Here is a 72,089-nt window from a genome sequence, read left to right on the forward strand (position 1 = left end):
TCAGTATGGCGAGAGGAAGGAGAATCAGGGTGAGGAATATGCGGTCCACACTCACGGCTTCCAGACTTGACCATGTGGAAGACAGGGTGGTGGTGGCAGCAAAGTGACTGGAAGCATTATCCGCTATCCAACCAACAACCTTTTGACACTGCTCTGGGTTCAAAAGTGGTGTACTGCTGCAGTCCTCTAGTAATTGGGACAGGATGGTCGGGCAAGAAGATGTGGGTGTTTGTTGTGGCACAATTTCAGCTTACCCAGAGCTTTGGCCTTGCCCTCTGCATGTACCATCACCATCACATCCCCATCCCTTGCCATGCGCCTTGCCCATTTTAAAAGGATTACAGTGTTTTCAACATTCACTATAAATGGCTGAATTTGGAGTGAACTTATATGTGATCCTTGTCAGGGAAAACCCCAGTTTAAAACATCTGGCCTGTAGGTAATTTTTTTTTCAGCAAACTGTTGTCAATAACTTGCCTAAGACACTGCAGCAAAATTTACACTGATATGCGATCCGTGTGGCAGACAAACCCCAGCGTAAAATAGCTGTTTTTTATGGCTGGAAAGGATCTGGCTGTATTCTGTAGTGCCAACAAGCAAATGGAGCAGAAAAACTGTGTTCTCTGGATTGCTTTTAAAGCATATAATCAGTATTAAGATAAAAAAAAATATTCCTGGCTCCTGATTCTTGGGGCTATGTCTATAAATATCTGTGATAGGCAGCAGTAGCAGACAGAATGGGAATGGACCCTATTACTATATGCACTTCAGTCTCCACATACACTGCCTGCCTGCCTAGCACTGATATATATGCAGCTATTAGTACTCAGGAGGACTGTTAGTTGAGATGGATATGTGTATTAGCGTATTATCTACCAATGTCCTTTTTTTGGGACGCCTAATCTTTAGCTTCTAGCAGCTAAAATGTTATAATTTTTATAATTAGGTCCAATTTTTGCGTTGTGTTTGTAAAATGAATGTTTTCAAAATAGGAAATCATGTCATTGCCATTTTCAATTGAATATTGGGACGCCCTTTTCTGAAAAATCCGTACTTGTAAAAATTTTAATTTGTCAAGTACTGGTTTAAATGTGGTATACCCACACTATCTACAAAGCAATCAAATCTCTCTCTAGCTCAGCAGCAACTCTCCCTACACTGCGTGATTCCAGAGCTGACTGTGATGAGCAGGGTGGCGCCAGGTCTGATATAGACCTGATGATGCTGTGCAGCCAGACAATTACTGTAATGCTACAACCAACAAGGCTGCGGCATTACAGTGTGTGACAGACAATCCCTGCATGTTCATTAGCTATCTAAAGAGCACCAAACATGCAGGGCGGAGACACGAGCTCCCGTCGAGCAAACCCGGAAATACTCGGCGAGCTCCGAGTATTGCGAGCACTGCGATGCTCAATCAAGCATCGAATAGTGGCGAGTATGCTCGCTCATCACTAATTATTACTACTGATTATCAGTGTGCAGGGAGAATCCACCAAAGACCTGCCTTTTCGACTAGTCATCCATGCAGCTTGGTCCTTGAAGGGTTTTCAAAGTATGTTTCGTTCTGAAATGCCATAGCATTTCAGAGTCAAACAAACAGGGCTGAAATGCTGAAATCATATAGCCAGTGTTTGATACATGCTTTGTGTGGACCAAGCAGCATGTATCAGCGATCAGGTTCCCTTTAATGTTTTTGAGATTTGCGATGCATTTAATATCAGCTTGCTTTATTTATAGCTATTTTACATTTGATAGCGCACTTGAAACATGCTGACAAGGTTTTGCCACATAATTTTTGGTCATTTTAATCTATTTATGTTTGAAATTGTATTTGTGTTATTATAGTGAATACACATTTCAATTTTATAGTTGTTTGCTTCAATATATTTTTGGTATATTAGAACAGGTGATGCATTTTGCGTTGTTAATAAATGCTACATCTGTATATTATAAAACTGGTTGAATGTTCTTACTCATGACAGGTGTTAAGAAAATGTTTTTCACTGGATATAATATCTTCAGAGACACTGTCCCATTTTAATATAACATTTTAAGTGGTATTAAATAAAACTTTCAGCTTACAATCCAGTCTGTATGACATGCTAATTGTAGCTGCCAGCAAATCAAAATATTATCTCTCAAGAAGAACTATGAAGACTGTCTGTTAGGACTGGCGGAACGCACCGAATAAATATAAAGATAGTAAAAGGTGCGTTCGCAGCCCGGGGTCCACCGTGCAGAAATGGAACCTGCTGCTAGGTAACGGCGGCACTATATGGCGGTAGTACGCCAGAATAAACATGGGTTCCGTGACCTGGTATGAACTGATGCAAACTCTTTTGCTTCACAGAGTCACAGGGAAGCAAAGGAAACAATGTGCCCTGTTAGCAGTCACAGGGTGCAGCAGATGGACGCTGGTGGGATCCCTGAAACTCACCCCCACTATGCTGGTGATTGATCTCGCTCTGACCCTCAGTGGCTTTTGAGCCCATGCCTGAGGACTTCCTGAGTCAGATGCTGAGATCAAGCGGGAGTTCCCACCCTACACTGACCGGTTGTCAGGAATGATTAAAGATTACAGCACAGAGTGCGTACAGCGCTGCTCTGGCGGACGCCACTTAGCATCCTAGCTAGGGCTAGGAAAGTGCACATGATAATATGTTTCAACTAGCGCATGGCCGTGCGGCCATGCGACCCTTTTATAGCGGAAGCTCTCCGGGACCTTCCATGTGGTCCAGTAGGGCTGTTACAGGACCTGAGCATGTGACCCCCAACCTCCAATGAGAGGTTGTCCCTTGGGCATGCTCAGTAGAGGAAAAGCAGGACTTAGTCCCAGGAGCGTCTGCTCGCCGCTGATCAGTGCTGGTTACAATAGCTGAGCCTGGAAGAGCAGCAGCAACCAAGCGCACAGTATCTGTCTGATCAAAAACACTGGGACAGACGTCTCTGCTGAGCAGGCTCCACCTCGGCTGGAGAAGAATGGGAGACCACAGTGGAGGTGGTTCGAGATTCCCCCTGTGCAGCGGCAGGAACTCGACACCTAACACTGTCTCTAATTTTAAATTGTTTTAAATAATCTTATTATCACCATTCATTCACACATTTTGTATTCAGATTTGCATTGAGTCAATGCCACAATACAAAATAGGATATTTGTATTATTTATGAAAAAATATAGCTGAACTTTTCTTAGTTTGTAATTCTGGAAATATTAACTTCATATATCACTGACAATGTACCAATCATGTTGTTATTGTTTTTTTTAATACAATTTAGACTTTTAATAAATGATTTACTGGTAAACATACTTCAATTCTGTCTTAACAAAATAGATACAAAATCACTCACTGCAGTTAATATATATTAAAACAACTATAATATACTCATATAGGTCCACTATTTGTGTTCAAGATGCCTTTTACATTCAGTTGTGGAATAAAATATAATCCAACCCATTTTAGAGTGAAATGAGTAACTTGCACTTGAAGCAACATACTGACGTTTTATGTTGAATATTTTTATTATTTTTAATACAAAGTGTATAGAGTTGTCTCTTTAGGACATATTATATGACAATTAAGTATATTAGCATTGAAATAATATGTGCTGTCTCTTAGCAACTAATCATCATTATTTCCTACTATACATCAAATAATGCTATGGAAGGAATACTTGGATCAATACACAAAAAATAAAGGCGCTCCTATTTGATGTTGTAGATTGCCATGAGTTATTGTAGAAAGTAGTTTTGCTTCCCTAATAAAGAAATATTGGTATCCGTGCAGCTCAGTAGAAAAAACTATGAAAAAAAAGTATGTAAAATAACTCAGAACAGCTAAAAAAAGACTCCCATATCTGCATAATAACGATTCAAATTTGCCAAATCACACAGATTATGTTTTTTTTCTTGTTTTAAACTAATAATATTAATTTCTATTAATATTCATCATAATCTAACACCTTCCCACACAAAGAAATTTTAGCATATTATTTATAAGACTATATACTTGAAAATAATTCCGTTTACTAATACACTTGTCAAACATTAAACTGCAAGTTGTATTCTAAATCACAGTCGCAACCATACAACTATTATATTATGAATAAGCGAATATTACATTGTGTCATACACTGTACATTCCTGATTAATATTTTAATAGGCCTTTGGTTACAGAAAACAAAAAAAAAAATACATGATTTATTTTTTTTATTCAATACCGAAATGTATTATATATTGTTAATATATACAAATCACTGCCACATCAAAAAAGGCTTTGAATTTTATAGTAAAGTATGAAGCCACTACTCTATCTGGAAATTGCATGGGGCGCTGGTTCTAATTTATTACCTACTATAAATTTCAAATATGCCATAGCTTCAAAACAAGGAACAAATGAGTTCATTTATTAGCTGTACAGAGTCGGGCCAGAGATCAACTGAATATTTTTCTGGTAACATTTTTTTATTGTTCATGATTTTCAGTGGCATGCCAAAGAAATGTCTGAAAGATATGTTGTAGGTGTAAAATACTAGGTACGGAACTCCGGCAAACTGAAAAAATGAAAAGTGAAAGATATTTAATGATCAAGTATGAATTGAATACATACACAGATTTATAGCAATCTTCATCCTCAAGTCATAAATGTATTTCCTATGCTTACAAATGGATGCGAACTGTGTTATCTAATACACATAATAGTTAATATAAATAGGCAGTATATTTACCTTGTGCAATAGAATACTTAGATGTAGGGAAGTCGGAATAAATTATTCACACACACAGAACTGCATCAATATTTTAAATTTTCCACATATAGTAGTAAAGAAAACCACCCTTAGATATATTCATTTCAGTTTTGAGCATTATATTAAAGGCTGATTTAAAACTATTTAGGAGTGGTTTTGCAGATAAATAATATATATAGGTAGATAGATAGTGGTGCTTGTATAGGTAATGCAACCTAGCAGCAAATAGGACAATAACTACAAATTTGTCTAGGATTGATAACTGAAACTAGTACATTTTATTTGTGCTTTAGCTTAATTTACAGAGAAGAAAGGATCTATAGAAATGGGGCCCCTTTATTAATATATAAACTGGCCCCCAAAATAGCATGTTTACCTGGCTTAGCAACCCCAATTATATAAGGTAAATTCTAGCGCTGCTAGAATGAATATCAATGTTGTTTATGGAATATTTTTGATGCTTAGGTAGCAATAGATAGCCTATTGGGTTCAGGCGTTCATATAATGGTCACCTTACAATAAAGTATACAATAATTTGGGCAAGGTAAAAGCATTTATACAGTAGTATTTATACTAGTGATGAGCGAGTGTACTTGTTGCTCGAGTTTTCTCAAGCACGCTCGGGTGACCGCCAAGTATTTATGACTGCTCGGAGATTTCGTTTTCATCGCGGCGGCTGAATGATTTACAACTGCTAGCCAGGCTGAGTACATGTGGGGGTTTCCTGGTTGCTAGGGAATCCCCACACGCAATCAAGCAGGCTAGTAGCTGTAAATCATTCAGCTGCCGCAATGAAAACTAAATCTCCGAGCAGTCATAAATACTCGGAGGTCACCCGAGTGTGCTCGGGAAAACCTGAGCTACGCGTTCACTTGCTCATCACTAATTAATGCCATAAAATTGCTGAATATAAACTGTGCTTTAAAGCTATGAGTGTCAGGCGTTCAATTGCACCCCTCCTTAGTCACAATTGACAGACTGGGAGAGGTGTAAAATTAGTCAAGTTTGTCTGATCAAAAGGAAATCACATAGGTATGCATAAACAGATGCTTACAAATTTTTTATGCACAGATAATACATTACTAAAAATATAATATAGGAAAGAAATATATCTTGGTACCATGTTAGCCAGTAGATAGAAAAATATTTAGAATTGAGAGTCCTCAGTGGTTGATACCTTTTAATGGCCAACTGAAAAGATGGTAACAAATTGCAAGCATTCGAGACTACATACGTCTCTTCATCAGTCTACATACGTCTCTTCATCAGTCTTTGCCTGATGAAGAGACGTATGTAGTCTCGAAAGCTTCCAATTTCTTACCATCTATTCAGTTGGCCATTAAAGGGTATCAACCACTGAGGACTCTCAATTCTAAATATTTTTCTAAAAATATAATATAATTAAAGTTATCTTCAAAATATATGTTCATGGTACAAAAATGAAGAATAAAAATGTCCTAATAATGATATAAAAGCAAATTGGTTGCTTATTGGCCTATAAGCCTACTCTTACTGAAAAAAAACTAATCACATGGAAAAGTTGAATAACAATTGGAAGAGACTGATGCACAGAAGTAAGCACAGGATCCTACACTAGAACTGATTTTGTGCATGAGAAAGCTGCTTAGTCTGTACGGAAGGCTGCAGTGACAAGTACAGGAAAACCTTTAATATGAAGTAGTAAAATAAATGTAAAAGTAGCTGCAACCTTTATTTATTATGTTTTGCTTACATATCACTTTCATATTCCACAGCACTTTACAGACATTATCATCACTGTCCCCATTGGGCCTCACAATCTAAATTCCTTATCGCTATATCTTTGGAGTGTGGGAGGAAACCGGAATTTTCAGAAGAAACCCACACAAACACAAAAGGAACTTTGAAACTCATTGTAGATGTTGTACTTGGTTGGATTTGAACCCAGGATCCCAGCGCTGCAAAGCAACAGTGCCAACCACTGAGCCACCATGTTCCGGTGACAATCTGAAAAAATATCCTTAAAAATTGCACCACAATTTGCACCAAAATCTCCTTGCATGATTCCAGCCTAAAATTGTTAATTAACTCGAGGAATTTTGCAAAAGGAAATGCCAATATATTTACGAAAATGATGTAAATAACATAATTCTTTCCATTATGGCTTAAACACTAAAGTATTTCATAAGTTTAGCAATCAGAGGGAAATGCATTTGATACATTACTTAAAACACATTAACATTTCTGAAAAGATGTCATGTCTGCATTTCTCAAGAGCTCTGGCCACAGTGTTCTTATTTTTAAAGACTAGCCCTTTATCATTTCTGTCATCTCTTGCTGTAGGCTAATATGCGCTTGTTGATATATTGGTCTCTTGTTTTCATATCTCTGCTTCTCTTATTTTAAAGATTGATTCTCGTGAGCTTCTGTATTATTTCTGAGGTTGAGAGCTACATTTCTTAATCTGCACTGTGTCAACTGGTGACTTTTGAATGGAAAACAAATAGAGAACTATTTCACGCTATAATTAGGAGTATGTCTTATATTTACTTTTTTTATCAGATGCCTGTCAGTAACATATAGCTTAGTTTATTTAATTTGATCTAGATTTGTATTGTGTTCAGCATTTGTCCTGTTTTCATTACTGCCATAATTCTGTGCTGTTGATGGATGCTGAATGTCCCTTTCTGACATAAAGAGCATGTACTCTTGAGACAACATGAATCAATAGCGATGTGCCGAACTATACAAAACTCATTTAGTTGGTCACCACACGGAAAGCTTCCCTTCCTACAGAAACCAGTAAAAAAGTAAAACTGCATATAAGACTAAGTTACCCTATATAGTATTTTTATAGCAATGTTCTTAATTATATTTCTGAAATAATTTATTACAATCCAATAAAAAAGCACTTAAAGAAGCACTCCAATCTAGATTTATTTATTAAGTGTGTATATATGCATAAAATTTAGTGTGAGTGTATTAATATACTCACCTACCGCTGCTCTCTTCGGTATCCAGCGCTGTTCTGCTCCTCTTTTCAGTGATGTCACTGTAATTGTCACTAATCAGCTCACTCTATGCTCTATGCGTGAATCTGAAGTCTCTTTTACAATGAGGACTACATGAAACGAAAAATGTGTAGTGGGATGATGCCACTGAGAAGAAGAGAAGAATGGCGCTGGACACCATTGAGAGCAATGTTAGGTGAGTAAATGAATACATTCACAATATATTACATGCATATATGAACACATTTATAGAAATGTATAGATTAGACTGCTTCTCTAAGGGTCTTAGATGTTCATTTTTGACACTTTATTGGCCATCATTTTATATATTTGTAACTGTATTGATAAGTTTCAACTTTTAAGTCATCTCCCCCACCCTTCTCATTGTCCTTTCCCCAACCCCACCATTGTTATCTCACCCATCCCCATCATTATCCTCTCCCCCACCTCCCTCATTCTTCTTCTTCTGCACCTCCAACATTGTTCTCCCCTACATCCATCATAGTTTTCCCCCACCTCCATTATTGCTCTTCCCCTTCCCATCATTGTTCTCCCCCACCTTCATCATTGTTCTCACTTCCATCATTGTTCTCCCACCTCCATCATTGTGATCTCTCGTGCACTCACCTCATCTCACTGGCATAGGTGCACACAGCATGCTGACGTCATCCAGCGACACATTCCTGTATCACAGAGAAAGTGCCAGGCAGGAAGCTTTCTGAGTACAGATTCTTGCAGCTACATTGCCAATTTCTCCTGAAGGCAACAAAGCTGGACGGATCACTTACCGCCCGCCATACATGAGGTATTTCTGCCCTTGATTTTATTGTAAAAATGACCAAGAATAATGATTGCTTCGACTAGTGTGATTATATTGGACCCAAACTTAAATATATCTTTTGAACATGTTTTTCATATTTGAGTGATTAAGGAAATCACTGCGGTCTCCCATTCTTTTCCAGCTGCAGTGGGGACTTCGGTCTCAGCGTCTAGCTCAGGCTGATACTGGGCGACTGGTTACTACTGTCCTTCCAGGTTCTGCCTTTGCAGCCAGCACTGAACAGTAGCGAGCAGATCTTTCTGGGACTAAGTCCTGCTTTTCTCATACTGAGCATGCCCACAGAGTGACCTCCCATTGGAGGTCGAGGGTCACATGCTCATGTCCTGTTGCATATCCTATTGGACCATCTGGAAGGTCTTGTAGCATTGCTGCTATAAAAGGTTTGCATGGCCACTCGGCTATGCACTAGTGTACATTTGAAAACGTGTGTATGTTAATGAGTGCAAGTCGTTCTTTAATCATCCCCTCCCTTGTGTATGATTGCTCGCGTAATGTGGATGTCTGCTATCTAGCGCCTGGCTGAGCTATCAGCACAAAAACACACAAAACAGCGTCTAATTGCTGTGACCGCCAGTGCGGCACCGTGCACTATTAGAGCGCTTTCCTATCCCAAGTCTGGGTGGTTAGTGGCGTCCACCAGAGTGGCACAGCACGCTCTCTTGTGTATAAAGTTACTTTTTCAGTTACTCTATTACCCCAATTGTGGTGTTGAGCGCAAAAGGTCTACACGAACTCTAATCCTGTGTCCTGGGATAGAGTTCTGTGATTCCATGCTTGCGCTCATTGTGCGGTACCACGGCCCTGTGATGCAACAGGGTTCGCTTCCTTTATACAGGGTGAAGTTAACCCATGTGTGTATCCACATTGTACCGCCATATAGTCTGTCTTTACTCAGCAGCAGGTTCTATCTCTGCACGATGGACCCCGGGCTGCGAATGCACCTCATACCTTCTCTCTAATTATTTGGTGCATTCCGCTAGCCCTAACAGCTACCATCTTTGGTACATACAATGTTTTACTGTTAATTTATTCCATTTTTTTAAATTATTTTTGGATTGGACTTTCATTACTTATCAATTCCAAATATATTTATTGCTATTTTTATTGCTTTAGTTCTGGATTGTGAAAAAATATGATTTAAACATTTTTATTTATTTTTCTCTATCAATTAAATTTTTGTCATCTCACCCCTTAACCCCTTTACCCCCAAGGGTGGTTTGCACGTCAATGACCAGGCCAATTTTTACAATTCTGACCACTGTCCCTTTATGAGGTTATAACTCCGAAACGCTTCAACGGATCCTGGTGATTCTGACATTGTTTTCTCGTGACATATTGTACTTCATGATAGTGGTAAAATGTCTTTGATAGTACCTGCGTTTATTTGTGAAAACAACGGAAATTTGGCGAAAATTTTGAAAATTTCACAATTTTCAAACTTTGAATTTTTATGCAATTAAATCACAGAGATATGTCACACAAAATACTTAATAAGTAACATTTCCCACATGTCTCCTTTACATCAGCATAATTTTGGAACCAATTTTTTTTTTTGTTAGGGAGTTATAAGGGTTAAAAGTTGACCAGCAATTTCTCATTTTTACAACACCATTTTTTTTTAGGGACCACGTCTCATTTGAAGTCATTTTGAGGGGTCTATATGATAGAAAATGCCCAAGTGTGACACCATTCTAAAAACTGCACCCCTCAAGGTGCTCAAAACCACATTCAAGAAGTTTATTAACCCTTCAGGTGTTTAATAGGAATTTTTGGAATGTTTAAATAAAAATGAACATTTAACTTTTTTACACAAAAAATTTACTTCAGCTCCAATTTGTTTTATTTTACCAAGGGTAACAGGAGAAATTGGACCCAAAAAGTTGTTGTCCAATTTGTCCTGAGTACGCTGATACCCCATATGTGGCAGTAAACCTCTGTGTGTGCGCATGGGAGAGCTCGGAAGGGAAGGAGCGCAGTTTGACTTTTCAATGCAAAATTGACAGAAATTGAGATGGGACGCCATGTTGCGTTTGGAGAGCCACTGATGTGCCTAAACATTGAAACCCCCCACAAGTGACACCATTTTGGAAAGTAGACCCCCTAAGGAACTTATCTAGAGGTGTGGTGAGCACTTTGACCCACCAAGTGCTTCACAGAAGTTTATAATGCAGAACCGTAAAAATAAAAAATCATATTTTTTCACAAAAATTATATTTTTGCCCCCAATTTTTTATTTTTCCAAGCGTAAGAGAAGAAATTGGACCTCAAAAGTTGTTGTCCAATTTGTCCCGAGTACGCTGATACCCCATATGTGGCAGTAAACCACTGTTTGGGCGCATGGGAGAGCTCGGAAGGGAAGGAGCGCCGTTTGACTTTTCAATGCAAAATTGACAGGAATTGAGATGGGACGCCATGTTGCGTTTGGAGAGCCACTGATGTGCCTAAACATTGAAACCCCCCACAAGTGACACCATTTTGGAAAGTAGACCCCCTAAGGAACTTATCTGGATGTGTGGTGAGCACTTTGACCCACCAAGGGCTTCACAGAAGTTTATAATGCAGAGCCATAAAAATAAAACAAAATTTTTTTCCCACAAAAATTATTTTTTAGCCCCCAGTTTTGTATTTTCCCTAGGGTAACAGGAGAAATTGGACCCCAAAAGTTGTTGTCCAATTTGTCCTGAGTACGCTGATACCCCATATGTGGGGGGGAACCACCGTTTGGGCGCATGAGAGGGCTCGGAAGGGAAGGAGCGCCATTTGGAATGCAGACTTAGATGGAATGGTCTGCAGGCGTCACATTGCGTTTGCAGAGCCCCTAATGTACCTAAACAGTAGAAACCCCCCACAAGTGACACCATTTTGGAAAGTAGACCCCCTAAGGAACTCATCTTGATGTGTTGTGAGAGCTTTGAACCCCCAAGTATTTCACTACAGTTTATAACGCAGAGCCATGCAAATAAAAAATATTTTTTTTTCCACAAAAATTATATTTTAGCCCCCAGTTTTGTATTTTTCCAAGGTTAGCAGGAGAAATTGGACCCTAAATGTTGTTGTCCAATTTGTCCTGAGTACGCTGATACCCGATATGTGGGGGGGAACCACCGTTTGGGCGCATGGGAGGGCTCGGAAGGGAAGGAGCATCATTTGGAATGCAGACTTAGATGGATTGGTCTGCAGGCGTCACATTGCGTTTGCAGAGCCCCTAATGTACCTAAACAGTAGAAACCCCCCACAAGTGACCCCATATTGGAAACTAGACCCCTCAATGAACTTATCTAGATGTGTTGTGAGAACTTTGAACCCCCAAGTGTTTCACTACAGTTTATAACGCAGAGCCGTGAAAATAAAAAATCTTTTTGTTTTCCCACAAAAATTATTTTTTAGCCCCCAGTTTTGTATTTTCCCAAGGGTAACAGGAGAAATTGGTCCACAAAAGTTGTTGTCCAATTTGTCCTGAGTACGCTGATACCTCATATGTTGGGGTAAAACCCTGTTTGGGCACACAGGAGAGCTCGGAAGGGAAGGAGCACTGTTTTACTTTTTCAACGCAGAATTGGCTGGAATTGAGATCGGACGCCATGTCGTGTTTGGAGAGCCCCTGATGTGCCGAAACAGTGGGAACCCCCCAATTATAACTGAAACCCTAATCTAAACACACCCCTAACCCTAATTCCAACGGTAACCCTAACCACACCTCTAACCCTGACACACCCCTAACCCTAATCCCAACCCTATTCCCAACTGTAAATGTAATCTAAACCCTAACCCTAACTTTAGCCCCAACCCTAACTGTAGCCCCAACCCTAACCCTAACCCTAGCCCTAACCCTAGCCCTAACCCTAACCCTAGCCCTAACCCTAGCCCTAACCCTAGCCCTAACCCTAGCCCTAACCCTAACCCTAACCCTAGCCCTAACCCTAGCCCTAACCCTAGCCCTAGCCCTAACCCTAGCCCTAACCCTAACCCTAGCCCTAGCCCTAACCCTAGCCCTAACCCTAGCCCTAGCCCTAACCCTAGCCCTAACCCTAGCCCTAACCCTAGCCCTAGCCCTAACCCTAGCCCTAACCCTAGCCCTAATGGGAAAATGGAAATAAATACATTTTTTTTTATTTTTCCCTAACTAAGGGGGTGATGAAGGGGGGTTTGATTTACTTTTATAGCGAGTTTTTTAGCGGATTTTTATGATTGGCAGCTGTCACACACTGAAAGACCCTTTTTATTGCAAAAAATATTTTTTGCAATGCCACATTTTGAGAGCTATAATTTTTCCATATTTTGGTCCACAGAGTCATGTGAGGTCTTGTTTTTTGCGGGACGAGTTGACATTTTTATTGAAAACATTTTTGGGCACGTGACATTTTTTGATCGCTTTTTATTCCGATTTTTGTGAGGAAGAATGACCAAAAGCCAGCTATTCATGAATTTCTATTGGGGGAGGCGTTTATACCGTTCCGCGTTTGGTAAAATTGATAAATCAGTTTTATTCTTCGGGTCAGTACGATTACAGCGATACCTCATTTATATCATTTTTTTATGGTTTGGCGCTTTTATACGATAAAAACTATTTCACAGAAAAAATAATTATTTTTGCATCACTTTATTCTCAGGACTATAACTTTTTTATTTTTTTGCTGATGATGCTGTATGGTGGCTCTTTTTTTGCGGGACAATATGGCGCTTTCAGCGGTACCATGGTTATTTATATCTGTCCTTTTGATCGCGTGTTATTCCACTTTTTGTTCGGCGGTATGATAATAAAGCGTTGTTTTTTGCCTCGTTTTTTTTTTTTTTTCTTACGGTGTTTACTGAAGGGGTTAACTAGTGGGACAGTTTTATAGGTCGGGTCGTTACGGACGCGGCGATACTAAATATGTGTACTTTTATTGTTTTTTTTTTTATTTAGATGAAGAAATGTATTTATGGGAATAATATTTTTTTTTTTTTTCATTATTTTGGAATATTTTTTTTTATTTTTTTTACACATTTGGAAAATTTTTTTTTTACTTTTTTACTTTGTCCCGGGGGGGACATCACAGATCAGTGATCTGACAGTTTGCACAGCACTCTGTCAGATCACTGATCTGACATGCAGCGCTGCAAGCTTCACAGTGCCTGCTCTGAGCAGGCTCTGTGAAGCCACCTCCCTCCCTGCAGGACCCGGATCCGCGGCCATCTTGGATCCGGGGCTGGAGGGAGCAGGGAGGGAGGTGAGACCCTCGCAGCAACGCAATCACATCGCGTTGCTGCGGGGGGCTCAGGGAAGCCCGCAGGGAGCCCCCTCCCTGCGCGGTGCTTCCCTGCACCGCCGGCACATCGCGATCATCTTTGATCGCGGTGTGCCAGGGGTTAATGTGCCGGGGGCGGTCCGTGACCGCTCCTGGCACATAGTGCCGGATGTCAGCTGCGATAAGCAGCTGACACCCGGGCGCGGCCGATCGGCTATGACGTACTATCCCGTCCAGGGTCAGATAAGCCCAGGGCACCTCGACGGGATAGTACGTCTAAGGTCACAGAGGGGTTAATGACATCCATCATTCATTTATGGTAAAAGTCGGTATCGGGTGTGTGGAACTAGCTCATGGGGTGAGACTGTATCTTACAGCCAGGAATTGCCTTAAACAGTTGCTTCAATTTATACTACTCTATGGATTTAAGTTGTTGCTCCAAAAGAAATATACATTTCATTGCTAAGTTCACTGTTGGGAATGTGAAAGCCCAAATACTGCATTATCTTTGGAGTTGCATGATTTTTACGAATGCAAAAATGTTAATATTTACCCAATTGAGCTCTGTAATGATTAGTGGAGAATCGAGATACAAAGTTGCTAAAACTAGTGTTGAGCAAGCATGCTCAGCACTACTTGATACTCTATCGAGCTTCGAGGTACTCGGATACCATCATTACTCAATTGAGTACTATGGGTGCTGGACAGCAATGCTCAAGTCATGTTTTGTGGCTGTTAGCCAATAAATTTGTGGAGATTGCCTGCCATTCCCAGTAATGCCATAGCCATGTTGGCTGCTGGCATTACTGTGATTGGCCAGCCGCATCACATCATGGGGTCTTATAGACTTATATATAGGATGCAGTGACGCGATGCTCAGCACACTGTGTTCAGAAATCAGTTCAGAGAGAGTTGTTATAGGAGGGAGAGCTTATGTTTAACCTAATAAATAAATAATGAAAAAGAAGACATGGTGTCCCTCCTACCCGAAGGTAAAGTAGAGAGCAGAGGGCTGATGTTTTCAACCGCCAGCCTCCCAAGAATTGGCTCATCACATTGAATGCACCAATTCTGGCATTTTACTCTGCTCTTCCCAATTGCCCTGGTGTGGTGGCAATCGGGGTAATATTTTTGAGGATTGATGTCAGCCAGCTCTCTATTGTCAGCTGGTATCAAGCCCAGGAGTTAGTAATGAAGAGGCATCTATCATACACCCCCATTACTAACCTTTTAACCTTTTAATAAAAAATAAAAACATACACAAAGAAAAATACTTTATTTGAATAAAGACTTCCCAACACTGTCCAATGTATTAAAAAATAGTGTTCACACAAAGCTTCTCCAATGTAGTCCACGATTCTTCCATGTGGCTTTGGTATCTATGAAAGCGAGAACTAGAAGCTCTGATGAGAGTTGTCCTTACTTCCCAATGCCTGTGAATAGCAGTACAGTACTGCTGTTCACAGTCGTCAGGTAGTGAGGAAAACTCTCATAAGAGCCGCTGGCTCTATGAGAGCAGCATTAAGCCAATGGCTCTAATGAGACTTATCATCACTACCTGGCACCTGTGAATAGCAGTGCTTTTAAAGCTCTTCACAGATGTCAAAGACATTGGAGAATGTGGACTACATCAAGGGAGTCCTATTAGGACCTTCCTCAGAGCAACTTTGACTTTATCTGGAGTGTCAGGTCAGTGTGCATGACCTGGTAAAGAGCCTTTCTGGTGTGATAAGATATCACCAACTGTATTATCAACTTTATATGCGATGTATGTGGTCCCTGATGAGGAGCGCTCTATGTCGCTAGGGGAAGACTGGCTCACGCTGTGCGCAGTGTGCGGTTTCAGCGGTGATGGCGTGTTGTGACGCTGTGGGATTCACGAAGGTCCTAATAGGACCGAAAATGTTCAGCATTGACTAAATTCTCAGGATGTGAAATAAAGACTTTATAAAATAGTATAAAACTGTTGAGGGCCAAGTTTTTCTATGAATTTGTCTTTTAAAATTAAAGGTATGATTTAATATAAAAAAAAAAAAAACTTTACTATTGGTTCCCTTTATTTCTGCTGCAGATTCAGATACTGTAGTTCTGTAATTAAATGGGCATCCTAAACCAGAACGTGATCGGGAATTTGACTGCTGCAATCCCCACCAATCCTGGCAATATAGCTCTACACATTATTATACTTTGCTTTTATAGCACCATCATATTCCGCAGCACACTGCTAGACCTAATATTAACCAACAGGCCAGACCGCATATCAAATATAAGGGTTGGGGGTCACTTGGGGAATAGTGATCACAAAATAATAAGTTTTCATGTAACCTTTAATAAGATGTGTAATAGAGGGGTTACAAGGACACGTAACTTCAGGCGGCAAATTTCCAACGGATGAGAGATGATCTTGGTGCAATTAACTGGGATGATATCCTGAGACACAAAAAGTGGTGTGGTGGCAATCGGGGTAATATTTTTGAGGATTGATGTCAGCCAGCTCTCTATTGTCAGCTGGTATCAAGCCCAGGAGTTAGTAATGAAGAGGCATCTATCATACACCCCCATTACTAACCTTTTAACCTTTTAATAAAAAATAAAAACATACACAAAGAAAAATACTTTATTTGAATAAAGACTTCCCAACACTGTCCAATGTATTAAAAAATAGTGTTCCCACAAAGCTTCTCCAATGTAGTCCACGATTCTTCCATGTGGCTTTGGTATCTATGAAAGCGAGAACTAGAAGCTCTGATGAGAGTTGTCCTTACTTCCCAATGCCTGTGAATAGCAGTACAGTACTGCTGTTCACAGTCGTCAGGTAGTGAGGAAAACTCTCATAAGAGCCGCTGGCTCTATGAGAGCAGCATTAAGCCAATGGCTCTAATGAGACTTATCATCACTACCTGGCACCTGTGAATAGCAATGCTTTTAAAGCTATTCACAGATGTCAAAGACATTGGAGAATGTGGACTACATCAAGGGAGTCCTATTAGGACCTTCCTCAGAGCAACTTTGACTTTATCTGGAGTGTCAGGTCAGTGTGCATGACCTGGTAAAGAGCCTTTCTGGTGTGATAAGATATCACCAACTGTATTATCAACTTTATATGCGATGTATGTGGTCCCTGATGAGGAGCGCTCTATGTCGCTAGGGGAAGACTGGCTCACACTGTGCGCAGTGTGCGGTTAAAGCGGTGATGGCGTGTTGTGACGCTGTGGGATTCACGAAGGTCCTAATAGGACCGAAAATGTTCAGCATTGACTAAATTCTCAGGATGTGAAATAAAAACTTTACAAAATAGTATAAAACTGTTGAGGGCCAAGTTTTTCTATGAATTTGTCTTTTAAAATTAAAGGTATGATTTAATATAAAAAAAAAAAAATTTACTATTAGTTCCCTTTATTTCTGCTGCAGATTCAGATACTGTAGTTCTGTAATTAAATGGGCATCCTAAACCAGAACGTGATCGGGAATTTGACTGCTGCAATCCCCATCAATCCTGGCAATATAGCTCTACACATTATTATACTTTGCTTTTATAGCACCATCATATTCCGCAGCACACTGCTAGACCTAATATTAACCAACAGGCCAGACCGCATATCAAATATAAGGGTTGGGGGTCACTTGGGGAATAGTGATTACAAAATAATAAGTTTTCATGTAACCTTTAATAAGATGTGTAATAGAGGGGTTACAAGGACACGTAACTTCAGGCGGCAAATTTCCAACAGATGAGAGATGATCTTGGTGCAATAAACTGGGATGATATCCTGAGACACAAAAATACACAAAGAAAATGGGAGACATTTATTAGCATCCTGGATAGGATATACTGTATGGGAATAAACATACTAGAAATAGGAGGAAACCAGTATGGCTAAATAGAGCTGTAAGGGGCACAATAAGTAACAAAAAGAAAGCATTTAAAGATTTAAAGGAAGTAGGTAGTGATAAGGCATTAAATAACTACAAAAAATTAAAAAAATCATGCAAAAAGCAAATCAAGGCAGCAAAGATTGAGTCGGAGAGACTCATTGCCAGAGAGAGTAAAAATAATCCCCAAATATTGTTTAACTACGTAAATAGTAAGAAACTAAAAAATGATAGTGTTGGCCCCCTTAAAAATAGTCTGGGTGAAATGGTGGATGGGGATGAGGAAAAAGCGAATATGCTAAATGACTTTTTTTCATCAGTATTTACACAAGAAAATTCCATGGCAGACAAAATGACTAGTGATAAAAATTCCCCATTAAATGTCACCTGCTTAACCCAGCAGGAAGTACGGCGGCGTCTAAAAATCACTAAAATTGACAAATCTCTGGGCCTTGATGGGATACACCCCCGAACACTGCAGGAATTAAGTACAGTCATTGATAGACCATTATTTTTAATCTTTAAAGACTCTATAATAACAGGGTCTGTACCACATGACTGGCGTATAGCAAATTTGGTGCCAATATTCAAAAAGGGGACAAAAACTGAACTCGGTAATTATAGGCCAGTAAGCTTAACCTCTACTGTGGGTAAAATCCTGGAGGGCATTCTAAGGGATGCTATACTGGAGTATCTGAAGAGAAATAACCTCATGACCCAGTATCGGCACAGGTTTACTAGGGACCGTTCATGTCAGACTAATCTGATCAGCTTCTATGAAGAGGTAAGTTACGGACTGGACCAAGGGAAACCAGTGGATGTAGTGTATATGGACTTTTCAAAAGCTTTTGATACGGTGCCACACAAAAGGTTGATACATAAAATGAGAATAATGGGGATAGGGGAAAATATGTGTAAGTGGGTTAAGAGCTGGCTCAGGGATAGGAAACAAAGGGTGGTTATTAATGAAGCACACTCAGACTGGGTCGCGGTTAGCAGTGGGGTACCACAGGGGTCAGTATTGGGCCCTCTTCTTTTTAACATATTTATTAATGACCTTGTAGGGGGCATTCAGAGCAGAATTTCAATATTTGCAGATGACACTAAACTCTGCAGGGTAATCAATACAGAGGAGGACAATTTTATATTACAGGATGATTTATATAAACTAGAAGCTTTGGCTGATAAATGGCAAATGAGCAGCTTTAATGGGGATAAATGTAAGGTCATGCACTTGGGTAGAAGTAATAAGATGTATAACCAGGGCTGCCACTAGAAATTTCGGGGCCCCATACTGGCAAAATTTTCGGGGCCCCCTTGAGACTCCGCCCAGGCTCCACCCCAGCCCCGCCTCCAGGCTCCACCCCTCGAACTGTCCACAGTCCCACCGCTCTCTCTTGGAAAAACTCCACTTCTCACCAATCACACATTAACAGTTCCCATCACCAGATCACACATATAGCAGGCAGCTTTTGTTTTGGCCAAAAGATTTTTTAAGCCGCCACCATAACACGGTAGACACTTTTGGCCGGGCCCTACTCTGCTGTAACCTATTAAATATTTGATAAAATATGCAATACAATTTAGGTATATTTTTATTTATTTTTCAATTTTTAAAATGCCCAATAATATCACATAGAAGGAACAAATACCACAACACCATGACCAGATGACATATTACCACCACAGTGATCGAATAATATCACATACAAGGAACAAATACCACAACACCATGTCCAGACCACATATTACCACCACATAGTGACTGAATACTACAATTCTGATCAGTAATTTTTAAAAAAGCACCATACTATCACCATAAGTGCCATTATACACAGGAGATCTGTACTTAGTATGCAGTGTCTGTGTACAGATAATATAGTGATCACTAGTGAAATTATACACAGGAGCTCTGTATACAGTGTATAGTGTCAGTGTATAGGTAACACACTGACTCACCAGTGACGTCTCTAGGTGAAGTCCTTCATCTTTCATCCAGCACAGACCGCCATCATTTCATCCAGCCAGGACTTCTCTCTGCAGGAAATAACACAGTTATCTCGAGCTCCGCTTGCAGAACACATTACTTAATTTTTCACAACTTCTACATTACACCACATGAAGAAGGCGACATAGTATCACTCTATACAGTAACAGGACCGCCCCCCATTTAAAACAGTATACTCAAAAAATAAAATAATTACATCACTGCAGTAATAATATCCCTAAATTAGCCCCTATGGTATTAATAATATCACCCAGCCTGGCCCCGTGTGTCTCATTCCTGGCGTCAGCCAGATATTCTCCCATCCTGCCCTCATGAGTATCCATTCTGCCCCATATGATCTCCTTATCCTGCCCCATATGATCGCCCCATGTGATCTCTCCATCCTGCCCCATCTGTCTCCATCATATCCATCCTGCCCCATGATCCTGCACGATCTGTCTCCAATTCTGCCCCCAGTGTCTCCAATCATGCCCCATGTCTCCATTCTGCCCCCTATGTCTCCAACCATGCCCCCATGTCTGCAATCCTGACACTTGTCTCCAATCATGCCCCCTGTGTCTCCATTCTGCCCCATCTGTCTCCAATCCTGCCCCATCTGTCTCCAGTCATGCCCCCATGTCTTTCATCCTGCCCCGTGTCTCCAATCATGCCCCGTATCTCCATTCTGCCCCGTGTCTCGCATTCTGCCCCTGGGTCTCACAGTCTGCCCCTGTGTCCAGCATTCTGCCCCTGTCACTGTGTCCAGCATTTCTGCCCCACTGTCTCCAGCATTCTGCCCCAATGTCCAGCATTCTGCCCCTGTCACTGTGTCCAGCATTTCTGCCCCTGTCTCCAGCATTCTGCCCCACTGTGTGTCCAGCATTCTGCCCCACTGTGTGTCCAGCATTCTGCCCCACTGTGTGTCCAGCATTCTGCCCCACTGTGTGTCCAGCATTCTGCCCCACTGTGTGTCCAGCATTCTGCCCCACTGTGTGTCCAGCATTTCTGCCCCTGTGTCCAGCATTTCTGCCCCTGTGTCCAGCATTTCTGCCCCTGTGTGTCCAGCATTCTGCCCCACTGTGTCCAGCATTCTGCCCCACTGTGTGTCCAGCATTTCTGCCCCTGTGTGTGTCCACCATTCTGTCCCACTGTGTCCAGCATTTCTGCCCCTGTGTCCAGCATTTTTGCCCCACTGTGTCCAGCATTTCTGCCCCACTGTGTCCAGCATTTCTGCCCCTGTATGTCCAGCATTCTGCCCCACTGTGTCCAGCATTCTGCCCCACTGTGTGTCCAGCATTTCTGCCCCTGTCTCCAGCATTCTGCCCCACTGTGTGTCCAGCATTCTGCCCCACTGTGTCCAGCATTTCTGCCCCTGTGTCCAGCATTTCTGCCCCTGTGTCCAGCATTTCTGCCCCTGTGTGTCCAGCATTCTGCCCCACTGTGTCCAGCATTCTGCCCCATTGTGTGTCCAGCATTTCTGCCCCTGTGTGTGTCCACCATTCTGTCCCACTGTGTCCAGCATTTCTGCCCCTGTGTCCAGCATTTTTGCCCCACTGTGTCCAGCATTTCTGCCCCTGTGTGTCCAGCATTTCTGCCCCACTGTGTGTCCAGCATTTCTGCCCCTGTGTGTGTCCACCATTCTGTCCCACTGTGTCCAGCATTTCTGCCCCTGTGTCCATCATTTCTGTCCCACTGTGTCCAGAATTTCTGCCCCACTGTGTCCAGCATCCTGCCCCCATTGTGTCCAGCATCCTGCCCCACTGTGTCCAGCATTTCTGCCCCACTGTGTCCAGCATTTCTGCCCCACTGTGTCCAGCATTTCTGCCCCACTGTGTCCAGCATTTCTGCCCCTGTGTGTCCACATTTCTGCCCCACTGTGTCCACCATTCTGCCCCACTGTGTCCACCATTCTGCCCCACTGTGTCCGGCATTTCTGCCCCTGTGTCACTGTGTCCAGCATTCTGCCCCACTGTGTCCACCATTCTGCCCCTGTGTGTCCACCATTCTGTCCCACTGTGTCCAGCATTTCTGCCCCTGTGTCCAGCATTTCTGCCCCACTGTGTCCAGCATTTCTGCCCCACTGTGTCCAGCATCCTGCCCCCATTGTGTCCAGCATCCTGCCCCACTGTGTCCAGCATCCTGCCCCACTGTGTCCAGCATTTCTGCCCCACTGTGTCCAGCATTTCTGCCCCACTGTGTCCAGCATTTCTGCCCCACTGTGTCCAGCATTTCTGCCCCTGTGTGTCCACATTTCTGCCCCACTGTGTCCAGCATTCTGCCCCACTGTGTCCACCATTCTGCCCCACTGTGTCCGGCATTTCTGCCCCTGTGTCACTGTGTCCAGCATTCTGCCCCACTGTGTCCACTATTCTGCCCCTGTGTGTCCACCATTCTGTCCCACTGTGTCCAGCATTTCTGCCCCACTGTGTCCAGCATTTCTGCCCCACTGTGTCCAGCATTCTGTCCCACTGTGTCCACCATTCTGCCCCACTGTGTCCGGCATTTCTGCCCCTGTGTGTCCAGCATTCTGCCCCACTGTGTCCACCATTCTGCCCCTGTGTGTCCACCATTCTGCCCCTGTGTGTCCACCATTCTGCCCCACTGTGTCCAGCATTTCTGCCCCACTGTGTCCAGCATTTCTGCCCCTGTGTGTCCAGCATTCTGCCCCACTGTGTCCAGCATTTCTGCCCCTGTGTGTCCACCATTCTGCCCCTGTGTGTCCAGCATTTCTGCCCCTGTGTGTCCATCATCCTGCCCCCCGGGCCCCCCTGGATCGCAGCAGCTCTCAAAGAAAAAAAAAACACAACTTCTTACCTGGCCAAGCTCCAGCGCCGGGTGAAGCTCCCTCTCCAGGCTCCACACAGACGCACTCGCCGCCGGGCCCGGCGGCTGACAATGACGTCAGATACCGGCGGCGGCGAGTGCGCACTGCGGCCCTTATTCAGCCGCCAGCCTCAGACTGGCTGGTGGCTGTTAACTATTGACGTGCGGGCGCGGGCCCGCACGTCAATAGTGTGCCGCTGCCGCAGCGCCTGCAGGGGGGGCCCGGTGACCAGATGAGACGGGGCCCGATGCGGGCCCCCTCTGCTCACCGGGCCCCATACGCCAGTCACGGCTGTCATGCCCTGATGGCGGCCCTGTGTATAACTATGTGCTTAATTCTAAAACTCTGGGCAAAACCGTCAATGAAAAAGACCTGGGTGTATGGGTGGATGACAAACTCATGTTCAGTGGCCAGTGTCAGGCAGCTGCTACAAAGGCAAATGAAATAATAGGATGCATTAAAAGAAGCATAGATGCTCATGAGGAGAACATAATTTTACCTCTATACAAGTCACTAGTTCGACCACACTTAGAATACTGTGTACAGTTCTGGTCTCGAGTGTATAAGAAAGACATAGCTGAACTAGAGCGGGTGCAGAGAAGAGCGACCAAGGTTATTAGAGGACTGGGGGGTCTGCAATATCATGATAGGTTATTACACTAGGGGCTATTTAGTTTGAAGACTAAGGGGTGATCTTATTTTAATGTTTAAATATATGAGGGGACAGTACAAAGACCTTTCTGATGATCTTTTTAATCATAGACCTGAGACAGGGACAAGGGGGCATCCTCTACGTCTGGAGGAAAGAAGGTTTAGGCATAATAACAGACGCGGGTTCTGTAAGCGCAGTGAGACTATGGAACTCTCTGCCGTATGATGTTGTAATTAGGGTTGAGCGACCTTTACTTTTATAGGATCGGGTCGGGTTTCACGAAACCCGACTTTTTGAAAAGTCGGGTCAAGTGAAATCGGCCGATCCTATAAAAAAGTCGGGGTCGGGGTCGGCCGAAACACGAAACCCAATGCAGTGCATTGGGTTTCGATGGTTCCCAGGGTCTGAAGGAGCGGAAACTCTCCTTCAGGCCCTGCGATCCATATTTTAGTGTAAAATAAAGAATTAAAATAAAAAATATCGCAATACTTACCCTCTGACGCGCCCTGGTACTAACCGGGAACCTTCCTTCCTTAGAATCAGCCTTCCAGGCTTGTGATTGGCCGCGCGGCCGCCCATGTGACCGCTCGCGCGGCCAATCACAAGCCGCGACGTCACCGCGACGTCACCGAAGGTCCTGGAAGGGCTGATTCTTAGGAAGGAAGGCTGCCGGAAAGAAGTAGGGCGCGTCCGAGGGTGAGTATATTCCTATTAGGTATATACTCACCCTCGGACGCGCCCTGCTTCTTTCCGGCAGCCTTCCTTCCTAAGAATCAGCCCTTCCAGGACCTTCTGTGATGTCACGGTGACGTCGCGGCTTGTGATTGGCCGCGCGAGCGGTCACATGGGCGGCCGCGCGGCCAATCACAAGCGACGTCACCGCAGGGTCCTGGAAGGCTGATTCTAAAGAAGGAAGGTTCCCGGTTAGTACCAGGGCACGTCAGAGGGTAAGTATTGCGATATTTTTTATTTTAATTCTTTATTTTACACTTAAATCTGAATTCCGATACCAATTCCCGATATCTTAAACATATCGGGAATCAGTATCGGAATTCTGATTCTAGATTCAAAAGATTGCCGACTTCATGGCCGACCCCACACTGGGGTCGGGTCGGGTTTCATGAAACCCGACCTTGCCAAAAGTCGGCGACTTTTGAAAAATTTCGACCCGTTTCGCTCAACCCTAGTTGTAATGAGTGATTTATTACTTAAATTTAAGAGGGGATTGGATACCTTTCTTGAAAAGTATAATGTTGAAGGGTATATATACTAGATTCCTTGATAGGGCATTGATCCAGGGAACTAGTCTGATTGCCGTATGTGGAGTCGGGAAGGATTTTTTTTCCCCAAAGTGGAGCTTACTATTTGCCACATGGTTTTTTTTGCCTTCCTCTGGATCAACATGTTAGGGCATGTTAGGTTAGGCTATGGGTTGAACTAGATGGACATAAAGTCTTCCTTCAACCATAATAAATATGTTACTATGTTACTATGTTACATTACAGACATTATCATCACTGTCCCCTTTTGAAGCTAACAATACCAATTCCCTTGCAGCATGTATTTGGAATGTGAGAAGAAACCAATGCAACTTGGTGGGAACATACAAACTTTTTGCAGATGATGTCATTGGTGGGATTTGAACAGGGCCAGCATGAGCACCCGGCACACCCGGAGAAATGCAGGGGTCCTGGTTAGATTGGGGGCCCATTCACATTGTCTGGGATACAGCCTGGGCCGCCATCAGGGCATTACTGCCCTGACTGGCGTATGGGGCCTGGTCAGCAGAGGGGGCCAGCATCGGGCCCCGTCTCTTCTGCTGATCAGGCCCCAGCAGCAGGATTTTGTTGGTACAGTAACTGAACCCTGCATCTGAGATGCAGGGTTCAGTTACACTTTATTCCCATGTGGGCCCAGGCCCGAGCCCGCATGGCAATAGTTAAAGCCACCAGCCAACAGGAGGCTGGCAACTGACATCAGCGCGCACGTCGCTGGCATCTGATGTCATCGTCATTCGCTGGCGAGTGTGCGCTTTCAGCCAGGAGGGAAGATCGCTCGCCTCAGGAGTGTGGCAAGGTAAGAGGAAAGTTTTTTTAGTTTTTTTGTTTTTATTGTAACCTGCAAGCCGGCAGGATGGAGACAAGTGTCCATCCTGTCGGGGCAGGAATTTGAATAGAGACGGGGTAGAATGGGGACAGGGGGCATGATTGGAGACACAGGGGGAATAATGGAGACACAGGGCATGATTGGAAACACAGGGGGAATAATGGAGACACGGGGCATGATTGGAGACACAGGGGGCAGAAAGGAGACACGGGGCAGAATGGAGACACAGGGGGCATGATTGGAGACATAGGGGCAGAATGAAAGAAATGGGGCAGGGTGGAAGACATGGTGGCAGGATGAAAGATATGGGGGCAGGATGGGAGACATGGTGGCAGGATGAAAGATATGAGAGCAAGATGGGAGACATGGCGGCAGGATGAAAGATATGGTGGCAGGATGAAATATATGGGGGCAGGATGGGAGACATGGTGGCAGGATGAAAAATATGGGGGTGAATGGGAGACATGGTGGCAGGATGAAAGATATGGTGGCAAGATGAAAGATATGGGGGCACGATGGGAGACCTGGTGGCAGGATGAAAGATATGGGGGCAGGATTAGAGATACAGGGGGCAGGATTGGGGACATGGTGCAGGATGGAGACAGATTAGGCAGGATGGAAACAGATGGGGCAGGATGGAGACAAATGGGGCACGTTCATTGGACAGATGGGGCAGGATCATGGGACAGATGGGGCAGGATCATGGGACAGATGGCGCAGGATGGGGAGGCCATATGGGGCAGAATGGATACTCATGAGAGCCGAATGGGAGATCATATGACTGGAGAAAGGAATGAGACACACAAGGGCCAGGATCGGGGATATTATTACCATAGGGGCTAATTAAGGGATATTATTACTGCAGTGATGTATTTATTTTATTTTTTGAGTATACTGTTTTAAATGGGGAGACGATCCTGTTACTGTGCAGAGTGACACTATGTTGCCTTTTTTTCTTCTTTGGTGTAATGTAGAAGTTGGGGAAAAAAGTAATGTGTTCTGCAAGCGGTGCTCTAGATAACGGTGTTATATCCTGCAGAGACGAGCCCTGGCTGGAAGACGTTGTGTCGATCTGTGCTGGACGACAGACTTCACCTAGAGGTGTCACTGGTGAGTCAGTGTGTTACCTATACACTGACACTATACACTGTATTCTATATACAGTGGTCCTGTGTACAATGTCATCAGTGATCAATGTATTATCTTTACCCTGACACCGTACAGATCTCCCATGTATAATGGTACATGTGGTGATATTAGTATTGTGATTTTTTTATTACTGATCAGTATTGCAGTATTTAGTCACTTTGTGGTGGTAATATGTTGTCTGGCAATGGTGTGATGGTATTTGTTCCTTGTATGTGATATTATTGGTCACCATGTGATGGTAATATGTCGTCTGGTCATGGTGTGGCGGTATTTGTCCCTTGTATGTGATATTATTTGGTCACTGTGGTTTTAATATGTGGTCTGGACATGATGCGGCATATTTGTTCTTTGTATGTGGTATTATAGGTCACTATGTGGTGGTAATATGGTGTCTGGTCATGGTACGGTGGTATTTGTCCCTTGTGTGTGATATTGTTGGTCATTTTAAAGATTTTAACCCCTTCGTGACATGCGCCGTACTAGTACTGCGCTGCCGGCACTGCATTAGTGCCAGCAGCAGTACTAGTACGGCGCACCGATCACCGCGGTCTCGTGCTGAGCGCCGCGGTGATCGGGTGCGGGTGTCAGCTGTATATGACAGCTGACACCCCGCAGCAATGCCCACGATCGGCGCTATCGCCGATAGCGGGCATTTAACCCCTCTGATGCCACTGTCAGTAGTGACAGCGGCATAGAGGGGGATCGCGCAGGGACGGGGGCTCCCTGCGCTCTCCCACCGGAGCAACGCAATGAGATCGCGTTGCTCCGGTGACCTGGAAGGAGTCCCCGGATCCAACATGGCCGCCGGACTCCTTCCGGGTCATGAAGTGACCTGGCTAGCCGGCGCCTGCTGAGAGCAGGCGCCAGAAAGCCACCTGTTGTGAATTCTGTGGTCACAAGTGGTATTGCAGTCTCTGGGCGTCCTCCCTCAGGTGTTTTGGTGAGCTCGTTGGCTGCCTTGCTATTTAGCTCCACCTGAGTCTGTCTTCCTTGCTCCTTGTCAATGTTCCAGTGTTGGATCTGAGCTACTGCATCTTTCCTTGGGCCTGCTGCTCTGCTAGATAAGTGCTTCTAGTTTGTTTTCTGTTTTTTCTGTCCAGCTTGTTTTTATCTTTTGCTGGAAGCTCTGAGAAGCAAAGGGGTGCACCGCCGTGCTGTTAGTTCGGCACGGTGGGTCTTTTTTGCCCCTTTGCGTGGTTTTCGTTTTAGGGTTTTTTGTAGACTGCATAGTTCTCTTTGCTATCCTCGCTCTGTCTAGAATATCGGGCCTCACTTTGCTGAATCTATTTCATTCCTACGTTTGTCTTTTCATCTTGCTAACAGTCATTATATGTGGGGGCTGCCTATTCCTTTGGGGTATTTCTCTGAGGTAAGTCAGGCTTGTATTTCTATCTTCAGGCTAGTCAGCTCCTCAGGCAGTGCCGAGTTGCATAGGTAGTGATAGGCGCAATCCACTGCTGCTTCCAGTTGTGTGAGGACAGTTCAGGTACTGCAGTCTACAGAGATTCCACGTCTCAGAGCTCGTCCTATTGTTTTGGGTTTTTGCCAGATCTCTGTATGTGCGCTGATTACTGCACGCTGTGTTGCCTGATTGCCAGCCATAACAGTACAAGGAGCCTATTCAATGATTTCCAATAGAGGGAAAAAAGAAATCCTGACATCATTTTTTTTTCTTCTTAGCTCTGTCTTCAGTCTTTTTTTTCCCCTAGACATTAGAGTGCTTCAGGACACAGCTGTGGACATGGATATTCAGGCTCTGTGCTCCTCAATGGATAATCTCGTTGTAAATGTACAAAAGATTCAAGATACTATTGATCAGAAATCGATGCTAGAACCAAGAATTCCGATTCCTGATTTGTTTTTTGGTGACAGAACTAAGTTCCTGAGCTTCAGAAATAATTGTAAGCTATTTTTGGCCTTGAAACCTCATTCTTCTGGTAATCCTATTCAACAGGTTTTGATTATTATTTCTTTTTTGCGCGGCGACCCACAGGACTGGGCGTTTTCTCTTGCACCAGGAGATTCTGCATTGAGTAATATTGATGCATTTTTCCAGGCGCTGGGATTGCTTTACGATGAGCCTAATTCAGTGGATCAAGCTGAGAAAAATCTGCTGGCTTTATGCCAGGGTCAGGATGATGTAGAACTATATTGTCAGAAATTTAGAAAATGGTCAGTACTCACTCTGTGGAATGAATCTGCACTAGCGGCTTTGTTCAGAAAGGGTCTCTCTGAAGCTCTTAAGGATGTAATGGTGGGATTTCCTATGCCTGCTGGTTTGAATGAGTCTATGTCCTTGGCCATTCAGATCGGTCGTCGCTTGCGCGAGCGTAAATCTGTGCACCATCTGGCGGTATTGTCTGAGAGTAAGCCTGAGCCTATGCAGTGCAACAGGACTATGACTAAAGTAGAACGGCAAGAACACAGACGTCTGAACAGACTGTGTTTCTATTGTGGTGATTCTACTCATGCTATTTCTAATTGTCCTAAACGCACTAGGCGGTTCGATAGCTCTGCCGTTATTGGTACTGTACAGTCCAAATTCCTTTTGTCCATTACCTTAATGTGCTCTTTGTCATCATATTCTGTCATGGCGTTTGTGGATTCAGGCGCTGCCCTGAATCTGATGGATTTGGATTATGCTAAACGTTGTGGATTTTTCTTGGAGCCTTTGCGGTGTCCTATTCCGTTGAGAGGAATTGATGCTACACCTCTGGCCAAGAATAAGCCTCAGTACTGGGCCCAGCTGACCATGTGCATGGCTCCTGCACATCAGGAAGTTATTCGCTTTTTGGTACTGCATAATTTGCATGATGTGGTCGTGTTGGGGTTGCCATGGCTACAAACCCATAATCCAGTATTGGATTGGAACTCTATGTCGGTAACCAGCTGGGGTTGTCAGGGAGTACATGGTGATGTTCCATTTTTGTCTATTTCGTCATCCATTCCTTCTGACATCCCAGAGTTCTTGTCGGACTTTCAGGATGTATTTGAAGAGTCCAAGTCTGATGCCCTTCCTCCGCATAGGAATTGTGATTGTGCTATCGATTTGATTCCTGGTAGTAAATTCCCTAAGGGTCGTTTATTTAATTTGTCCGTACCTGAACACACCGCTATGCGCAGTTATGTGAAGGAGTCCCTGGAGAAGGGACATATTCGCCCATCGTCGTCACCATTGGGAGCAGGGTTCTTTTTTGTAGCCAAGAAGGATGGTTCGCTAAGACCGTGTATTGATTACCGCCTTCTTAATAAGATCACTGTTAAGTTTCAGTATCCCTTGCCATTGATTTCTGACTTGTTTGCTCGGATTAAGGGGGCTAGTTGGTTTACTAAGATTGATCTTCGTGGTGCGTATAATCTGGTGAGAATCAGGCAGGGAGATGAATGGAAAACGGCATTTAATACGCCCGAGGGTCATTTTGAGTATCTGGTGATGCCGTTCGGACTTGCCAATGCTCCATCTGTTTTTCAGTCTTTTATGCATGACATTTTTCGTGAGTATCTGGATAAATTCTTGATTGTTTACTTGGATGACATTTTGATCTTCTCAGATGATTGGGAGTCTCATGTAAAGCAAGTCAGAATGGTTTTCCAGGTACTGCGTGCTAATTCCTTGTTTGTGAAGGGATCAAAGTGTCTCTTCGGTGTGCAGAAAGTTTCATTTTTGGGGTTCATCTTTTCCCCTTCTACTATCGAGATGGATCCGGTTAAGGTTCAGGCCATCCAGGATTGGACTCAGCCGACATCTCTAAAAAGTTTGCAGAAATTCCTGGGCTTTGCTAATTTTTATCGTCGCTTCATCTGTAATTTTTCTAGCATTGCCAGACCATTGACCGATTTGACCAAGAAGGGTGCTGATTTGGTTAATTGGTCTTCTGCTGCCGTGGAAGCTTTTCAGGAGTTGAAGCGTCGTTTTTGCTGTGCCCCTGTGTTGTGTCAACCTGATGTTTCTCTTCCGTTCCAGGTCGAGGTTGATGCTTCTGAGATTGGTGCAGGGGCGGTTTTGTCACAGAGAGGTTCTGGTTGCTCAGTGTTCAAACCATGTGCTTTCTTTTCCAGGAAATTTTCTGCTGCTGAGCGTAATTATGATGTGGGCAACCGAGAGTTGCTGGCCATGAAGTGGGCATTCGAGGAGTGGCGTCATTGGCTTGAGGGTGCTAAGCATCGCGTGGTGGTTTTGACTGATCATAAGAACCTTACTTATCTTGAGTCTGCCAAGCGCTTGAATCCTAGACAGGCCCGTTGGTCGTTATTTTTTGCTCGTTTTGATTTTGTGATTTCATACCTTCCGGGCTCTAAAAATGTGAAGGCGGATGCTCTGTCTAGGAGTTTTGTGCCCGACTCTCCGGGGTTATCTGAGCCGGCGAGTATCCTCAAGGAAGGAGTCATTGTGTCTGCCATCTCCCCTGATTTGCGGAGAGTGTTGCGGAAATTTCAGGCTAATAAACCTGATCGTTGTCCGGCCGAGAAACTGTTCGTCCCTGATAGGTGGACTAGTAAAGTTATCTCTGAACTTCATTGTTCGGTGCTGGCCGGTCATCCAGGAATCTTTGGTACCAGGGAGTTGGTTGCTAGATCCTTTTGGTGGCCGTCTCTGTCGCGGGATGTGCGTGCTTTTGTGCAGTCCTGTGGAATTTGTGCTAGGGCTAAGCCCTGCTGTTCACGTGCCAGTGGGTTGCTTTTGCCCTTGCCGGTCCCGAAGAGGCCTTGGACACATATTTCGATGGATTTCATTTCTGACCTTCCCGTTTCTCAAAAGATGTCTGTCATTTGGGTGGTCTGTGATCGCTTTTCTAAAATGGTCCATCTGGTGCCCTTGGTTAAATTGCCTTCCTCCTCTGATTTGGTGCCTTTGTTCTTCCAGCATGTGGTTCGTTTACATGGCATTCCTGAGAATATTGTTTCTGACAGAGGTTCCCAGTTTGTCTCAAGGTTCTGGCGAGCCTTTTGTGGTAGGATGGGCATTGACCTATCTTTTTCCTCGGCCTTCCATCCTCAGACTAATGGCCAGACCGAACGAACCAATCAGACCTTGGAAACATATCTGAGATGTTTTGTTTCCGCTGACCAGGATGATTGGGTGTCATTTTTGCCGTTGGCTGAGTTCGCCCTTAATAATCGGGCCAGCTCGGCTACCTTGGTCTCTCCATTTTTCTGCAATTCTGGGTTCCATCCTCGTTTCTCTTCAGGACAGGTTGAGTCTTCGGACTGTCCTGGTGTGGATTATGTGGTGGACAGGTTGCAGCAGATCTGGACTCAGGTAGTGGACAATTTGACCTTGTCCCAGGAGAAGGCTCAGCTTTTCGCTAATCACAGACGCCGTGTGGGACCCCGACTTCGTGTTGGGGATCTGGTTTGGTTATCTTCTCGTCATATACCTATGAAGGTTTCCTCTCCTAAATTTAAACCTCGTTTTATTGGTCCGTATAGGATTTCTGAGATTCTCAATCCGGTGTCTTTTCGTCTGACCCTCCCAGACTCCTTTTCCATACATAATGTATTCCATAGGTCGTTGTTGAGGAGATACGTGGCACCTATGGTTCCATCTGTGGAGCCTCCTGCCCCTGTTTTGGTGGAGGGGGAATTGGAGTATATTGTGGAGAAGATTTTGGATTCTCGTGTCTCTAGACGGAAACTCCAGTATCTGGTCAAATGGAAGGGTTATGCTCAGGAAGATAATTCCTGGGTTTTTGCCTCTGATGTCCATGCCCCAGATCTTGTTCGTGCCTTTCATGTGGCTCATCCTGGTCGGCCTGGGGGTTCTGGTGAGGGTTCGGTGACCCCTCCTCAAGGGGGGGGTACTGTTGTGAATTCTGTGGTCACAAGTGGTATTGCAGTCTCTGGGCGTCCTCCCTCAGGTGTTTTGGTGAGCTCGTTGGCTGCCTTGCTATTTAGCTCCACCTGAGTCTGTCTTCCTTGCTCCTTGTCAATGTTCCAGTGTTGGATCTGAGCTACTGCATCTTTCCTTGGGCCTGCTGCTCTGCTAGATAAGTGCTTCTAGTTTGTTTTCTGTTTTTTCTGTCCAGCTTGTTTTTATCTTTTGCTGGAAGCTCTGAGAAGCAAAGGGGTGCACCGCCGTGCTGTTAGTTCGGCACGGTGGGTCTTTTTTGCCCCTTTGCGTGGTTTTCGTTTTAGGGTTTTTTGTAGACTGCATAGTTCTCTTTGCTATCCTCGCTCTGTCTAGAATATCGGGCCTCACTTTGCTGAATCTATTTCATTCCTACGTTTGTCTTTTCATCTTGCTAACAGTCATTATATGTGGGGGCTGCCTATTCCTTTGGGGTATTTCTCTGAGGTAAGTCAGGCTTGTATTTCTATCTTCAGGCTAGTCAGCTCCTCAGGCAGTGCCGAGTTGCATAGGTAGTGATAGGCGCAATCCACTGCTGCTTCCAGTTGTGTGAGGACAGTTCAGGTACTGCAGTCTACAGAGATTCCACGTCTCAGAGCTCGTCCTATTGTTTTGGGTTTTTGCCAGATCTCTGTATGTGCGCTGATTACTGCACGCTGTGTTGCCTGATTGCCAGCCATAACAGCCACCTAAACTGCCTGTCAGATCGTTGATCTGACAGTGTGCTATGCACAGTGTCAGATCAACGATCTGATCTAATACAGAGATTTCCCACCCTGGGACAATGTTAGAAAGTAAAAAAAAAAAATAGAATGTGTAAAAAAAAATAAAAAAACTCCCCAAATAGAATAAAAATAAACATTTCCCAATAAATCCATTTATTTATGTAAAAAAAAAAAAAACAATAAATGTACACATATTTGGTATTGCCGCGTCCGTAACGACCCGCTCTATAAAACTATCCCACTAGTTAACCCCTTCAGTGAACACCGCAAAAAAAAAAAAAAAAAACAAGACAAAAAACAACGCTTTATTATCATACAGGCGAACAAAAAGTGGAATAACACGCAATCAAAACGACGGATATAAATAACCATGGTACCGCTGAAAACGTCATCTTGTCCCGCAAAAAAAAAGCCACCATACAGCATCATCAGCAGAAAAATAAAAAAGTTATAGCTCTCAGAATAATGCGATGCAAAAACAATTATTTTTTTATATAAAATAGTTTTATATAAAGCGCCAAAACATAAAAAAAATTACATAAATGAGGTATCGCTGTAATCGTACTGACCCGAAGAATAAAACTGCTTTATCCATTTTACCACACGTGGAACGGTATAAACGCCCCCCCTAAAAGAAATTCATGAATAGCTGGTTTTTGTTCATTCCGCCTCCCAAAAATCAGAATAAAAAGCGATCAAAAAATGACATCTGCCCGAAAATGTTACCAATAAAAACGTCAACTCGTCCCGCAAGAAACAAGACCTCATATGACTCTGTGGGCCAAAATATGGATAAATTATAGCTCTCAAAATGTGGTGATGCAAAAACTATTTTTTGCAATAAAAACGTCTTTTAGTGTGTGACGGCTGCCAACCCTAAAAATCCGCTAAAAAACCCGCTATAAAAGTAAATCAAACCCCCCTTCATCACCCCCTTAGTTAGGGAAAAATAATAAAATGTAAAAAAATGTATTTATTTCCATTTTCCCATTAGGGCTAGGGTTAGGGCTAGGGTTAGGGCTAGGGTTAGGGCTAGGGCTAGGGTTAGGGTTAGGGTTAGGGTTGGGGTTAGGGTTTCAGTTATAATTGGGGGTTTCCACTGTTTAGGCACATCAGGGGCTCTCCAAACGCGACATGGCGTCCGATCTCAATTCCAGCCAATTCTGCTTTGAAAAAGTAAAACAGGGCTCCTTCCCTTTCGAGTTCTCCTGTGTGCCCAAACAGTGGTTCCCCCCAACATATGGGGTATCAGCGTTCTCAGGACAAGTTGGACAACAACTTTTGGGGTCCAATTTGTCCTGTTACCCTTGGGAAAATAAAAACATAGGGGATAAAATATCATTTTCGTGGAAAAAAAAATATTTTTTATTTTCACAGCTCTGCGTTATAAACTGTAGTGAAACACTTGTTGGTTCAAAGCTCTCACAACACATCTAGATAAGTTCCTTGGGGGGTCTAGTTTCCAATATGGGGTCACTTGTGGGGGGGTTTCTACTGTTTAGGTACATCAGGGGCTCTGCAAATGCAACATGACGCCTGCAGACCAATCCATCTAAGTCTGCATTTCAAATGGCGCTCCTTCCCTTCCGAGCTCTGCCATGCACCCAAACAGTGGTTCCCCCCAACATATGGGGTATCAGCGTTCTCAGGACAAGTTGGACAACAACTTTTGGGGTCCAATTTGTCCTGTTACCCTTGGGAAAATAAAAACATGGGGGATAAAATATCATTTTCGTGGAAAAATTTTTTTTTTTTATTTTCACGGCTCTGCGTTATAAACTGTAGTGAAACACTTGTTGGTTCAAAGCTCTCACAACACATCTAGATAAGTTCCTTGGAGGGTCTAGTTTCCAATATGGGGTCACTTGTGGTGGGTTTCTACTGTTTAGGTACATCAGGGGCTCTGCAAATGCAACATGACACCTGCAGTCCATTCCATCTAAGTCTGCATTTCAAACGGTGCTCCTTCCCTTCCGAGCTCTGCCATGCACTCAAACGGTGGTTCCCCCCCACATGTGGGGTATCAGCGTACTCAGGACAAATTGGACAATAACATTTGTGGTCCAATTTCTCCTGTTACCCTTGGGAAAAAAAATTGCGGGCTAAAACATCATTTTGTGGAAAGAAAAAATGATTTTTTAATTTTCACAATGCTACATTCTAAACTTTAGTGAAACAATTGGGGGTTAAAAGTGCTCACCACACATCTAGATAAGTTCCTTAGGGGGTCTTCTTTCCAAAATGGGGTCACTTGTGGGGGGTTTCCACTGTTAAGGCACGTCAGGGGCTCTCCAAATGCGACATGGCGTCCGATCTCAATTCCAGCCAATTTTGCATTGAAAAGTCAAATGGCACTCCTTCCCTTCCGAGCTCTGCCATGCGCTCAAACAGTGGTTTATCCCCATATATGAAGTATCGACGTACTCAGGACAAATTGCACAACAACTTTTGGGGTCCAATTTATCCTTTTACCCTTGGGAAAATAAAAAATTTGGGGCAAAAAGATCATTTTTTGTGAAAATTAATATAAATTTTTTTTTACGGCTCTACATTATAAACTTCTTTGAAGCACTTGGAGGTTCAAAGTGCTCACCACACATCTAGATTAGTTCCTTAGGGGGTCTACTTTCCAAAATGGTGTCACTTGTGGGGATTTCCACTGTTTAGGCACATCAGGGGCTCTCCAATCGTGACATGGGCTCCGATCTCAATTCCAGCAAATCTTGCATTGAAAAGTCAAATGGCGCTCCTTCCCTTCCGAGCTCTGCCATGTGCCCAAACAGTAGTTTACCCCACATATGGGGTATCGACGTACTCAGGACAAATTGTTCAACGACTTTTGTGGTCCAATTTCTCCTGTTACCCTTGGTAAAATGAAACAAATAGGACCTGAAGTAAAAATTTTGTGAAAAAAAAGTTAAATGTTCAATTTTTTTAAACATTCAAAAAATTCCTGTGAAGCACCTGAAGGGTTAATAAACTTTTTGAATGTGGTTTTGAGTACCTTGAGGGGTGCAGTTTTTAGAATGGTGTCACTTTTGGGCATTTTCTGTCATATAGACCCCTCAAAGTCACTTCAAGTGTGAGGTGGTCCGTAAAAAAATGGTTTTGCAAATTTTGTTGCAAAAATGAGAAATCGCTGGTCAACTTTTAACCCTTATAACGTCCTAACAAAAAAAAATTATGTTTCCAAAATTGTGCTGATGTAAAGCAGACATGTGGGAAATGTTGTTTATTAACTATATTATGTGATATAACTCTCTAATTTAAGGGCATATAAACTAAGAGTTTGAAAATTGCTAAATTTTCATAATTTCCAACAAATTTTTGTTTTTTTCACAAATAAATGCAAGTCATATCGAAGAAGTTTTACCACTATCAAGAAGTACAATATGTCACGAGAAAACAGTGTCAGAATCACCAGGATCCGTTGAAGCGTTTCAGAGTTATGACCTCATAAAGTGACAGTGGTCAGAATTGTAAAAATTGGCCCTGTCACTTAGGTGAAAACAGGCTTTGGGGTGAAGGGGTTAAAATACACCTTAATTGCATTGAATATTCTAACAAATGTTTAATAGGTTAGAGTAGAGTAGGTCACGTCCTAAATAGTTTACCGTGTCGTGGTGGCTGCTTAAAAAATCTTTTGGCCAAAACAAAGGCTGCTGGTTATATATGTGAGTTAGCTCACCAGAGTTAGCCATCTGCTAAAGCACAGGATCTACATGTCACCTACTCCAAGAGTGACACAGTGCAGAAACTTCACTATCAGGAGTTATTTTCCCGAACACACACGTGGATTAGTAACTAACTAAGTGACCAAACATTACTATATATTAGGTCAGACTCGGAGTTTGACTTGCGGGAGCCTCACATCACTTCACCCTGCAAAGCTGCCCGTTCTTTGGACTGGAGTGTGCAGCTGCATAGAAATACGGACATTTCGGGTGATGCAATGCAAGGCTCGCGCATCGCTCTTGCATATTTGACATATAAGAGGCTGACTTATATAAAGCCCCTCTGCTGTATGGTATTGCAGAATTTACAATAGCTATCACTCATGTAAGAAGTGAAATCTGGCATTGTACTATACCTATATTTCTCTGCTGTATCTGTGCATCATGAATCGTGGTATGTGTTAAAGGGGGGGGACACTGAGACTCTTTTGCCCGGGGCCCTCAAAAACCCTTTAGCCGGCCCTGGATTTGAACCCAGGATCCAGCGATGCAAAGCAACAGTTTAACCACTGAGCCACCATGCTCCCCATCATAAAACTTGGCATTAGAATGGATAAATAGCCAAGCATGCTCCATTGATTGTCCATAGGACTGCTGGAGAGAGACAGCCAAATTCTGTGCTCAGCTATTTCCAGTCCTATGAATAATAAATTAAGTGATAGTCACAGATCCATTCAAATGGGGCATTTCAGAGCTCCTCCATTCTTAGGAAATTTACTATATGTGTATATGAAGAAACTATTCTCTATATATCTTTATGTAAGATAACATTTTGTTAATCACTACTCACTTTCACTTGACAGCTTCCTGCTACATGAATGAACATCATTTACAAAGAAATCTATGATATAAACTCAGTTCATTATCAATTAATAAATACTATATTAGAGAATAATCATTTACATATCTCTCCTAAGACTTCATTACTTATTACCAAAGCATTTTTGGTAATTCGTTCATGTCAGTTCATTTTAACCTTTAAACAAAAATCAGTAAGTTTACAAGCATGAGAAAACTATTATAATTTAACATCTTTTTTTAGTGCTGAAACAAATCTGAATACCTCACAGAATATTGGAACAGCACGCTAAACATGATTTTACTGTGAGATAGAAAAAAGACAATATTTGAGCATTCACTAGACCCTTTTAGAAGTATACAGCTGCTGAAATGTCATACTGATAATGAAATGTCACTGCTCGGTCAAGTCAATTTTTGAGAAAAGGAATGGAAGTTTTTTTTTTATTCTCCGTATTTGCCCATTATTTTCTTTCACGTCAATATATTGAGAAATGCGTACGAACAAAGAGCTAAAAATGAATAAAACATATCTTTGTGTAATTTTGTAAAGAATGTATATCAATACTTAAACATTACTACATCGAATTCTATTCAAGATTCAAATATTTCCTTTACAAACTGACATGACTTTAGTAATACAACTTACAGTATTTTAAGTAGAGTTCTGCCTGCCACTGATTGACAGCAAAAGTGAGAACAACATGTCCTCTGGCTACTCTGCAGGGGTTGAATATATTATTATTTGTTCTAATGTGAGCAAAATCAAAACAAACTGAAAAGTTTCATCTATTACTTCACATGTTTGGTTAATAATTCATGAGAAAATATACAGTGGGGTATGACTTGAATATCATATTCATAGATAAAGTGACTTTCATTTTTGTTTCTTCTTAGGGAAACATATCGCTACAAAATTGATTATATCTATCTGTTATTTTTTTTATTTTGTTCAATGTTTATATTTACAAAAACACTGAATTCAATCTAATTTAAACCAACAACAAAAAAACCCTTTTCGATATTATTGTCTGATTTTGTGGAAATAAATTTCAATAAAAATTGTAATGCAGCATAGAGAGGTGTGTGTTCTCATCTGTCAATGGCATGGCGAAACCAGGTGTACACCCAAATAGTAAATTGGTCTTCTACATGTAAACAAAAAATGTCTAGATTGAATTCCTCTTAGATTGAAGGAATAAGGCTTGATCAAATTATGTACAAGCTTTATTTTAGGTCCGCTATGCATGCAGACTTAACTCTAAGTTGTGTGCTTTGGAAATTAATAAGTTAAAACAATATTCTAATGAGATAAAGAAGCTCAAAAACAGCAATTTCTCAAGTTTTTTTGATTATTTCGCTTAATCATTTCTTAAGCGCCTATCATGAAAAAAGTTTATTTGAATAAAGACTTCCCCACACATTCTCTGGTTTACCCATTTCTTATTAAAAAATAATCCCAGCTGCTCCATCATAATCCATTGTGGTTCCAACGATGTCTAGCAAATTTTTTCTGCAATCTATGGAGCATCGTTCTGAGAGCGACACTTCATAAGTTCATAGGTAATTCCTAGTCATGTCTCACCGAAAGTAACCGTAAGTGACCTATGACTGCGACTAACCTGTGGAGCATCGTCCACAGAACAACGCTCCATATGTTGAATGACATAATCACTCAACATCATGGGAACTACAATGGATTATGTCAGCACTGAGGGGATTTAAAAAAAAAGAATAAATGAGTAAGCCAGGGAATGAGTGGGGTGTCTTTATTCAAATGTATTTGTATTTCCTGTTGGTGTTTTTTTTATATTTAAATACTGGCTTAGTAATGAGGGTGTCTGGCTCTCCCTTACTAGCACTGTACAATGTATGATAATCTGTAAGTTACAGTGCATTATGGTGAGGCCTGTGCTGCAATGCAAAATTAGAGCAACGCAAAATAAAATTTGCCTGCTGTCTGATGCATCAACAATGTGGGAAATGCTGTTTGGCAAGGTTTTTGTTTTTTTCAAAACTGAAAATCAAATCTGAACATGTTAGTTTTAAAGAAATTGGACTCAATCTCAATCTTTCATGAGTAGGGACCGTGAATGTTTGAGCAAACTTTAGTCCAAAGTTCAGTTCGAGTAAAACAACTTGCCTTAAACTTGACCCAGAAACCCATACAAGTAAATGGGGGCCCAATCTTTGGTGCTGTAAAATGGTCATATTATGGGCTAGGGGGGCTGCAAAAGAAAGCAAAATGGGGATAAAAGCAGGACAATTGCGCTGGAAACAAATGTGCATGGGGAAATTATTTTAAATAACATAGAATAAAAAAATAACCTTGAATCAGGAGGCGGAGGTGCAAGTGGAGGAGGGGAGCAGTGCTTTGCATGTGCAGTTTACTGAACTTATTAATAAATAAATAAATTTTTAAAAATGACGTGAAGTGCCCTCTAATGTTAATAGCCAGCTTTTTAGAGATAATTTCATCTTCAACTTGCTTAACTGTTCACAATAAAAGTAATTTTGCCCAGGAGTGCTAAATCTTTTACAAGCCAATGTACAAACTTCGATTCACAAGGAACTGTTGATCCTAAATGGCCCAGGTACTGACCACCACTGTACAAGGTATGATATCATATCATAATGAGGAGCCTTGCACAGAGATGCCAAATGATGTTACCCAGCTTCAGCAGTGTGGGAATGGTGCCAGCAATTGTTTTTATATTTTATTTTGTTATCAAAACACAAACCGGATTTCAAAATTTTCACATTTGCAAGAACCCGTGAATTTCAAGAAATTCATCTTGGACTCAATTATTTGCGGAACGATCCACTTATCTCCATTCAATATTATTCTTTATTAATGGCATTCTTCTTAGGTAACATTGTGAGTGATCCCATTCCCATTCCCTTAGAAGAAAATTAACCCTCACATGAATAGTCTCAGGTTGCTTTACTCTTGGCATGAAGCAGGATCCATGGTATCACTCTCACTTTCTTAGCTAGACAATCTTTCTTGCAGATGTTCCAAAAAGTATGAAGGGTGCTTCATCTAAAAAAAACCTTTTCCACAGTCCTCTGCAGTCAAGCCACTGTCCTTCCTGCAGAATGTTAGTCTGATGGCAGTACAAAGATTTCAATACAGTGGACTTTAAGAATGATTGTTCTTCCAAAGCACTGATAGCTAAGAGAGTTGCATAAAATGAGGAAGGACTTTCCACAATAATTCATACACTTGCACTCCTTAACATTGAAATTGCGTGACCAACAATATGATATGATGTTTAATCATGAGTAGTGTTGAGCATTCCGATACCGCAAGTATCGGGTATCGGCCGATACTTGCGGTATCGGAATTCCGATACCGAGATCCGATACTTTTGTGGTATCGGGTATCGGTATCGGATACATAGAGATGTGTAAAATAAAGAATTAAAATAAAAAATATTGATATATTTACCTCTCCGGCGGCCCCTGGTGAGTCCGCGGGTAACCGGCAGGCTTCTTTGTTCAAAATCAGCGCTTTTAGGACCTGAGAATCACGTCCCGGCTTCTGATTGGTCGCGGGCCGCCCATGTGACCGCCACGCGACCAATCACAAGCCGCGACGTCACCGCAAGCTATTAGCGCGCTCATTTTTGAAAAATGAGCGCGTTAATGACTTTCAAAGACGTAGCGGGTTGTGATTGGTCGTGACCACGCGACCAATCACAAGCCGCTACGTCTTTGAAAGTCATTAACGCGCTCATTTTTAAAAATGAGCGCGTTAATAGCCTGCGGTGACGTCGCGGCTTGTGATTGGTCGCGGCCACGCAACCAATCACAAGCCGCTACGTCTTTGAAAGCCATTAACGCGCTCATTTTTAAAAATGAGCGCGTTAATAGCTTGCGGTGACGTCGCGGCTTGTGATTGGTCGCGTGGCCGCGACCAATCACAAGCCGCTACGTCTTTGAAAGTCATTAACGCGCTCATTTTTAAAAATGAGCGCGTTAATAGCTTGCGGTGACGTCGCGGCTTGTGATTGGTCGCGGCCACGCGACCAATCACAAGCCGCTACGTCTTTGAAAGCCATTAACGCGCTCATTTTTAAAAATGAGCGCGTTAATAGCCTGCGGTGACGTCGCGGCTTGTGATTGGTCGCGGCCACGCGACCAATCACAAGCCGCTACGTCTTTGAAAGCCATTAACGCGCTCATTTTTAAAAATGAGCGCGTTAATAGCTTGCGGTGACGTCGCGGCTTGTGATTGGTCGCGTGGCCGCGACCAATCACAAGCCGCTACGTCTTTGAAAGTCATTAACGCGCTCATTTTTAAAAATGAGCGCGTTAATAGCTTGCGGTGACGTCGCGGCTTGTGATTGGTCGCGGCCACGCGACCAATCACAAGCCGCTACGTCTTTGAAAGCCATTAACGCGCTCATTTTTAAAAATGAGCGCGTTAATAGCTTGCGGTGACGTCGCGGCTTGTGATTGGTCGCGGCCACGCGACCAATCACAAGCCGCTACGTCTTTGAAAGCCATTAACGCGCTCATTTTTAAAAATGAGCGCGTTAATAGCCTGCGGTGACGTCGCGGCTTGTGATTGGTCGCGGCCACGCGACCAATCACAAGCCGCTACGTCTTTGAAAGCCATTAACGCGCTCATTTTTAAAAATGAGCGCGTTAATAGCTTGCGGTGACGTCGCGGCTTGTGATTGGTCGTGTGGCCGCGACCAATCACAAGCCGCTACGTCTTTGAAAGTCATTAACGCGCTCATTTTTCAAAAATGAGCGCGCTAATAGCTTGCGGTGACGTCGCGGCTTGTGATTGGTCGCGTGGCGGTCACATGGGCGGCCCGCGACCAATCAGAAGCCGGGACGTGATTCTCAGGTCCTAAAAGCGCTGATTTTGAACAAAGAAGCCTGCCGGTTACCCGCGCTGAGTTCAGGGGCCGCCGGAGAGGTAAATATATCAATATTTTTTATTTTAATTCTTTATTTTACACATCCCTATGGATCCCAGGGCCTGAAGGAGAGTTTCCTCTCCTTCAGACCCTGGGAACCATGAGAATACCTTCCGATACTTGATGTCCCATTGACTTGTATTGGTATCGGATATCGGTATCGGCGATATCCGATATTTTTCGGGTATCGGCCGATACTATCCGATACCGATACTTTCAAGTATCGGACGGTATCGCTCAACACTAATCATGAGAATCACAGGAACAATTGACAAGAATATGCAAATGATTACAAAATAGAAATACATTTTCAAAACATTTTTATTTAGTTGGTATCACTCAAAAATTCACAGAAATAAATTCATCTACATGCTTTAAGATGCTATCAGTGAGTTAATTAATAATTTTCTAAAGAAAGTTCTTCCATGCTGAATGCCTTTGGACATACTAATCATTAAGATTCCCTTCTGACACTTGCCTTTCTAATTATCTATCAATGATGTCTATGATGTGCTCGATTTGAGTCAAGTTTGGAGATTCTTCAGCCCATGGTAGCAAATTTAAGCAATGCAATAAGAATATACAATGTATAATCTATAATATAACGCTGGGAGTGTCACTCTGTCCGAAGCCTTTATAGACTGCGCAAGCGCAAGCGCCGGCGCAGTCTGGCCCCCACAGAGTGACGCTCCCAGGAGATCGCGGTATGCGTAAACACTGAACGCACACCGCGATCTCCACCGGAGAGGCAGGGACCGTGGACGCGCCAGGAGGGTGGGTATATTCACCTGTCCCCCGTTCCAGCGCTGCGTGCGGCTCCGTCTCCCGGGTCCTCTGATGTGAAGTTCACAGTTCAGAGGGCGCGATGACGCGCTTAATGCGTCACAGCCAGAGGAGCCGGAAGATGGCGGCTCGCAGCGCTGGAACGGGGGACAGGTGAATATAGCAAGTGCTGGGGGCCTGAGCTAGCGGCGATACCGGCACCTGACCCCCACAGAGCACCGGTGTCCCCGCCTGCTCAGGCCCCCCAGCACTCGGCGCCCAGCGACGATAGGTGAGTATGGTATTTTTTTTTTATATATCGCAGCAGCATACGGGCCATATACAATGGAGCATCTTATGGGACCATAAACCATAATGGAGCAGTGTACAGGGGCATATATTATGGAGCATCTTATGGGGGCCATAAACCATAATGGAGCAGTGTACGGGGGCATACACACTGGAGCGTCTTATAGGGCCATAAACCTTTATGGAGCAGTGTACGGGGGCATACACACTGGAGCGTGTTATGGGGGCCATAGACCTTTACGGAGCAGTGTACAGGGCATACACACTGGAGCATCTTATGGGGGCCATAAACCTTTATGGAGCAGTGTACGGGGGCATACACACTGGAGCATCTTATAGGGGCCATAAACGTTTATGGAGCAGTGTTTGGGGGCATACACACTGGAGCGTCTTATGGGGGCCATAAACCTTTATGGAGCAGTGTACGGGGGCATACACACTGGAGCGTCTTATGGGGGCCATAAACCTTTATGGAGCAGTGTACGGGGGCATACACTATGGAACATCTTATGGGGGCCATAAACAATAATGGAGCAGTGTAAGGGGGCATATACTATTGAGCATCTTATGGGGGCCATCCACCATAATGGAGCAGCGTATGGGGCTTATGGATGGGAGAAGCAAATTAAAGAATGGTGGCGCAGGGTGGGAGCAGCACATGACAGAACGGGGGCGCAGGATGGGAGCAGCACATGACAGAATAGGGCAGCACATGACAGAACGAGGGTGCAGGATGGAAGCAGCACATGACAGAACGGGCGCAGGATGGGAGCAGCACATGACAGAACGGGGGCACAGGATGGGAGCAGCACATGACAGGATGGGGGCACAGGATGGGAGCAGCACATGACAGAATGGAGGCGCAGGATGGGTGCAGAACATGTCAGAATGGAGGCGCAGGATGGGTGCAGCACATGTCAGAATGGGGGCGCAGAATGGGAGCAGCACATGTCACAATGGGGGCGCAGGATGGGAGCAGCACATGACAGAATGGGGGCGCAGGATGGGTGCAACACATGACAGAATGGGGGCGCAAAATGGGTGCAACACATGGCAGGATGAGGGCACAGGATGGAGCAGCACATGTCAGAATGGGGGTGCAGGATGGGAGCAGCACATGACAGAATGGGGGTGCAGGATGGGAGGAGCACATGACAGAATGGGGGCGCAGGATGGGTGTAACACATGACAGAATGGGGGCGCAAGATGGGTGCAACACATGGCAGGATGGGGGCGCAGGATGGAGCAGCACATGTCAGAATGGGGGTGCAGGATGGGAGCAGCACATGTCAGAATGGGGGTGCAGGATGGGTGCAGCACATGACAGGATGGGGACGCAGGATGGAGCAGCACATACCAGGATGGAGACCATATACCAATATAAATGCTCGCCACCCGGGCATAGAACGGGTTCAATAGCTAGTAATATATAATGTGGAACAGCCTTATCTGGTGGTGCTCAATTAGGGTCCCAGACCGTTAGACTTAACTGAATAAAACTTGACACACAAGTGGATGAAAATTGAACAGTTTAAGGTGGTTCAAAAAGTGGTACAACTCCATGTAATTCAGTACAAATGATGTAGATGTTTCGGTCATACAATAGTAACCTTCATCAGTGTATTATAAGAAGAAAATAGGCACTACATGCAAATAATGAAACTAATTATACATCTGATTAAATGGATAAATCATGATCTGAGAATAAATTTTCAGGGTAAAAAAAGAATAAGCATACAATATCCATGAGTGGATTTCTAATAGATAAAAATAAAATAAAAAATAAAATAATGGTGAATATATGACCATATTCTTAAGTAAACTAGATCAGTACCATGAACCTTAGGTCCCTGCATCATTATGCAAAATAGTCACGAGCTATAAAACACTGATAAATACATTTTCACTTATGTCTGTGAGGTAGGGAAAGAGGGGATGAGGTAATTAACCTACCCGACACCTTTATATATCTATATATGTAGGTTATGAGAAAAATAATGGCTAGTAGCATCCTGTCATGTTTATATAAAGTAAAATAAGACGTTAAACTACGTGCCTAATAGTGAGGTATAGTCTCATAAAAATATAGGAAACAAAATATAGCAATCTTTTACACCCACCTGAGGCTCATACGTCTAGGAATCAGAGTGATGCCTATGAAATAGGCCATTGTAATAAGTCTGTAAGAAAAAGGTGTACATATAATTGCTCAAGTGGCAATCCTCTAGTTAATAACAAGGTTACCGCTGAAAAACCGCCACCTTCTGTCAAGGATCAATTAGACTTACCGGAGTATAATAGGACCTCTTATGGGACGTGGTATCCACCATTAGTCCAATTTGCTACCTATGTCCGTCGCCGGGTTTATGTAGGCATGAGGCAGGTTTACATGTGTGATGTGGACCAATCAGAAGGAAGCTGGTGTGGTCGGGACCTGAGATGTCATGTCAGATGTGAAATGCCGCTTCGTAAGTGAAAACGGAAGTGTCACAGTGCTTGCGTTACACCTCCATGGAGGTCAGATCATTCGTTCCACCGCGAAGGAAGCAACAACCGGATATGACGTCAGGGGAACAGTCACAGTTCAATGCTGTATGCACGCTTGCATTCCACCTTGTTAGATTCCTTGGACTGGGGTGTAAAGTAAAGTGCTGGAGTAACACAGTAGTGCTTACTATGGGAATGGAGTTGCCCCATTGTGTACTAAACGGAAACTTGGAGACCGTTACAATCTATAAGTGGAGAAGTCGAGCAGGGAGGAATGAGAAGGGAAAATCCAAGGGAGAGGAACACATAGCAGTGATTTGAATGTTGACACTCAATACAGCCAGCTGTGAAACAAGGATACATAGAATTAGTATTACATATACTATCCTACAATAATACAATCATTGTTAAACAGTTCAGGAGCACTCCATATATAGAAAGGTACTAGGACAGTCTATAGCCTTCTGTGGTGATTGTAGATCTCAATGGTCTACTACAATGCAATATCTCTATAAATATAATAAATGGCAGTAAAACAGACAGTAGATACAATGTGTTGTTTAAATAATGGCTATTTCAGTGCTCAAGATCTCATTGGTCAAATAAAGAAAAGTAGGTCATATTCTATTTTAACATAATAACATAGTAACATATTTATTTAGGTTGAAGGAAGACTTTAAGTTAATATAGTTCAACCCAGAGCCTAACCTAACATGCCCTAACATGTTGATCCAGAGGAAAGCAAAGAAAAAAACCCATGTGGCAAAGAGTAAGCTCCACATTAGTGAAAAATATTCCTTCCCAACTCCACATACGGCAATCAGACTAGTTCCCTGGATCAACACCCTATCAAGGAATCTAGTGTATGTACCCTGTAACATTATACTTTTCAAGAAAGGCATCCAGACCCCTCTTAAATTTTAGTTATGAATCGCTCATTACAACATCACACGGTAGAGAGTTCCATAGTCTCACTGCTCTTACAGTAAAGAATCCGCGTCTGTTATTATGCTTAAACCTTCTTTCCTCCAGACGTAGATGATGCCCCCTTGTCCTTGTCTCAGGTCTATGATTAAAAAGATCATCAGAAAGGTCTTTGTACTGTCCTCCATATACTTATACATTAAGATAAGATCACCCCTTAGTCTTCGTTTTTCCAAACTAAATAGCCCCAAGTGTAATAACCTATCTTGGTCCTGCAAACCCCCCAGTCCTCTAATAACCTTGGTCGCTCCTCTCTGCACCCGCTCTAGTTCAGCTAGCCGATTTCTTTGAGCGCCACACTGTGGTCGGCGTTCAAAGTACACCTGCATTTCTGCTACGTAGAGGTGATCTGTACTTCACCTCTATGTAGCAGAGGCGATCGTGTAGTGCATGCTTCTAGCCTCCTATGGAGGCTATTGAAGCATGCCAAAATTAAAAAAAAAAGTGTTTAAAAATATAAAAAAAATAAAAAATATATAAAAGTTCAAATCACCCCCCTTTCGCCCCAATCAAAATAAAACAATTAAAAAAAAAAAATCAAACATACACATATTTGCTATCGCTGCCTTCAGAATCGCCCGATCTATCAATAAAAGCAAAGGATTAACCTGACCGCTAAATGGCGTAGCGAGAAAAAAAATCAAAGCGCCAAAATTATGTTTTTTTGGTCGCCGCAACATTGCATTAAAATGAAAAAAAGGGTGATCAATAGAACGTATCTACATCAAAATGGTATCATTAAAAACGCCAACTCGGCACGCAAAGAATAAGCCTTCACCTGACCCCAGATCATGAAAATTGGAGACGCTACGGGTATCGGAAAATCGCGCATTTTTTTTTTAACAAATTTTGGAATTATTTTTCACTACTTAGATAAAAAACAACCTAGACATGCTAGGTGTCTATGAACTTGTAATGACCTGGAGAATCATAATGGCAGGTCAGTTTTAGCATTTGGTGAACCTCGCAAAAAAGCCAAACAAAAAACAAGTGTGAGATTGCACTTTTTTTGCAATTTCATCACACTTGGAATTTTTTTCCTGTTTTCTGTTACACAGCATGGTAAAACCAATGGTGTCTTTCAAAAGAACATCTCGTCCCGCAAAAAAGAAGCCCTCACATGGCCATATTGACGGAAAAATAAAAAAGTTATTGCTCTGGGAAGGAGGGGAGCGAAAAACGAAAATGAAAAAACGGAAAAAGCTCTGGGGGGGGGGAAGGGGTTAATGCATCCTATTATTTTATTTGTAGCAACTGCCTGACACTGGCCACTAAATATGAGTTTGTCATCCACCCATACTCCCAGGTCTTTTTCATTGACGGTTTTGCCCAGAGTTTTAGAATTAAGCACATAGTTATACATCTTATTACTTCTACCCAAGTGCATGACCTTACATTTATCCCCATTAAAACTCATTTGCCATTTATCAGCCCAAGCTTCTAGTTTACATAAATCATCCTGTAATATAAAATTTTCCTCCTCTGTATTGATTACCCTGCAGAGTTTAGTGTCATCTGCAAATTTTGAAATTCTACTCTGTATGCCCCCTACAAGGTCATTAATTAATATGTTAAAAAGAAGAGGGCCCAATACTGACCCCTGTGGTACCCCACTGCTAACCGCGACCCAGTCCGAGTGTGCTCCATTAATAACCACCCTTTGTTTCCTATCCCTGAGCCAGCTCTCAACCCACTTACACATATTTTCCCCTATTCCCATTATTCTCATTTTATGTATCAACCTTTTGTGTGGCACCGTATCAAAAGCTTTTGAAAAGTCCTTATACACTACATCCACTGGGTTCCCTTGGTCCAGTCCAGAACTCACCTCTTCATAAAAACTGATCAGATTAGTCTGACATGAACGGTCCCTAGTAAACCCATGCTGATACTGGGTCATTCGGTTATTCCTCTTCAGATACTCCAGTATAGCATCCCTTAGAATGCCCTCCAGGATTTTACCCACAGTAGAGGTTAAGCTTACTGGCCTATAATTACCGAGTTCAGTTTTTGTCCCCTTTTTGAATATTGGCACCACATTTGCTATACGCCAGTCCTGTGGTACAGACCCTGTTATTATGGAGTCTTTAAAGATTAAAAATAATGGTCTATCAATGACTGTACTTAATTCCTGCAGTACTCGAGGGTGTATCCCATCCGGGCCCGGAGATTTGTCAATTTTAGTGATTTTTAGATGCCGCCGTACTTCTTGCTGGGTTAAGCAGGTGACATTTAATGGGGATTTTTTGTTATCACTGATCATATTGTCTATCATGGAATTTTCTTGTGTAAATACTGATGAAAAAAAAGGCATTTAGCATACTGGCTTTTTCCTCATCCTCATCCACCATTTTACCCAAACTATTTTTAAGGGAGCCAACACTATCATTTTTTAGTTTCTTACTATTTATGTAGTTAAAGAATATTTTGGGATTATTTTTAATCTCTATGGCAATGAGTCTCTCTGTCTCAATCTTCGCTGCCTTGATTTTGATTTTGATTTTGATTTTACAGAATGTATTTAATTTTCTGTATTTATTTAATGCCTCATCACTACCTACTTCCTTTAATCCTCTAAATACTTTCTTTTTGTCACTTATTGCGCCCCTTACAGCTCTATTTAGCCATATTGGTTACCTCCTATTTCTAGTATAATTATTCTCATACCGTATATACTGTGCATAGGTCCTATCCAGGATGCTAATAAACGTCTCCCATTTTCTTTGTGTATTTCTATGTCTCAGGATATTGTCCCAATTAATTTCACCAAGATCCTCTCTCATCCATTGGAAATTTGCCCTCCTGAAGTTTAGAGTCCTTGTAACCCCTCTACTACACATATTATTACAGGATACATGAAAACTTATTATTTTGTGATCACTATTCCCCAAGTGACCCCCAACCCTTATATTTGCTATGCGGTCTGGCCTGTTGGTTAATATTAGGTCTAGCAGTGCCCCCCTTCTTGTTGGTCCTGAACCAGTTGTGAAAAGTAATTGTCTCTCATAGTTGTCAAAATGCCGATTACTTCTGCTGGAACTGCAGGTTTCTGTTCCCCAATCTATTTCAGGGTAGTTGAAGTCCCCCATAATAATGACTTCTCTTTGAGTCGCAGCTTCATCTATTTGCTTTATGAGGATATTCTCAGTTGCTTCCATTATTTTTGGAGACTTACAACAAACCCCTATCAGTAATTTATTATATTTTCCCCCTTCCCTTATCGCCACCCACAGGGACTCTACATTTTCATTAGATTCACCTATATTATCACGCAGGATGGGTTTTAAGGATAATTTTACATATAGACACATGCCTCCCCCTCGCTTATCCATTCGGTCATTTCTGAACAGACTATAACCCTGTAAATTAACAGCCCAGTCATGGCTCTCATCCAGCCATGTTTCAGATATCCCCACCATGTCATAATTATGCTCCAACATTAATTCAAATTTGTCCATTTTGTTGGCGAGGCTTCTGGCATTAGTATACATACACTTTATGTATCTCTCTGCACCTCTATTCTTTGTTAAATTATTAATTGTTCTAACCCCACCCCCCATGACACCGCCACCCCTAACTTCCTTATTTGTGCCCAGGTCTCTATCTGCACTATCTTCCTGTCCTATAATATGAATACCCTCACCCATTCCCTAGTTTAAACACTCCTCAAACCTTCTAGCCATTTTCTCCTCCAGCACAGCTGCACCTTCCCCATTGAGGTGCAGACCGTCCCTAGCATAAAACCTGTAGCCAACTGAGAAGTTGGCCCAGTTCTGCAGGAACCCAAACCCCTCCTTCCTACACCAATTCTTGAGCCACTTATTAACCTCCCTAATCTCCCGTTGCCTCTCTGGTGTGGCACGTGGTACAGGCAGTATTTCGGAAAATACCACCTTGGAGGTCCTTGCTTTCAGCTTGAAGCCTAATTCCCTGAAATCATCTTTAAGGACCTTCCAGCTACCTCTAACTTTGTCATTTGTGCCAATGTGCATCATGACCGCTGGGTCCTCACCAGCCCCTCCCAGTAATCTGTCAACCCGATCAGCGATGTGTTGGACTTGAGCTCCAGGTAGGCAGCACACTGTTCGATGATCCCTGTCTTTGTGACAGATTGCCCTATCTGTTCCACTAATAATTGAGTCCCCCAATACCAGCACCTGTCTGGCCTGCCCTGCTCTCCTATTTCCCTCCTTACTGTAGCAGTCACTCCTCCGGCTTTCAGAGGACATTCCTGGCTGCAGCAGTGCTACCTCTGTACTGGCACCACCCCTCATCTGCCAACTTAGCAAACTTATTGGGGTGTGCCAGATCAGGACTAGCCTCCCTGGCACTCTTCCCTCTACCCCGCTTCCTAACTGTCACCCAACTTGCTTCTTCACTGTCCTGCAACTCCATCCTACCATCCCCATCTATCCCATTGAGCATCTGCTCAGTGAGCAGAAGACTCCTTTCCATATTCTCAATAGATCTCAGTGTTACCAGCTGCACATTTAGATTCTGAATCTGGGTTTCCAAATGCTCAACATGCTCACATCTCGCACAGCAGTATGCACCCTCGACCAGCTGCTCAAGGATTGCATATATGTGGCAAGATGTGCACTGGATGGCATTAACAATAGTGGAGAACATTCGCTAATGGGGATTGCACCAGAAGTTAAATAAAAAAATAAATGCAAAGTATCAATAAAATACAGACAGCAATTCAGTAATTCCTCCCTTGGAAACTCCCTGAATCCAAAGTCACAGAATCTCAAGTCACACACTTACCGTTGTTCACAGTTACGATCAGTTCACACTCAGCTCGTTCACACTCGCTAAGCTGAAGATTTAAAGAGATTTTTTTTCCTCCTTCCCCTCAGCAGCAATCCACCTTGCTGCTCAATGCACTTCCAAAAAGGGAATGCCATTGTGGGTTAAGGTTTGTAATTCATATATCCAAAAGGCTTCCTTGCGTTTTGAGAACCTTAATGTGGTCCCTTCCCTGTCTCACAGTTGGTGTTTGTTCAATGACCTGAAAGCGAAATCATGCCACATTTTGACCTGTTGTAATGAAATGATAGAGTATCGGTAAAAGGAGATTCTTACATCTTATATTGCTCTTATGTTTTGAGATATAGTAAACCACATGGACATTTCATGATATATACAACATAAGATATAACAGAAGTAAAAATATTCCTTATGGGATACCTTTTCCCAGAATGTGGATGATGTATCATATCCCTTTTAGAACTTTGTTACACTGATGTCACTTCAAGCAAGGTAAAGTGCCAGTCTTTGATTTAAGCAAAAGCATTGTGTCAGTGTAGGTTTTGCTGTGCCCATATCTGCCCTGATCAAGGAGTCCCTCAGATTGGGTGCTCACTTAGAACAGGGTAGAAATGGTTTTTGAAACTCAGGTATATCAGTGTGTGCCATCTGTAATAAATTCCAGTGTTTCCTAATTGTTTTGTGAATAATATAGAAGTACGGGTGGTACATACAGTCATGGCCAAAGGTATTGACACCCCTGCAATTCTGTCAGATAATACTCATTTTCTTCCTGAAAATGATTGCAAACACAAATTATTTGGTATTATTATCTTCATTTAATTTGTCTTAAATGAAAAAACACAAAAAGAATTGTCCTAATGCCAAATTGGATATAATTCCACACCAAACATAAAAAGGGGGTGGACAAAGTATTGGCGCTGTTCGAAAAATCATGTGATGCTTCTCTAATTTGTGTAATTAACAGCACCTGTAACTTACCTGTGGAATGTTCTCTGGTCAGGTGAGACAAAAGTAGAGCTTTTTGGGCAAAGGCATCAACATAGAGTTTACAGGAGAAAAAAAGAGGCATTTAAAGAAAAGAACACGGTCCCTACAGTCAAACATGGAGGAGGTTCCCTGATGTTTTGGGGTTGCTTTGCTGCCTCTGGCACTGGACTGCTTGACCGTGTGCATGGCATTATGAAGTCTGAAGACTACCAACAAATTTTGCAGCATAATGTAGGGCCCATTGTGAGAAAGCTGGGTCTCCCTCAGAGGTCATGGCTAGGGTTGAGCGAAACGGGTCGGCCATTTTCAGAAGTCGCCGACTTTTGGCAAAGTCGGGTTTCATGAAACCCGACCCGACCCCTGTGTGGGGTCGGCCATGAGGTCAGCGATCTTCTGAATCTGGTATCGGAATTCCGATACCGAGTTCCGATATGTTTGCAATATCGGAAATCGGTATTGGAATCCATATTTAAGTGTAAAATAAAGAGTTAAAATAAAAAATATTGCTATACTCACCCTCTGACGCGCCGTGGTACTAACCGGCAGCCTTGCTTCCTAAGAATCAGCGCTTGAAGGACCTTCGGTGACGTCATGGCTTGTGATTGGTCGCGCGAGCGGTCACATGGGCGGTCGCGTGACCAATAACAAGCCGCGACGTCATCTAAGGCCCTTCACGCGCTGATTCTAAGGAAGCAAGGCTGCCGGTTAGTACCAGGGCGCGTCAGATGGTGAGTATAGCAATATTTTTTATTTTAATTCTTTATTTTACACTTAAATATGGATCCCAGGGCCTGAAGGAGAGTTTCCTCTCCTTCAGACCCTGGGAACCATTGGAAACCCAATGCACTGCAGCAGGACAATGACCCAAAACACACTTCAAAAAGCATTAGAAAATGGTTTGAGAGAAAGCCCTGGAGACTTCTAAGGTGGCCAGCAATGAGTCCAGACCTGAATCCCATAGAACACCTGTGGAGAGATCTAAAAATGGCAGTTTGGAGAAGGCACCCTTCAAATATCAGGGACCTGGAGCAGTTTGCCAAAGAAGAATGGTCTAAAATTCCAGCAGAGCATTGTAAGAAACTCATTGGTGGTTACCGGAAGCGGTTGGTCGCTGTTATTTTGGCTAAAGGTTGTGCAACCAAGTATTAGGCTGAGGGTGCCAATACTTTGTCTGGCCCATTTTTGGAGTTTTGTGTGAAATGATCAATGTTTTGCTTTTTGCTTCATTCTCTTTTGTGTTTTTTCATTTAAGACAAATTAAATGAAGATAATAATACCAAAGAATTTGTGATTGCAATCATTTTCAGGAAGAAAATGAGTATTATCTGACAGAATTGCAGGGGTGTCAATACTTTTGGCCATGACCGTATGTACAAATGATATAAGTTTAATCATATTTTTAGGTGTAGTGGTGGTAGCAACCATAGCTTGATTTAATGCAGTAGATGGATAACCTCGATCCTCAAATTTTTGATGCATTTCTTTAATCCTTTGTTCCTGTAATGTGGTATTAAGGACTATCCTATTAACTCTCTCCAATTGTGATATGGGAATACAGTTTTTCATGTTGGTTGGATGTGCACTAATGTAGTGCAATAATCTATTGCGATCAGTTGTTTTCGTGTATAGGTCAGTATACTGGGTCCTTCAGTACTAGGGTATCTAAAAAATTAACCTGATGAGTATCTATGGTCATGGTGAAGTGCAGACCCAGGTGAACCACCCCAAACACAAAAAATTTAATCTAGGAAGCATTTCCATGTGATCACATTCTCTTGAAAGAGGGAATCGGTATAGACAACAGTATATTCAAGATGTGCCATATAACAATGGGCAAAGGGAGGTGCCATGTTAGTACCCATGGCTGTGCCCTTAATTTGTAGATAAATGGAATCTTCAAATAGGAAATCATTTCTAGTCAGAACCAATGTTAGCAGTTCAAGACAGAATTAAATTTTTTTGGGATCCATCTCAGTGGTCATCAATAGATGTCACACTCACTCAATCCCTTCTGTATGTGTGATTGTTCTGTATGTGTGATTGAGATGTAAAGATCTTTGACATCGAAAGTCATAATAATGGCACCACTGGGGACAGGGCTTAAGTCCCTTTTATCCCTTAAAAAGTCACCTGTGTCCAACAGGAAGCATGGAGATTTCTTTATATGTGGAGCGAGAATCTTTTCTAGAAAGATAGATAATGGGGATAATATTGACTCAGTTGATGCAACTATAGGTCTACCCAGTGGATGTTCAAGATTTTTGTGTCTCTTGGGGATAGTGTAAAACACTGGTGTTATGGGATGATTTTTGGTGAGGTATTCCTTTGTGAGATTGTCAATAATCTACTCAGTATTATACTTCGCTAAGATACGATACGATACACTTTATTGATCCCAGGGGAAATTACGGTATTACAGCATCAATACAAACAGCAGTACATAAAATATTAGGACTAGTGTTGAGCGATACCTTCCGATATCGGAAAGTATCGGTATCGGTTTGGATCGGCCGATATTCAAAAAATATCGGATATCGCCGATACCGATACCCGATCCCAATGCAAGTCAATGGGACCAAAATATCGGAATTAAAATAAACCCTTTCTTTCCTTGTAGGTTCATTCTACATGAAGGAAAACAACTAAGAATAATGCCGGATGTATTTGGGGAGGTGGCGGAGACATTAAAGTCATAGAGGTTTATCCCAATCAAATAGAATAGCATGTTTTTTGTTTTTTTTTAAGACGTTCGGAGTGACAAAGATATTGACTATGTAAATTTTTTTTTTATTTTGTCAGATATTGATGTTTCACTATTCCACGCCCTTCCCCTTCTTTTTTTTCTTTTTTTTTTTCTTTTCCCACACTTTCATCTTCATCATCATCAGCATCTTTGACATCAACTTCTTCACCTTATTCATCTTCTTCTTCATCTTCTACCTATTTTTTTTTTTTTATTACATTCTTCATATTCATTTTATTCAACTATTATTATTCTTCTTATTCTACATATTCTTTTTATTCCACTGTTATTATTCTTCCTATTCTACTTCTTCATCATATTCTCATTTGTGACAGGCATTCCCGTAGTTGTTATCTATAAAAGTTTGAAGATTACACCTTCCGTTCTGCCAGTCACAAAAGTTACATTTGTCCGCGTTCAGTTTGGCCTGCAGCATCAGGCTTTATCCAGGGGCACCACGAGGAGGAACGGACTCACCCCCATACACTGCTTAGTCTTCTTCTGCATATAATTTAGATAATATCTTTTGCTCTGATATTAAGTCTTATGCTTAATGTTCTTCTGCTCTTTGTTCTGCAGCCTCTTGTTCTTCTGCTTCTCGGTCTTCCATGTTGTCGTCTCCAGGGTCGTCGTCTCCAGTGTCGTCATCTCCGCCGTCGTCGTCTCCGCCGTCGTCGTCGTCGTCATCGGGGTGGTCTTCCGTGTCGTCGTCATCGTGGTGGTCTTCCGGGTCGTCGACGTTAGGGTCTTCAACTTGGAAATGTAGCAGAAGGTACAAGAAGGCTGAGAAAATGCCAAGAACCAGCTGATGGAACTGGAACTCGGATGGCTACCCGAAGGTTCAAGAGCCTATGGAACTACCGAGGACCAGCTGACGTTACTGGAACCCGGTTACTAAGCAGGAGGTACCCGTGCTAAAAAGCACTACCAAGGACCGCCTGACGTTGACGGAACTCGGATACCCAGAAGGAGGCACCTAAGCCAAAGGCTCTGCCCGGAACCAGCTGACGTTACTGGAACCAGGATGGGGAGCAGAAGGTACAAGAGCAAAAGACACTGCCGAGAACCAGCTGACGGTACTGGAACCCGGATGGGTAGCCGAAGGTCCAAGAGCCAATGGAACTACCGAGGACCAGCTGACGTTACTGGAACCCGGTTACTAAGCAGGAGGTACCCGTGCCTGAAAGCACTACCAAGGACCACCTGACGTTGGTGGAACTTGGATACCCAGAAGGAGGCACCTAAGCCAAAGGCTCTGCCCGGAACCAGCTGACGGTACTGGAACCAGGATGGGGAGCAGAAGGTACAAGAGCAAAAGACACTGCCGAGAACCAGCTGACGGTGCTGGAACCAGGTGGTGGACCCGAAGGTCCACAGGAGAGGAGAGAACAGCTAGGCCGCGAGGCAGCCGCAGTTACCGAACCCCAACAGTCCTACAGGGGGAGCTGGGCCTACTGGCACTACAGAACCAGCCTTGACTACCAGTTCACGCAGCCCACATAGGAAGCTCCTAAACTGGAGGCACCCTGGAGTTGGCTAACCCGACCGCACCACGACGAGGCAAGCATAGGTGTCTCAGTGAGCTTGACACAACCCGGAAACAGCTGACGGTGCTGAAACCAGGCTTGGCACGAGGGAGTACCTGTGACAAAAACACTGCCGAGAACCAGCTGGCGGTGCTGGAACCCGGATGCGTTGCCCCAGTGTGCAAGAGCCAATGGCACGACCGAGGACCAGCTGACGGTGCTGGAACCCGGTTACTAAGCTGTAGGTGCCCGCGCTTAAAAGCACTACCAAGGACCGCCTGGCGTTGGCGGAACTCGGATACCCAGGAGGAGGCACCTAAGCCAAAGGCTCGGCCCGGAACCAGCTGACGGTGCTGGAACCAGGTGGTGGACCCGAAGGTCCACAGGAGAGGAGAGAACAGCTAGGCCGCGAGGCAGCCGCAGTTACCGAACCCCAACAGTCCTACAGGGGGAGCTGGGCCTACTGGCACTACAGAACCAGCCTTGACTACCAGTTCACGCAGCCCACATAGGAAGCTCCTAAACTGGAGGCACCCTGGAGTTGGCTAACCCGACCGCACCACGACGAGGCAAGCATAGGTGTCTCAGTGAGCTTGACACAACCCGGAAACAGCTGACGGTGCTGAAACCAGGCTTGGCACGAGGGAGTACCTGTGACAAAAACACTGCCGAGAACCAGCTGGCGGTGCTGGAACCCGGATGCGTTGCCCCAGTGTGCAAGAGCCAATGGCACGACCGAGGACCAGCTGACGGTGCTGGAACCCGGTTACTAAGCTGTAGGTGCCCGCGCTTAAAAGCACTACCAAGGACCGCCTGGCGTTGGCGGAACTCGGATACCCAGGAGGAGGCACCTAAGCCAAAGGCTCGGCCCGGAACCAGCTGACGGTGCTGGAACCAGGTGGTGGACCCGAAGGTCCACAGGAGAGGAGAGAACAGCTAGGCCGCGAGGCAGCCGCAGTTACCGAACCCCAACAGTCCTACAGGGGGAGCTGGGCCTACTGGCACTACAGAACCAGCCTTGACTACCAGTTCACGCAGCCCACATAGGAAGCTCCTAAACTGGAGGCACCCTGGAGTTGGCTAACCCGACCGCACCACGACGAGGCAAGCATAGGTGTCTCAGTGAGCTTGACACAACCCGGAAACAGCTGACGGTGCTGAAACCAGGCTTGGCACGAGGGAGTACCTGTGACAAAAACACTGCCGAGAACCAGCTGGCGGTGCTGGAACCCGGATGCGTTGCCCCAGTGTGCAAGAGCCAATGGCACGACCGAGGACCAGCTGACGGTGCTGGAACCCGGTTACTAAGCTGTAGGTGCCCGCGCTTAAAAGCACTACCAAGGACCGCCTGGCGTTGGCGGAACTCGGATACCCAGGAGGAGGCACCTAAGCCAAAGGCTCGGCCCGGAACCAGCTGACGGTGCTGGAACCAGGTGGTGGACCCGAAGGTCCACAGGAGAGGAGAGAACAGCTAGGCCGCGAGGCAGCCGCAGTTACCGAACCCCAACAGTCCTACAGGGGGAGCTGGGCCTACTGGCACTACAGAACCAGCCTTGACTACCAGTTCACGCAGCCCACATAGGAAGCTCCTAAACTGGAGGCACCCTGGAGTTGGCTAACCCGACCGCACCACGACGAGGCAAGCATAGGTGTCTCAGTGAGCTTGACACAACCCGGAAACAGCTGACGGTGCTGAAACCAGGCTTGGCACGAGGGAGTACCTGTGACAAAAACACTGCCGAGAACCAGCTGGCGGTGCTGGAACCCGGATGCGTTGCCCCAGTGTGCAAGAGCCAATGGCACGACCGAGGACCAGCTGACGGTGCTGGAACCCGGTTACTAAGCTGTAGGTGCCCGCGCTTAAAAGCACTACCAAGGACCGCCTGGCGTTGGCGGAACTCGGATACCCAGGAGGAGGCACCTAAGCCAAAGGCTCGGCCCGGAACCAGCTGACGGTGCTGGAACCAGGTGGTGGACCCCAAGGCCCACAGGAGAGGAGAGAACAGCTAGGCCGCGAGGCAGCCGCAGTTACCGAACCCCAACAGTCCTACAGGGGGAGCTGGGCCTACTGGCACTACAGAACCAGCCTTGACTACCAGTTCACGCAGCCCACATAGGAAGCTCCTAAACTGGAGGCACCCTGGAGTTGGCTAACCCGACCGCACCACGACGAGGCAAGCATAGGTGTCTCAGTGAGCTTGACACAACCCGGAAACAGCTGACGGTGCTGAAACCAGGCTTGGCACGAGGGAGTACCTGTGACAAGAACACTGCCGAGAACCAGCTGGCGGTGCTGGAACCCGGATGCGTTGCCTTGCCTATTAAAGATTGTCTTCCTAGAGCCCCAACTAGCGGTGTTGGAGCAAAGGGTAAGCAGGGGGAGATGAGTGTAGGCCGAAGCCTGCACTGGAGGCAGCTTTGTGTCTGCGTTGCGTTTGCAGGACACTTTGCCGGCTACACAGCGGGGGAACAGCTGGCGGTGCTGAACCCCACTAACACATTGGCTGGTGTTTTTCTCTGTGCAGCTAGCATTTCCGGGCAAAAACTAGCGGTGTTTGAGCCCAGGGTCAGCAGGAGGAGTAGAGGAGCAGAGTGTAGGCCGAAGCCTAGTTGAACCAATTTCAAAGGTTACCTTTAACCCCCCCCCTCAGGTGTTGCAAGGTACAAGAGCCACACCTTGAACAGCATTAATGATGCACAAGTCAAAGGTTGCTCTATTTAATTTTGCTCCTTGCACACGCTGAATTAAACACGTACACTATTTAGCCCATTATACTGTCAAACAGTTGTGGAGGCGTGACTTGTCTTTTTAACGAGACGCAGCACAGGTGTCAAAATTTGCACCTAGGTACTGGGCGCAGATTCCTGAGCGTTGTTATTTGCTGTACAGGAGTCTGCGCTATTGTGTTATCCCTTGGCAATACCCTGTTAGTGCAGGCCGTCTCATGACCTCATTTCATGTTGGCCGGTGCGGTTAACGATGGCCATAAATCCCAGACCCATAGTGGCTTTTCCTAAAGTCACACTGCGGTGCTGGGATTCGTGGCCTTGTGCAGTAAATATGTTCGCCGCTCACACATGTCCTTACACCTGCTTCAGACTGGGCGGCCTCAGCTGATCCCTTATCGCATGCCGCGGCCATGAGGCCGCACAGTCAGAAGAAGGCGGAAGGAGGGGAGTGAAAACAGGGGAACATATGCACTGCTCGTGCCCATCAATCACACCCTCGCAGTCAAAATATATGAGACAACGGGGGGCGTTGTGTCGGGCAGGGGGGACGCACAGGCACAGCCAGCCAACCAATGATGTCAGGAGACGGGCAGCGCTAACAATGGGGGTGCTGCGTGTCATTAAAAAGGAAAGTCACACCTCAGGGACATTGTAATGGTCTGTAATGAGACACATTTTGTACTTGTTGAGTTCCACGTGTGCAAGGAGAAAAAGTCAGCCACCTTGTACAAATGCAGCAGTACTGCTGTACAAGGTGGCTGTTATACATAGAAACACCTGTGGGTGGGGGGCAGGCTCCCTTCAATTTCAGTTCATGTGCCTGCGTGGCGTTTGCAGGTCACGTTGCAAGCTACACAGCAGGGGAACAGCTGGCGTTGCTGAACCCCACTGACACATTGACTGGTGTTTTTCTCTGTGCAGATTGCATGTCCGGGCAAAAACTAGCGGTGTTAGAGCCCAGGGTCAGCAGGAGGAGGAGGAGAGGAGCAAAGTGTAGGCCGCAGCCTGCACTGGTGGCAGCTTTTGTTCTGTTGTGCCAGCGTGGCTTGTGCTGGACACGTTGCCGACTACACAGCAGGGGAACAGCTGGCGGTGCTGAACCCCACTAACACATTGGCTGGTGTTTTTCTCTGTGCAGCTAGCATTTCCGGGCAGAAACTGGCGTTGTTTGAGCCCAGGGTCAGCAGGAGGAGTAGAGGAGCAGAGTGTAGGCCGAAGCCTAGTTGAACCAATTTCAAAGGTTACCTTTAACCCCCCCCTCAGGTGTTGCAAGGTACAAGAGCCACACCTTGAACAGCATTAATGATGCACAAGTCAAAGGTTGCTCTATTTAATTTTGCTCCTTGCACACGCTGAATTAAACACGTACACTATTTAGCCCATTATACTGTCAAACAGTTGTGGAGGCGTGACTTGTCTTTTTAACGAGACGCAGCACAGGTGTCAAAATTTGCACCTAGGTACTGGGCGCAGATTCCTGAGCGTTGTTATTTGCTGTACAGGAGTCTGCGCTCTTGTGTTATCCCTTGGCAATACCCTGTTAGTGCAGGCCGTCTCATGACCTCATTTCATGTTGGCCGGTGCGGTTAACGATGGCCATAAATCCCAGACCCACAGTGGCTTTTCCTAAAGTCACACTGCAGTGCTGGGATTCGTGGCCTTGTGCAGTAAATATGATCGCCGCTCACACATGTCCTTACACCTGCTTCAGACTGGGCGGCCTCAGCTGATCCCTTATCGCATGCCGCGGCCATGAGGCCGCACAGTCAGAAGAAGGCGGAAGGAGGGGAGTGAAAACAGGGGAACATATGCACTGCTCGTGCCCATCAATCACACCCTCGCAGTCAAAATATATGAGACAACGGGGGGCGTTGTGTCGGGCAGGGGGGACGCACAGGCACAGCCAGCCAACCAATGATGTCAGGAGACGGGCAGCGCTAACAATGGGGGTGCTGCGTGTCATTACAAAGGAAAGTCACACCTCAGGGACATTGTAATGGTCTCTAATGAGACACATTTTGTACGTGTTGAGTTCCACGTGGGCAAGGAGAAAAAGTCAGCCACCTCGTACAAATGCAGCAGTACTGCTGTACAAGGTGGCTGATATACATAGAAACACCTGTGGGTGGGGGGCAGGCTCCCTTCAATTTCAGTTCATGTGCCTGCGTGGCGTTTGCAGGTCACGTTGCAAGCTACACAGCAGGGGAACAGCTGGCGTTGCTGAACCCCACTAACACATTGGCTGGTGTTTTTCTCTGTGCAGCTAGCATGTCCGGGCAGAAACTGGCGTTGTTTGAGCCCAGGGTCAGCAGGAGGAGGAGAGGAGCAAAGTGTAGGCCGAAGCCTGCACTGGTGGCAGCTTTTGGTCGGTTGTGCCAGCGTGGCTTGTGCTGGACACGTTGCCGACTACACAGCAGGGGAACAGCTGGCGGTGCTGAACCCCACTAACACATTGGCTGGTGTTTTTCTCTGTGCAGCTAGCATTTCCGGGCAAAAACTAGCGGTGTTTGAGCCCAGGGTCAGCAGGAGGAGTAGAGGAGCAGAGTGTAGGCCGAAGCCTAGTTGAACCAATTTCAAAGGTTACCTTTAACCCCCCCCTCAGGTGTTGCAAGGTACAAGAGCCACACCTTGTGCAGCATTAATGCTGCACAAGTAAAAGGTTGCTCTATTTGTTTTGCTCCTTGCACACGCTGACTAAAACACGTACACTATTTAGCCCATTATACTGTCAAACAGTTGTGGAGGCGTGACTTGTCTTTTTAACGAGACGCAGCACAGGTGTCAAAATTTGCACCTAGGTACTGGGCGCAGATTCCTGAGCGTTCTTATTTGCTGTACAGGAGTCTGCGCTATTGTGATCCCTTGGCCATGCGCTGTGAGCGCTTCCTGTCTTCTGACCTCATTTCATGTCGGCCGTTGCGGTTAGCGATGGACATGAATCCCAGACCCACAGTGTGTTTTTAAAAAATCACACTGCGGTGCTGGGATTCGTGCCCTGGTGCACTAAATATGTTTGCCGCTCACACATGTCCTTACACCTGCTTCAGACTGGGCGGCCTCATCTGATCCCTTATCGCCTGCCGCGGCCATGAGGACACCCAGTCTGAAGAAGGCGGAAGGAGATGAGTGAACACAGGCAAACATATGCACTGCACATGCCCATCAATCACACCCTCGCTGTCCAAAAAAATAAGACACCGAGGGCCGTTGTTTCGAGCAGGGGAGATGCACAGGCGCAGCCAGCTAACCAATGATGTCAAAAGACGGGCAGCGCTAACAAGGGTGGTGCTGCGTGTCATTACAAAGGAAAGTCACACCTCAGGGACATTGTAATGGTCTCTAATGAGACACATTTTGTACGTGTTGAGTTCCACGTGGGCAAGGAGAAACAGTCAGCCACCTCGTACAAATGCAGCAGTACTGCTGTACAAGGTGGCTGATATACATAGAAACACCTGTGGGTGGGGGGCAGGCTCCCTTCAATTTCAGTTCATGTGCCTGCGTGGCGTTTGCAGGTCACGTTGCAAGCTACACAGCAGGGGAACAGCTGGCGTTGCTGAACCCCACTGACACATTGACTGGTGTTTTTCTCTGTGCAGATTGCATGTCCGGGCAAAAACTAGCGGTGTTAGAGCCCAGGGTCAGCAGGAGGAGGAGGAGAGGAGCAAAGTGTAGGCCGAAGCCTGCACTGGTGGCAGCTTTTGGTCGGTTGTGCCAGCGTGGCTTGTGCTGGACACGATGCCGGCTACACAGCAGGGGAACAGCTGGCGGTGCTGAACCCCACTAACACATTGGCTGGTGTTTTTCTCTGTGCAGCTAGCATTTCCGGGCAAAAACTAGCGGTGTTTGAGCCCAGGGTCAGCAGGAGGAGTAGAGGAGCAGAGTGTAGGCCGAAGCCTAGTTGAACCAATTTCAAAGGTTACCTTTAACCCCCCCCTCAGGTGTTGCAAGGTACAAGAGCCACACCTTGTGCAGCATTAATGCTGCACAAGTAAAAGGTTGCTCTATTTGTTTTGCTCCTTGCACACGCTGACTAAAACACGTACACTATTTAGCCCATTATACTGTCAAACAGTTGTGGAGGCGTGACTTGTCTTTTTAACGAGACGCAGCACAGGTGTCAAAATTTGCACCTAGGTACTGGGCGCAGATTCCTGAGCGTTCTTATTTGCTGTACAGGAGTCTGCGCTATTGTGATCCCTTGGCCATGCGCTGTGAGCGCTTCCTGTCTTCTGACCTCATTTCATGTCGGCCGTTGCGGTTAGCGATGGACATGAATCCCAGACCCACAGTGTGTTTTTAAAAAATCACACTGCGGTGCTGGGATTCGTGCCCTGGTGCACTAAATATGTTTGCCGCTCACACATGTCCTTACACCTGCTTCAGACTGGGCGGCCTCATCTGATCCCTTATCGCCTGCCGCGGCCATGAGGACACCCAGTCTGAAGAAGGCGGAAGGAGATGAGTGAACACAGGCAAACATATGCACTGCACATTCCCATCAATCACACCCTCGCTGTCCAAAAAAATAAGACACCGAGGGCCGTTGTTTCGAGCAGGGGAGATGCACAGGCGCAGCCAGCTAACCAATGATGTCAAAAGACGGGCAGCGCTAACAAGGGTGGTGCTGCGTGTCATTACAAAGGAAAGTCACACCTCAGGGACATTGTAATGGTCTCTAATGAGACACATTTTGTACGTGTTGAGTTCCACGTGGGCAAGGAGAAACAGTCAGCCACCTCGTACAAATGCAGCAGTACTGCTGTACAAGGTGGCTGATATACATAGAAACACCTGTGGGTGGGGGGCAGGCTCCCTTCAATTTCAGTTCATGTGCCTGCGTGGCGTTTGCAGGTCACGTTGCAAGCTACACAGCAGGGGAACAGCTGGCGTTGCTGAACCCCACTGACACATTGACTGGTGTTTTTCTCTGTGCAGATTGCATGTCCGGGCAAAAACTAGCGGTGTTAGAGCCCAGGGTCAGCAGGAGGAGGAGGAGAGGAGCAAAGTGTAGGCCGAAGCCTGCACTGGTGGCAGCTTTTGGTCGGTTGTGCCAGCGTGGCTTGTGCTGGACACGATGCCGGCTACACAGCAGGGGAACAGCTGGCGGTGCTGAACCCCACTAACACATTGGCTGGTGTTTTTCTCTGTGCAGCTAGCATTTCCGGGCAAAAACTAGCGGTGTTTGAGCCCAGGGTCAGCAGGAGGAGTAGAGGAGCAGAGTGTAGGCCGAAGCCTAGTTGAACCAATTTCAAAGGTTACCTTTAACCCCCCCCTCAGGTGTTGCAAGGTACAAGAGCCACACCTTGTGCAGCATTAATGCTGCACAAGTAAAAGGTTGCTCTATTTGTTTTGCTCCTTGCACACGCTGACTAAAACACGTACACTATTTAGCCCATTATACTGTCAAACAGTTGTGGAGGCGTGACTTGTCTTTTTAACGAGACGCAGCACAGGTGTCAAAATTTGCACCTAGGTACTGGGCGCAGATTCCTGAGCGTTCTTATTTGCTGTACAGGAGTCTGCGCTATTGTGATCCCTTGGCCATGCGCTGTGAGCGCTTCCTGTCTTCTGACCTCATTTCATGTCGGCCGTTGCGGTTAGCGATGGACATGAATCCCAGACCCACAGTGTGTTTTTAAAAAATCACACTGCGGTGCTGGGATTCGTGCCCTGGTGCACTAAATATGTTTGCCGCTCACACATGTCCTTACACCTGCTTCAGACTGGGCGGCCTCATCTGATCCCTTATCGCCTGCCGCGGCCATGAGGACACCCAGTCTGAAGAAGGCGGAAGGAGATGAGTGAACACAGGCAAACATATGCACTGCACATGCCCATCAATCACACCCTCGCTGTCCAAAAAAATAAGACACCGAGGGCCGTTGTTTCGAGCAGGGGAGATGCACAGGCGCAGCCAGCTAACCAATGATGTCAAAAGACGGGCAGCGCTAACAAGGGTGGTGCTGCGTGTCATTACAAAGGAAAGTCACACCTCAGGGACATTGTAATGGTCTCTAATGAGACACATTTTGTACGTGTTGAGTTCCACGTGGGCAAGGAGAAACAGTCAGCCACCTCGTACAAATGCAGCAGTACTGCTGTACAAGGTGGCTGATATACATAGAAACACCTGTGGGTGGGGGGCAGGCTCCCTTCAATTTCAGTTCATGTGCCTGCGTGGCGTTTGCAGGTCACGTTGCAAGCTACACAGCAGGGGAACAGCTGGCGTTGCTGAACCCCACTGACACATTGACTGGTGTTTTTCTCTGTGCAGATTGCATGTCCGGGCAAAAACTAGCGGTGTTAGAGCCCAGGGTCAGCAGGAGGAGGAGGAGAGGAGCAAAGTGTAGGCCGAAGCCTGCACTGGTGGCAGCTTTTGGTCGGTTGTGCCAGCGTGGCTTGTGCTGGACACGATGCCGGCTACACAGCGGGGGAACAGCAGGCGGTGCTGAACCCCACTAACACATTGGCTGGTGTTTTTCTCTGTGCAGCTAGCATGTCCGGGCAGAAACTGGCGTTGTTTGAGCCCAGGGTCAGCAGGAGGAGGAGAGGAGCAAAGTGTAGGCCGAAGCCTGCACTGGTGGCAGCTTTTGGTCGGTTGTGCCAGCGTGGCTTGTGCTGGACACGTTGCCGACTACACAGCAGGGGAACAGCTGGCGGTGCTGAACCCCACTAACACATTGGCTGGTGTTTTTCTCTGTGCAGCTAGCATTTCCGGGCAAAAACTAGCGGTGTTTGAGCCCAGGGTCAGCAGGAGGAGTAGAGGAGCAGAGTGTAGGCCGAAGCCTAGTTGAACCAATTTCAAAGGTTACCTTTAACCCCCCCCTCAGGTGTTGCAAGGTACAAGAGCCACACCTTGTGCAGCATTAATGCTGCACAAGTAAAAGGTTGCTCTATTTGTTTTGCTCCTTGCACACGCTGACTAAAACACGTACACTATTTAGCCCATTATACTGTCAAACAGTTGTGGAGGCGTGACTTGTCTTTTTAACGAGACGCAGCACAGGTGTCAAAATTTGCACCTAGGTACTGGGCGCAGATTCCTGAGCGTTCTTATTTGCTGTACAGGAGTCTGCGCTATTGTGATCCCTTGGCCATGCGCTGTGAGCGCTTCCTGTCTTCTGACCTCATTTCATGTCGGCCGTTGCGGTTAGCGATGGACATGAATCCCAGACCCACAGTGTGTTTTCAAAAAATCACACTGCGTGGCTGGGATTCGTGGCCTTGTGCAGTAAATAGGTTGGCCGCTTACACATGTCCTTACACCTGCTCCAGACTGGGCGGCCTCAGCTGATCCCTTATCGCCTACCACGGCCAGGAGGCCGCACAGTCTGAAGAAGGCGGAAGGAGATGAGTTAAGACAGGCGAACATATGCACTGCTCGTGCCCATAAACCACACCCTCGCTGACAAAATAAATATGACAACGAGGGGCGTTGTTTCTAGCAGGGCGGATGCACAGGCGCAGCCAGCTAACCATGATGACAAAAGACGGGAAACGCTACCAAGGGGGGTGCTGCGTATCATTACAAAGGAAAGTCACACCTCAGGGACAGTGGAATGGTCTCAATGAGACACATTTTGTACGTGTTGAGTTCCACGTGGGCAAGGAGAAAAAGTCAGCCACCTTGTACAAATGCAGCAGTACTGCTGTACTAGGTGGCTGTTATACATAGAAACACCTGGGGGGGTGGGGCCAGGTTCCCTTTTAATTTCAGTTCCTGTGCCTGCATGGCGTTTGCAGGTCACGTTGCCGGCTACACAGCAGGGGAACAGCTGGCGTTGCTGAACCCCACTAACACATTGGCTGGTGTTTTTCTCTGTGCAGCTAGCACTTCCGGGCAAAAACTAGCGGTGTTTGAGCCCAGGGTCAGCAGGAGGAGGAGAGGAGCAGAGTGTAGGCCGAAGCCTGCACTGGTGGCAGCTTTTGTTCTGTTGTGCCAGCGTGGCTTGTGCTGGACACGTTGCCGACTACACAGCAGGGGAACAGCTGGCGGTGCTGAACCCCACTGACACATCACCTAGTGTTTTTTTCTGTGTAGACAACACTTCCAGGTGGCAACTGACAGTGTTGAAACCCAGGGAATCAAAGAGGAGCAGAGTGTAGGCCGAAGCCTGCAGTGGAGCAAGTTGAAAGGGAACCTTTAACCCCCCCCCCCCAGGCATTTGTTGCTGAAAGAGCCATCTTGTACAGCAGTAATACTGCACATGGAAAATGGTGGCTCCGAAAATTATGCTCCTTGCAAACGCTGAAGTACACACTCATATAATGTGTCCCCTCACACCGTCAAACCATCCCGGAAGTGGGACTTTCCTTTGTAATGTGACACAGCACAGCCGTCATTCCAACCCCCTTGGTGCCGGGCACCACCTCCTCAACGTTGTTTGGTTCTGTCACGGAGCCCGCACTGTAATGTTATCCCTTGGCCATGCACAGTTAGCGGTGCCCGTCTTCTGACATCATGTAGGTGTCAGGCTGGCAGTGCCTGTGCGTCCAAGCTGCCCGAGATCCAACCTTGCAGTGTCATCTAATGTAGTCCCACTGCGGGCCAGGGATCCATGGGCATGCGCAGTGCATATCATCGCCTCTCACTCACCTCCTTCCTGCTTCTTCAGACTGTGCGGCGTCACGGCCGTGGCATGCTATTAGGGATCAGCTGACGCCGCCTAGTCTGAAGAAGCGTGAAGAAGGGGAGTGAGAGGCTAGTATATGCACTGCGCATGGCCATGGATACCAGGCCCACTGTGGGATCACATTAGACGACACTGCGAGGTGTGATTTCGGGCAGCGTGGACGCACAGGCGCAGCCAGGACGACAACAAATGATGTCAGAGGACGGGCAGCGCAAACTGTGCATGGCCAAGGGATAACATAACAGCGCAGGGTCCATGACGGAATCAAACAACGCTAAGGAGGCAGCGCACGGTGCCAAGGGGGTAGCAATGACGGCTGTGCTGTGTCACATTACAAAGGAAAGTCCCACCTCCGGGACGGTTGGACGGTGTGAGGGGACACATTACATGAGTGTGTAGTTCAGCGTTTGCAAGGAGCATAATTTCAAGAGCGACCTTTCCCTTGTGCAGTATTAGTGCTGCACATGGTGGCTCTTTCAGTAACAAACGCCTAGGGGGGGGGGGGGACAGGTCCCCTTACATTTTAGTTGTGCCAGCGTGGCGGTCGCATGACACGTTGCCGGATACACAGCTGGGGATCAGCTGACGTTACTGAACCCCAATAACAGAGGAGCGACTGTTGACTGTGCACACAGCACTTCCAGGCACCAACTGGCGGTGTTAGAGCCCAGGGACAGCAGGAGGAGCAGATTGGAGGTATTGCCGCACACACAGCTGGGGATCAGCTGACGTTACTGAACCCCAATAACAGAGGAGCGACTGTTGACTGTGCACACAGCACTTCCAGGCACCAACTGGCGGTGTTAGAGCCCAGGGACAGCAGGAGGAGCAGAGGAACAGAGTGTAGGCCGAAGCCTGATTGGAGCAAGTTGAAAGGAAACCTTTAACCCCCCCCCCCAAGACGTTTGTAGCTGAAAGAGCCATGTTGTGCAGCACTAAGGATGCAAAAGGAAAAGGTTGCTCTTTTAATTATGCTCCTTGCAAACACCGAAGTAAACACTAAAAATGTGTCCCTTTATACCGTTAAACCGTTCCGGAGGTGCGAATTTCCTTCGTAATGGGACACAGCACAGCTGTCATTCCTATCCCCTTGATGCCGTGCGCTGCCTCCTCAGCGTTGTTTTAAGCTGCCACGGAGCCTGCGCTGTTCTGTTAGCCCTTGGCCATGCCCAATTAGCGCTGCCTGTCTTCTGACATAATTTGGTGTCAGGCTGTCAGTGCCTGTGCGTCCACGCTGCTCCAGATCCCACCTCGCAGTCTCATCTAACGTAATCCCACTGCGGGCCTTGGAACCATGGGCATGCACAGTGCATAACCTCGACTCTCACTCCCCTCCTTCCCTCTTCTTCAGACTGTGCGGTGTCACGGCCGTGGCATGCTAGGGATCAGCTGACGGCGCACAGTCTAAAGAAGGCGGAGGGAAATGAGCGAGAGCCCGAGGGGAAGATATGCACTGCGCATGCCCATGGATCCCAGGCCCGCAGTGTGACTCAATCAGAAGACACTGCGAGGCGGGATCTCGGGCAGCGCGGCCGCACAGGCGCAGCCAGCCTGACACCAAATTATGTCAGAAGACAGGCAGCGCAAATAGGGCATGCCCAAGGGATAACAGAACAGCGCAGGCTCCGTGACAGCTTAAAACAACGCTGAGGAGGCAGCGCATGGCACCAAGGGGGTAGGAATGACGGCTGTGCTGCGTCACATTACGAAGGAAAGTCCCAGCTCCGGGACGGTATAACGGTATCAGTGAACACATTTTATAAGTGTTAAGTTCTGCGTGTGCAAAGAGCTAAAAAAAAAGAGCTACCTTTTCCTTGTGCAGCATTACTGCTGCACAAGATGGCTCTTTCAGTAACAAACGACGGGGGGGGGGGGGACAGGTTCCCTTACATTTAGGTTGTTGTGCCAGCGTGGCGGTCGCAGGACACATTGCCGGCTACACAGCTGGGGATCAGCTGACGTTACTGAAACCCAATAACACTGGGTCGTATGTTTTTACTGTGCAGCCTGCACTTCTGAGCCGCAACTGGCGGTGTTGGAGCCCAGGAATAGCAGTTCAGGTGGTAGAAAGATGAACACAGCAGGAGACCTGGATGACACCCAATTACTTAATCAGGCAGAGGAGTGGCAAATTCCTGCGAGATCCAGGCCTGGTTCATTTTCAGGAAAGTAAGCCGGTCAACGTTATCGGAGGATAGTCGCATGCGACGGTCTGTTAGTACACCACCTGCGGCACTAAAGACACGTTCCGATAAGACACTAGCCGCAGGGCAAGCCAGCACCTCCAATGCATACTGGCTTAGCTCTGGCCATGTATCCAGCTTAGAGACCCAAAACTTGAACGGGGAAGAGCCGTCTGGGAGTACAGTAAGAGGGCAAGCCATGTAGTCTGTCACCATCTGACGGAACCGTTGCCTCCTGCTGACTGGAGCCGCCGGTGATGGTGTAGACATTTGGGGCGGGCACACAAAAGTGTGCCAGAGTTGTGCCATACTGGGCTTGCCTTGGGCAGAGGCACTGCTTCTGCTCCCTCTTTGGGCAGAGCCTCCCCCACTGCCTCGACGCACTGAGCTGCTTTGTAAAGCACTAGCAGCACTCCTCTCAGTTGGACAGGAGAAGATGATGGAATTCACCAGTGTGTCGTGGTACTCCCGCAATTTACGCTCCCGGGTCAACGCAGGGATGAGGTTTTGGACGTTGTCCCGGTAGCGAGGATCGAGGAGGGTGAACACCCAATAATCAGGCATGTTGAGAATGTGGTCGATGCGGCGGTCGTTTCTCAGGCACTGCAGCATGAAATCCACCATGTGCTGCAGAGTGCCAACCGGCCCAGAAACGCTGTCCCCTGCTTGAGACATGATCTCTGCCCGCTCGTCATCACCCCACCCTCGCTGTACACACTGACCACTGGACAATTGTGTCGCTCCCTCCTCTGGACGGAGCTCTTCCTCCTCCATTGACTCCTCCTCATCCTCCTCACAAATTGGCCCCTGCGTACCCCTTTGTGAGGAACCACGTGGCGCTGACTCTCCAGAAGCTGATGGAAAAGGTGACTCCTCATCCTCCACCTCTTCCACCACATCATCCCTTAACCCTTGCAAAGTTTGCTGAAGCAGGCAGATAAGGGGGACAGTCATGCTGACTAGTGCATCATCTGCACTTGCCATCCGCGTGGAATAATCAAAAGGACGCAAAACCTGGCAGACGTCCTTCATAGTGGCCCACTCTGTGGTTGTGAAGTCTGATCGGCGCTGACTGCGACTTCTTTGCGCCTGATGCAGCTGGTACTCCATAACTGCTTGCTGCTGCTCACACAACCGCTCCAACATATGTAACGTGGAATTCCACCGGGTAGGTAGGTCACATATGATGCGGTGTTCCGGAAGGCGGAATCGGCGCTGCAGAGCAGCAATGCGGGATCTGGCCAAGCTGGAACGCCGCAAGTGAGCACACTCTAGGCGGACCTTGTGCAGCAGGGCATCAAGATCCGGATAGTCCCTCAGAAAACTCTGCACAACCAAATTGAGCACATGTGCCAGACATGGGATGTGAGTGAGGTTGCCAAGGGCCAAAGCTGCCACCAGATTTCGGCCATTGTCACACACTACCATGCCTGGCTGGAGATTCGCTGGCAGTAACCACACATCGCTCTCCTGCTTTATGGCATTCCAGAGCTCCTGCGCTGTGTGGCTTCGATGCCCCAATGAAACTAGT

The sequence above is a fragment of the Ranitomeya imitator genome, chromosome 1 (assembly GCF_032444005.1).
Source record: "Ranitomeya imitator isolate aRanImi1 chromosome 1, aRanImi1.pri, whole genome shotgun sequence".
In the NCBI taxonomy this organism is placed as follows: Eukaryota; Metazoa; Chordata; class Amphibia; order Anura; family Dendrobatidae; genus Ranitomeya; species Ranitomeya imitator.